The sequence below is a fragment of the Rutidosis leptorrhynchoides genome, chromosome 5, assembly GCF_046630445.1.
Source record: "Rutidosis leptorrhynchoides isolate AG116_Rl617_1_P2 chromosome 5, CSIRO_AGI_Rlap_v1, whole genome shotgun sequence".
Classification (NCBI taxonomy): Eukaryota; Viridiplantae; Streptophyta; class Magnoliopsida; order Asterales; family Asteraceae; genus Rutidosis; species Rutidosis leptorrhynchoides.
In genome coordinates, this window is record NC_092337.1 from 47,657,356 (window position 1) to 47,729,444 (window position 72,089).

General features: G+C 32.1%; 2 protein-coding genes and 1 pseudogene across 2 annotated transcripts; all 3 read left to right on the top strand.

Moving 5' to 3' along the window:
- The first annotated feature begins 14,688 nt into the window (after window positions 1-14,688).
- On the top strand, window positions 14,689-15,465 carry LOC139848598 (uncharacterized). Its single transcript, XM_071838322.1, has 2 exons — window positions 14,689-15,015; window positions 15,448-15,465. Exons 1-2 carry the CDS (start codon window positions 14,689-14,691, stop codon window positions 15,463-15,465), a joined length of 345 nt encoding a protein of 114 aa, XP_071694423.1.
- A 500-nt stretch (window positions 15,466-15,965) lies between these two features.
- On the top strand, window positions 15,966-17,174 carry LOC139847387 (hypersensitive-induced response protein-like protein 1). The gene is made up of 5 exons (XM_071837058.1): window positions 15,966-16,169; window positions 16,264-16,384; window positions 16,473-16,564; window positions 16,634-16,730; window positions 16,816-17,174. Exons 1-5 carry the CDS (start codon window positions 15,981-15,983, stop codon window positions 17,172-17,174), a joined length of 858 nt encoding a protein of 285 aa, XP_071693159.1. The 5' UTR covers window positions 15,966-15,980.
- Window positions 17,175-25,718: 8,544 nt separating this feature from the next.
- LOC139847389 (hypersensitive-induced response protein-like protein 1) lies at window positions 25,719-26,960 on the top strand (annotated as a pseudogene).
- Window positions 26,961-72,089: the final 45,129 nt, after the last annotated feature.

Below are 72,089 nucleotides of genomic sequence, written 5' to 3' on the forward strand. Positions count from 1 at the left end.
CAAACTGATTGCTGATTCCGGTAATGGGTATGACAATTCTTGTTACAAGATTCGGATGAGTATATGATAAGGTTTCAATGAATATAATGATTTTTCGGAAAATCAAAGATCGATGAAATTGCTGGTAAGTTTACTTCTAATGTGGTGAGATATAAACGGTTTCCCCGATGATGACGAAAGGTAACGGTTATAATAAGGCTAATCCGAATGAAAAGTCGAAGTTGACTTATTGGAGCTGTGACAAAATTTGCTACTTTGAAAGGGATTGCAAAGCTGTTTCGGTAATAACAACGCCAAAGGAATTAGCACAGCTACGTGTTAAATGTTTACTCAGGTTCCGAGAGTTTTTTAGGTGCATAACTATATGCATCAATCTTTTCTTCTGTAGATGAAGTGCGGTTGGTTCATCCTCTCGATTGAGGTGTTTTCAAGAATCATGAAAGGTTTGAACACAGATTGGAATCGTCAAGATACAAATGAGGTTTAAGATGAAATCAAGTGGCAAACTTGAAGAATTGTTTAGTTTCATATGTTATAATCAATATTTTTATTCATTTTAATTGTCCAATGCTGGTAGTCCACAGTTGATAGTCCACAGTTAGCAGTTCAATAATTCATATATAGTTTAATATATTATATTCGAATTAATTAATACATGTCGTGACCCGTTATATACATGTCTCAGACTCGATCACAACTCAAAGTATATATATTATTTTAGAATCAACCTCAACCCTGTATAGAGAACTCGATCATTACTACATATAGAGTGTCTATGGTTATTCCAAATAATATATATAGATGACGTCGATATGATATGTCAAAACATTGTATACGTGTCCCAATATTTAAAGTGCATAAAAATAAATAACAGAAATTAAATGACGATAAATAAAATTGCAAGAATTAAAATTGCGATAAATAAATGTAAATAGGAATTAAAAATTAGCTAGGAACAGTTAGCTAGGATTTTGTTAGCGTGGATTCTTAACAGCATTTGTCATAGTTAATTTGTTTGTTTCTAACAAATTTTATTTGTCCAATATTTTCTTCATTATGCCACTTGTTGGATTCTGATAGGTCAAAATCCAAATATGAAATATGAAATTGAATGAAAATGGTTATTCTGTGGTGAACGGATTCGTATATCTGTGGATGTAAGTAAGATAGTAAATGACTGTTGAATCATATTCGAAGAATATACAGTGTAACTTATTAATGGGAAATCTAAATATTCCTCGGGTATTACCTACCCGTTAAAATATTTTCACCATTAACAGTTTGTACAAAAGAATTTTTAATTACAATCTTTATGAAAACATATATACATATATATTTTCTTCAGATGTAATCATGGATTTAATGAGTTAATATGATTATTAATCTCATTTGCTTTTCGGTTTGAGCTAAAATAAATAATCTCTAAGACTTTAGAGATTACATAATCACCATGTTCAGTGAAGATAAATGATATAGAATGATTATGTAGAATGATGATTATGCTTGAGGTACAGATTGTGAGGTTGAGGTGTGGGATGTTGCTGAAGCTGGTAAGTTTTGCACCATATTTTCCAAATTGATTACTCGAGCGCGAAGTTCGTTGACTACTTCTACTATTCCGGAATGATTGTCGGTCGGAATGAGCGGATGATTAAGATCTAGAATTGTGGATAGAATATAATCGTGACGAGCTACCCTGAAAATGAGGCTGAAAATGGTGTCTCGCATAGGTTCGCAGGTAAGTGCTTCAGGTTCTTCGCCAAGAGGGCAATATGGTGGATGGAAGGGATCGCCTTCTTCGCGTCTCCATTGATTAAGTCGATTATGAACCAATCAGATGAATTGGGGATGGCTGATTGGTTGATTCATTCTGGTGACGCTGCTTCCGGAGCTTAGGTGAACATCCATGTCGGAATAGCTGTCGGATTCCGAAAAACTTTAGTGGCGAGTTCCATTTTGTACGATTGAGTAAAGGATTTTTTGGTATGAAATGATTTTCGGCTATCGGATGGTATTCTAATTACATAGAATATCTATATATATAGAACAAAAGATTTCGTAGAATACGGAGGAATTTACGGAATATGTCAGGCAAAGTTTACAGTAACAAATACGCTAAGATATGAATTTTGTCTATACACTATTCATGCAATCAATGCAGTAAGATGTGTCTAGACTAAGAATGATAAGTAAATGATTCCCTAAGAATGATAAGCAGGTAATTTTCTACACAAAATGATAAGCAAAACTTTTGACATGCAGACACGGTCGAAGTCCAGACTCACTAATGCATCTAAACAACTATCAGTTAGACACACTAATGCAAGACCTAGTTCGCTAAGACCACCGCTCTGATACTAACTTTAATGACCCGTCCTAATCCATCTGGACGAATACATTACATTTGGTTACATTGCGAGGTACTTGACCTCTATATGATACATTTTACAAACATTGCATTCGTTTTTAAAAGACAAACTTTCATTACATCGAAAGTTGACGGCATGCATATCATTTCATAATATATCCAACTATAATTGACTTAATAATAATCTTGATGAACTCGACGACTCGAATGCAACGTCTTTTGAAATATGTCATGAATGACTCCAAGTAATATCTCTAATATGAGCAAATGCATAGCGGACGATTTCTTTCATACCTGAGAATAAACATGCTTTCAAGTGTCAACCAAAAGGTTGGTGAGTTCATTAGTTTATCATAATCATTCATTTTCATCATTTTAATAGACCACAAGATTTCAGATATTTAATTGTACACGTAACCCGAGTACATAGTAACACGCGTAACCCGCGAATTAAAATTCATTCATATGGTGAACACCTGGTAATCGACATTAACAAAAATGCATCTAGAATATCCCCATCATTCCGAGACTCTCATCGAACATGATAAAATCGAAGTACTAAAGCATCCGTAATCCGGATGGGGTTTGTTAGGCCCAATAGTTCTATCTTTAGGATTCGCGTCAATTAGGGTGTCTGTTCCCTAATTCTTAGATTACCAGACTAAAAAGGGGCATATTCGGTTTAATAATCCAACCATAGAATGTAGTTTTAAATAATTGTGTCTATTTCGTCAAACATTTATAAAATTAGCGCGTGTATTCTCAGTCCCAAAAATATATATTGCAAAAGCATTTAAAAAGGGAGCAAATGAAACTCACAATACGATATTTTGTAGTAAAAATATGCATACAACGGAACTGAACAATGCAGGGTTGGCCTCATATTCACGAACCTATATCAGTTATATATATTAAAACGTATAATTAACATGCAATAATAATCAAACTAGTTTATATATACTAATTATATAATATATTATTTATTATAATGTATTTGTTATTTTCAAATGTTATATATATCTATATATGTTACTTTTATGTTAAAATAGTAAATTAGATAGTTTTATGATATATGTAATAATTATAAATAATATCTATTGTAATGAAAATAATAGGGTTAAAGCCAAAAATAGGCTACAAACTTACACAAATGTACCGATGTCGCCCACAAACTCATTTCTGTCCTACTGTCGCCTACAAACTTTCAAAAAATGTGCTAATATCAACATTTTATAGTTTTGACCTGTTACATACTAATTTTAACCTATTAATTTTTTTTTTAAGAATTAAGATCCAATACACGAACGACACGTGTTGATTTTAACCAGTTTATCCGGTAACAAATCATTTTTGTTTACATTAGTACACTTTTTGAAAGTTTTTGTTTACATCGGTACACTTTTTGAAAGTTTGTAGGCGACAGTAGGACGGAAATGAGTTTGTGGGCGACATCGGTACATTTGTAGCCTATTTTTTGGCTTTAACCCAAAATAATAATACTACTAGTAACTTTAGTAATAATCAATAATGATAATAATAATATTAATGTTAAAAATGATAATAATAATAATAAGAATAATAATAATAATAATAATAATAATAATAATAATAATAATAATAATAATAATAATAATAATAATAATAATAATAATAATAATAATAATAATAATAATAATAGAAATAGTAAGAAATTTACCCTCCATATTATCATCATCATCGATATCATTATAATCATCTCCCGATTATTATTATCGTCATCGTTTTTAATTCGTTATTATTATCCTCTTTTCACTTCGGTTACCATTATCATATTAACATCACCATAATCATCATACATCAGTTATCATTTTATGTATCATTCTTACCAAATAATCATTTTCATAATTTATCATCACAATCCATTCCTATCATTATCATCTCGTCTCACCATTACGTCATATTCCTCATCACCATACTTCATCGTTGTGTTTTAACCTCATCATCATCATTTTCATTAACACTGTAATCGCCTCACTGTAACATCATCATGTTCATGATCATAATCACCCTTAATCCACATCGTCATCATTTCTCATTCATCATAACTTTCGTCATCTTTATCATTTTCGAAAACACATAAAATCATAATCATTCGCGTCACCTCCATCATCATCTTTCTTGGTCTTTATCATAACATCACCATTATTATCATCGTCATTACTCAACCTTAATATCATCATAGTCCTTCTATCATTATCAATATTCGATCATTAACATAACCATTATCATGATCATTACCATATCCATCATCGTCAACTCTTACTAACCATGTTGTTATCATTAACAGCCCTAAGCCTAGGTCTTCATGGCCCAACCGATTGTTAGTCTCGGCCCAACAAATATTTCATGGAATGTTGATGGATAACTAGGACCCGCTAATATATTTCAATTAATCCCATCGCTAGATAATGGGGTCTTCGGCCAACAAACAAGAAGAAAAAAAAATACACATGCGTTACCTTATTGCTTTACCTACTTACCCAAAACAAGTGGCATGTCCCTTTTTATTATCCATATTGGTCGGCCATCAAAGCCCAATTGATCCTCTTGTTTGTTCATCACTTTTAATAACTTATAACCAAATTGCTAAAACTTTATACTAACATAATCCACTTGCACAAAAGAAATATATATAAGGGTCCACGAATATTATTAACATTTCGTGTGTTTGGCTTTGAGTTTATTCTACCGAAACAGAAATAAAAGAGAAAAATGCAGCAGGTTTGAAATGGGTTTACAAATGGTGAATTTGTTGTGGTTGGGTCTGTTGATCGAAACATAAACATGGAAACGTTATGCAGCAATCTAAGTAGTTTAATGGTGTGATGACCCGAAAAATTCTGACTAAATTTAAACTTAATCTTAAATGATTAATGATTTTGACACAATAAGCAAAGCCTATGAAGTTGAATCTCAAAATTTTGAACTATTCAAATACCCTTCGGTTGTTCTCAACGATTCGCGAACAATTATATGTAAATAGATACATATGCTATAACTTGAAAACGTAACAAAGTGTTATGAAAATGATACCGTACATTAAACTTATTGGTTTATATATCTATTTGAATATATATGATCTCAAGTTATTTAGTAAACGATAATAACATTCGATTATTGATTCAATTGATATTTAGATAAGTTAACTAAAACGTTTAAGATGTGTACATATAACGTCTACCTCCTGGACTTACATACTTCGAATCTGAAGTTTCCGAAAAACACCCCAAACTTTGAAACTAGTTCTCTGAAATTGGAACAATGCTGATGAAGCAGCAAAAACTGTAAACGACCTTAACAGTCAAAAGTTTGATGATAAAGAATAGTATGGTGGTAAAGCTGAGAAAAAGAGAAGGTTTAAAACTGGAAAATGGATTGAGCAGACCATGAAGGAGGCTGTGGACAAATCACAAAGACTAAACCTGCCTTCAAAGAATACAAATGATTCAGTATCTGCTGAAGTCATTAACGAATACCTTGCTCCTGACTCAAAATCCGTTACGAACAAATATTCTTCATCATCCTCTGATATTAGAAATTCTAAGATATCATCGTATCTTTCATTATAAATATCCTCCATATTTCTGGAGATAATTCCATAATCATTCTTATCGGAAATCAATTTTCTCCTTGCGATATCTGTGTTACATCATAAAAGAAACTATTTTAGTTTCTAAATTCTGAAACCTTCGAGTTTAAAATAAGAATGTTTTTGAAGTAGTGTTGGGAGCTGAAGCATGAGTTAGTATAATATAATGACACTTGATCAACGTGATTATATTACAGTAAGTCATGCTGAGTTTCTAATGGAATGTGATGATTCACAGATTATAACATCATCATGTGCCATGTTACACGACTCTTGTATCCTACTTAATCTCTAAAATATCAAGAAAATATTTCTTGATGATTCGGTCTTTTCCAGGATATTCTGGTAATTTGACAAATCAAGATTGTGCCATTACGATTACCTTCTTAGAACATTAACTATGTTCATTCCGAAATGTATACCTACGAATTCGGGACCATTACAAGAGATGCCTAATCGCAAGAAGAAGAAACGAAGGGACAAAGCTCCGAAATAGAAATTGGAGTATAAATCGCAGCAAATAGGAGGGAGTATTATCTGTGAATGACAATGATTATAGAAAACAGAAGTAGGGACATTGAAATATAATGGAGAATATAAGCCCGATAACAACCCCGAAATTTACAAACCGTGTATATCAATGCGTATAGCAATATAAAGACACGGGAGAATGATAAATACAACAATCCCTAGAGCATAATAGAAATAAACAGATTCTTCTGGTGGGAGCTGGAAAAGAAGGATGATTGTGGCAAACGTCAATATTAGGTCAAGAACCAGAACTGGATTGAGCATTTTCACAATCTTTTGAATGTATTAATTGGGAAAGAAAGTAGGAGTGGTGAAAATAAATGAAACGGAAGAGGTCAATTTATAGCGAAATATCAGACATAGCAATCAAGGCAGATTACACATTTAATCAAAGAAAATCCTAATTTCCGCAAATTCTGAAGAATCAAATCTTATTTAGATTATGAAGATTTTCTATTCCTTAAATTCCGGAAATCAATCATTACTACGTCAAGAGATAAGACGCATCTCTATTCTCCATTTCACTCTATTATGATAACTTCTCTCATACGCTTCGAGTAATCGGATTGTTTTATCTGTATTATTCAATGGTGATAAAATTCTATTTACCAACACATATACGGCATGAAAACATTTCTATTGTTAGTCATGACGACCTCACTCAAATTTCGGGACGAAATTTCTTTAACGGGTAGGTACTGTGATGACCCGAAAAATTCTGACTAAATTTAAACTTAATCTTAAATGATTAATGATTTCGACACAATAAGCAAAGCCTATGAAGTTGAATCTCAAAATTTTGAACTATTCAAATACCCTTCGGTTGTTCTCAACGATTCGCGAACAATTATATGTAAATAGATACATATGCTATAACTTGAAAACGTAACAAAGTGTTATGAAAATGATACCGTACATTAAACTTATTGGTTTATATATCTATTTGAATATATATGATCTCAAGTTATTTAGTAAACGATAATAACATTCGATTATTGATTCAATTGATATTTAGATAAGTTAACTAAAACGTTTAAGATGAACCAGTAAAACACTAATTTGCTAAAGTATTTTCAAATTGCTACAGTACCCAAAATGCTACAGTGTTTTCGAAAATCACTATTTGCTACAGTAAAATTGACTTTATAGAAGTAAATGACCAAAACACTCAAATGTATAAGATACACTTTGAGTGACATAGTTTATGGATAGTTTAAGTCTATATTTTGACAAAGGTACGTGTCACGAAACGTAAAATGCAAGTTTTCTAAACGTACGAAAATACGTTCGAAAAACCGGAACCGGGACATAAGTCGAGTGATGACGTACGACTTATCGGAACTAAAATTACAAATCAACTATGCATGTGAATTTAATATAATATATAATTAATTATTTAAATTATATATATTATATATTTATTTATTATGTCGACAAACAAAAATACAAAAGTTTTGTGAGCTGGAAAAGGAGCCCATGCGATCGCATGGGAATCCTTCTACAAAATCATGCGATCGCATGGAGGGGAATTCCAGGCCAGGTACTATAAATTCAGGTGTTTTGCTCGAATGAAAAATCACACACACATACTCAAATATATATTACTCCGTATAATATTTATTATTATTATTATTATTATTATTATTATTATTATTATTATTATTATTATTATTATTATTATTATTATTATTAATAAGATTATTATTAATCTTATTATTTTTATTATTAGTGTTATTATTTTTGCAATACAAAAATAATAATGTACATAAAATATTAAGACGAAGTGCTGTCCAAGTAATTTTCAAAACGAGTTTCCAAGCGAGCTAGAGCTAAGGAAAATATGGGTTATTACCAAGGAGGTTATGGGTAATGTTCGGGGATATTTTTGTGAAGCAAACCTCGTGTTTATCATCTCCGATGCGTCTACGTGCTTTCCTACAATATTGTATATCAATATTAAACAGTGAGTTTCATATGATCCCTTTTACCCTTTACATTTTTGGGCTGAGAATACATGCAATTTATTTTAAACGCAATGGATACAAGTACATACTAAATTCTACACTGAGCTTGAACCGAAAATCCCTTAGCTTTGGTAACTAGTAACTACCAGTTATAAGAACTGGTGGGCGCGAGTAGTAGTATATGGATCCATAGGGCTTGACATCCCCGTCTGTTCCAGGTATAGAAATAAACTCTAGCCTGAACTATAAAACAGACGTATGCTATTTGAAGTTAGTACACGTTGGATTGCGTGTATTGTACATGTTGATTGCATGTTAAAAGAGGGGTACTTATTATAAACGTTAAGGCTTGGTTACCAGGGTGCTCAACTTTGTAGAACTGATTGATAAACGTTTCTGGATGAAACAATTGAAATCTTGTGGTCCACCTTTTATGTAAAACCTATTAATAAACGTTTCGGATGAAACAACCGGAACATTATGGTTTACTTTTATATACAGATGATGTGAAACATTAACTCACAAACCTGATAAACATTTTGGATAAAACAACTGAACTTTTGTAATCCACATTGATATACGGATTATGTGTAATATTAAAACTATGAACTCACCAACCTTTGTGTTGACACTTGTTAGCATGTTTATTCTCAGGTTTCTAGAAGTCTTCCGCTGTTTGCTTATACGTGATACAAGTTATGTGCTGGGAGTCATACATGCTATATACAATAAACTTGCATTCACCAAACCATTACCATGTACCTTATTTTGACTGTATTGTCAACAGATGTATTATTGTAAACCATTTAAATGGTGATTGTCTATACGTAGGAATTATCAGATGTTAAAAATCTGGAATTTATATATTCATTTATGAAATACCTTTTCAAACGAATGCAATGTTACAAAACGTATCACATAGAGGTCAAAACCTCGCGATGAAATCAATGAATGAAGTGTTCGTCCAGATGGATTTGGACGGGTCACTACAAATGGTGACGGTTTGTATTGGTTTTTGGCTGTTAGAAGTAACAATTAGCAGCTGCAGTAGCAAAGAAAACAAGATGAAGAAGAAAGAAATAATATATAGCGATTTAGTGGTGTGATCAAAGTGGGTTTGGTCTTGGGTTTATGACAAAGAAAGCAAGAAATAGGAACATAGCGATTAGCAGTAATAAGGTGATCAAAGTGGAGGTCATATGGTGATTGTTTCGTACAGTAGCAGTCATAGGGTTATTGTTTGTTAGATTCGAACCAAAACAGAAACACAAATGTAACAGTTGCCGTTTAGATGATGTAAAAGATGGTGTGAATGATTTTGATCGATGATGGTGTTGGGTCTTCTTTATAGTTATAACAGGAACAAGATCATAACAGAAAGTGGTTGTCTTTGTGGTGGATTGTGGTGATCTAGGTGTCGGGTTGTTCATGGTGGGATGGCGTATGGGTGGTGGTTGTTTCGTGCAAGTGGGTTTCGCATAGGGCTGTGGTGGTGAAGCCGTGATGGTGGTGGAAGTGATCATGGAGGTGAAGGTGGTCGTGAGATGAGGGTCGTGGTTTAGAGTGGTGGTCGAGATGAATCTGTAAAACAAAAATGGTATTGTGGTGGATGTTTGTCGATAGTTTATGGTGGTATTATGGTTTAAAAGGTGGTAGTGAAAGATGAGATGTGTGGTTAACTGGAAATGGGTTTTTGTGTTGGTTATCTCATATGCAAATGTATATGTAATGTATATATAGATATAGAGGTAGACAGTGCTAGATAAGAAAATGGTTTTGGTTTCTTTTGATAATACAATTGAAAAAATAATACAATTGCAAGTGGGGTGATTGTGTTTATCAAGGAACGTATCAATATATCTATATCACATATTATTAGTGTCAAACAAACACAGTGCTAAATTATTATATTAAATATATTATTAAATTTAAAAGAGGTGAAATGTGAAATGAAACGTACAGTTAGCAGCCGTTCAATTGTAATTTTGTGCCAACAATTTTATCCCCCAGAGTATATAGTGCTCCGTTGTTAATCAGTGGTGGATAAAAGTGTTCAGAAAAATTCCATATTTTTAAATTAAATATATTTATTTATTTTGGTCATTATGGTATAAAATTCAGTCATTAACTATTAAATAAAATTTACATGAATTATTCACTCCCAACCCCAAGTAAAATATAAAAAGTATCAAAATTCAACAAATAGTTCCTAAATACATTTTTAATAAGTCTATAATTTGTAAAACTCATTTTCGGATCATCGTTTATTTTAAAATTACATAAGTTTGAATTTCACTTACTTAATATCAATCGAAACATCAAACAAGTATTACAATCATTTAATATTTATTTTTAATATCCTTTATTTATATATAGAGATATATTTTAAATAATAATTATTATAATATCCTATTTTTATTTTTATTAATTTTTAATAACAACACATATAATACTTCAAATTATATTTCGAATTATTATTTATATACATATACACATATTTATTTACAATTAATTGTTCGTGAATCGTCGAGAACAGTCGAAGGTCAATTGAATGTATAACAACAGTTCAAAATTTTGAGATTCATTTAAATAGACTTTGCTTATCATGTCGAAACCATATAAAATTAAGTTTAAATTTGGTCAGAAATTTCCAGGTTGTCACATATATAACTATACAAACCGAATGTGCATATACAAACGAAAATGTAGTATCACGAAGAACGAGATATACACTATACAATGCCTAGGCCTGCAGAAAAAGACATAACCGAAGATATGCAAAAAAACATATTTTATCTAAGTAACGGAAAATTAGCCTACTCCCGATCTATTTTTTAAACTATCAATATAGCACAGACTCACGTTAGTATTCAATACAAATGCTATTGATACAAATATCATTAGTAACAAATGATTTTTTCACCATAATTTGTATTATACATTTGATAACATATCAATACTAACGTTATCGAATATAAAGTATTAATTTGTACAACTACCATGAAATTAACGGCTCATAAAACTAGTATGTGTGTGTGTGTATATATATATATATATATATATATATATATATATATATATATATATATATATATATATATATATATATATATATATATATTATGGATATTTAATTCGTTGGGATCTTTTATCTTTTTATTTATTGTTAATCTTATTAACATGTAGAAAACATTAGATATATTTAATATTAATACTAAGTTTCCATTGGTCAATACAGTTATAAAATTAAACTAGTGAAATGACCCGTGGAAACACGAGTTTGTTTAAACAAAACAGTTTAATGATATGTTTTAGGTATTAAATGAATGTAAATTTTAAAGTCATTTAGTTTATTGCTCCGTGAAACCATGGATTCCGACTAAGAAACTTGTCGTTTATTTTACAAACATAAAGTTCGCTCAAATTTGAATATTTATATTTATATTTTTAATAATTATTATTATTATTAATAAATGTCTTTTAATTTTTTTAGAAAAATAAAATTACAATTTAGGAGAAATTAATATTTCCTTTTATAAAAAATTTTGTATTATTTTTTCAATTAAATTAATATATAATTATGATATTATTATTATGAAAAGTAAATGGTAACTTAGCTTAATGATAATGTCATCATTTTAGAGGTTTATTTGACTATATAGATTTTTAAAATCTTATTCTTTTTTTAAAGAGACAAATAAAGATAAGTGTATTTGTCTTTAGAAATATATATTTACATTTATATTTTAGAAATAATATGAAAAATGTGTGCAACTATAATGAGTAGTCTTAGTTAGGAATTTGCTAATATGTGTCTTTATTACACACCGGTTCACATCTGCTGTAAGCTTGAACGTGAGTTTTCGGTCTCTGAAGTGTATACTGTGATCAGTAGGTTCGATGGCAATAAAACACCCGGCCCGGATGGTTTTTCGTTACAATTTTTCAAAAAAGGGTGGCAATTTTTAGAAGATAATGTTATGGAAGTGTTTTGTCAATTTCACGATTCTCCTAAATTCCCAAAAGGATTTAACTCCTCCTTCATTGTCTTGATTCCAAAGTCTAATACCTCAAGTGATATTGATCAAATGAGACCGATTAGTCTAATCAACGCCCCTTACAAAATTTTAGCCAAGACCATTGCTAATAGGTTAAAGTTAGCTCTTCCTTCAATTATTAGTGAAAATCAAAATGGTTTCGTACCCTCGAGACTTCTAACAGAGGGGGTTATGGTGGTTAATGAAGTTGTGCACATGGCTAAGGTAAAGAAGAAACCCTTAATTTTGATCAAGATTGATTTTTCGAAAGCCTATGATTGTGTTTCTCATGAGTTTCTTTTCTTGACTCTTCATAAGATGGGTTTCTGGTCAAAATTTATTTCATGGATCGTTACTTGTGTTTCTAACATTCATTTCTCGGTGCTTTTAAATGGGTCTCCCTCGCGGGAAGGTGTTATGTCTCGTGGCCTCCGTCAAGGTGACCCGTTGTCCCCCTTTTTGTTTGCTATTGTTGCCGAAATCTTAAGCAAACTTTTATCAAGGGACCTTTGTAATGGTTTTCTAGTCGGTTGCAACTTTGGGAATAATTTGTCTATTAATCATTCCCAATTTGCGGACGACACGATTATTTTTGCACAACCTAACTCCCGTGAATTGAATCGTATTAAATATATGTTGGGATTGTTCTATCAATTGTCCGGGCTTCAAATGAATGCTATTAAGACTACGTTATATGGCATTCATGTTTCTAAAGAGGACATGGTTAGGTTTTCGGCTATTTTCGATTGTAAAGTGGGGGTGTTTCCTTTGCTTTATCTTGGTATCCCGATTGGGCTCAATACTAATAGAATTTTGATATGGGATCCAATTGTCAAAAAGTTTAAAAAGAAGCTTGCCGGTTGGAAAGGCCGTTGTCTCTCTTTTGGGGGTCGGTTGGTTATGGTCAATGCGGTCATTTCTAGCCTCCCAATTCATTATATGGCCATGTATAAAGCCCCGGTCGTTATTATCAAGCAATTAGAAAGGTTACGAAGAAATTTTCTTTGGGGGGTGATTGTCTTAAAAAGAAGACGTGTCTCGTGAAATGGGATACGGTGTGTCTTCCCAAAGAATTGGGTGGGTTGGGGATTACTCCTCTTCGTTTAAAAAACTTAGCAATGCTTGCAAAGTGGTGGGCAAAATTTTATTCCAATAAATCTTGCCTTTGGAAATCTATTGTGACGTCTTCGTTTGGTGTTAATTTTGGAAGTAATCTTTTGCTTAATGTTTCGTCTCTTCATGTTTCTCAACTTTCTCCTTTATGGAGGGATTTGGTGCATATGCAACATGATTCTTCTCTTCATGGTATACTTGGACAGAATGTTTGGAAATGGAGGTTGGGTAATGGAGCCAAGATTTTGTTTTGGCATGATGTGTGGCTTAATGGGTATGTTTTAAAAGATTGTTTTCCTACACTGTTTGAGGTGTGTTCCTTTCCTCTTGCAACTGTTAGTCAATTTGTTACATATCATTCTCAACTTCAAGGAATGTATGTTTGGGACCTGCATTTAGTTCATCCCCTGTCCCTTTTTAATTCTAACAACCTACTGGATATTTTGGGCATGCTTTCGACGGTTAGTCTTGTTGTTTCACGAGACGATCAACTACTATGGTCTGCTTCGAATGATGGGGTGTTTTCGGTTTCGGAAGCGGTACGTTTACTTGTCCAATCCAATGTTGTATCTTCACCGACGTGGCCAAAGGTTATTTGGGGAAACAATGTCCCGTCTAAGGTTATGCTTTTTCATTGGCTTGCAATTCGCAATAGTATTCCGGTTAAAGATGTTCTTATTAGACCATTCCCATCAGTCCGCCCTCACCTATGTCATACACCCATTTCCTCGAGGGCTCCAATGGCATTGTCCATGCCCTCCATCGCCCTCCATCGCCCTCACTGCCCTCGCCATACTTTTTTTCTTCCACAAGCACATTCCAGGACGGATAACCTTCTCTTTCTTCTTTATTTTGCTTAACAAACTTGTACATATTGTTATTGAAGTTGTACATTTATTTATTTAATTAATTTTGTGGGGTATGTAATGAGAATGGAGTATGTCATGGTTAGTAGTGGTGTGTTATGGGAGTGTTATGGGAGGAAGTGTTGAGTAAGGTGGGGAGAGAAAGCTGATGTGGCGCTGAGGAAATGCCCATGACGGTGTCATGAATGGGAATGGTCTTAAAAGGAATATTTTGCCTTCGACCCATCCAAATTTCTGTGTTTGGTGCTTGGAAGGTGAAGAGACGGTTAATCATCTTCTCATTCATTGTAAGTGGGCTTTTAAAGTGTGGTCGGATTTGTGTAAATGGTGGAATATTGTTTGGGTGATTCCGGGGTCAATCGAGGCGTTTTCGTTCGATTGGTATTATGGTATGGGAATTAAAGCTTCAAAGTTTTGGAAGCTTATCGGGCCCGCAACCATTTGGGCAATTTGGTTAGCTCGTAATGATTTTGTGTTCAACGGGAAATTTATGTGTCGATCGGTTTTGGTTCGGAACATAAAGCTTAAGACTTTTCTTTGAGCCACTAATCTCAAACTTTGCAATGGTCTACAATCTTATGTTTGGATGAATAATCCGTCTTTACTATGCTTTTAAGTTTGTATTTTCCGTTTCTTTCTTTATGGCCGATTGCCAATCCGTCATTGTAATGTACTCATCTTCATTGATTTGATGAAGATCTTTCAATCAATATATTTCATCGTTTTCGCCCAAAAAAAAAAATTAAAAGAAGTATTAATTCGGAGTAAATCTTATAAGAACGTGGAAGCCTAAACGTAATAATAACGACAGAGAAAAAATGTGGAAGTGATCTCCCACATAAATTGAGAGTAAAGTACGGGAGTGGGTTTGAGTTTGCTAAATTTTTTTTAAGAATTATTCAAATTTTTTTTTTTTTTTTTTTTTTTTTTTTTTTGAAAGATTCAGATAAATCCTTAGAATATTTATAAGATATGATATTCTCACATTTTCACAATATTTGAGAATTCAATCATGGAAGTTGAAAACACTAACATGCTAATTCGTCGAAACAACCGAAAAACAAAAATCCGGTGAAATATACCGCTACGTAATTACGTAACATTGATACACAAGTTTCTTTGCGAAAAAAAAAAAAGATAGGAATTTGAGACGATGATTTCATCAATAAATGCATAATCTTTTAATTTATGAAAAGATCGTTTTCTTTTATAGCAAGTTTTGTCACGTGTATTTTCATCTTTTTTTTTTCCCCCTATAAATTAAAATAACAATTAACACAATTTTTTTTTATTCCACCAAACGCTATTTCGTTATTGATCTTGCTAAATCATATCTTACTCTGGTAAAACCCCTTTTTTTAATCTAGTATTAACATATTGTTATCTTGAACTAAGATGGTGCTAGTATGTGTTTTTTTTCCTTCTTCTTGATTTTCTTTTAAACGTTTTTTAGGAATTAGGATTATTAGGGTCATGGGGAATTTATTTTGTTTTTATCAAGTGAATCAATCAAAAGTTGCTATTAAGAGATCGTTTGGTAAGTTTGAAGATGTTCTTGAACCGGGCTGTCATTGTGTGCCTTGGGTTTGTGGAAAAGAAATTGCTGGTAAACTCACGCTAAGGATTCAACAGTTAGATGTCAAGTGTGAAACCAAAACTAAGGTCCTTAATTTCCTTCCCTTTAATTTATTTACATAAATATATACTTGTTGAATGTATCTTTTGTAACGAATAAATATTTTTGTTGTTTTTTTAGGACAATGTATTTGTGAATGTTGTAGCTTCAATTCAGTATCGTGCTCTGGCTGATAAGGCCTATGATGCGTTTTATAAACTAACTGACCCACAATCCCAAATCAAGGTCTATGTTTTTAATGGTTAAATATTTCAAGTTGTTATTAATCTTAATTATTTATATATGTTGTGGTTAATTAGCTTAACATGCATATTTGTCTTTACGTGTAGTTATACGATCTAGTGTTCCAAAGCTTGATCTTGATGATACTTTTGAGCAAAAGAATGAAATTGCTAACGCTGTTGAAGAAGAACTTGAAAAGGTAATGTGATTAAATCAATGGGCCGGTAAGTATTTGTATTTTTATGAACACTGGACTCTTACATTGTAGGCGATGTCTGCGTATGGTTTTGAGATCGTTCAAACGTTGATCGTTGATATAGAGCCAGATGTGCGTGTGAAGACAGCAATGAATGAGATCAATGCAGGTAAATTCTAACTTTATTTGTTTACAAAATTAGAACAAACAATTTGACTGGTCAAGGGTTAACAAATCAATTGATATATCTGCAGCTACACGAACGAGGGTTGCGGCTTCTGAGAAAGCCGAAGCTGAAAAGATATTACAAATAAAGAGAGCTGAGGGTGAGGCTGAATCGAAATACCTGTCGGGTTTGGGTATTGCACGACAACGTCAAGCGATTGTGGACGGTTTAAGAGACAGTGTGTTGGGATTCTCGGTCAATGTTCCTGGAACGACGGCTAAAGATGTGATGGACATGGTTCTTGTCACTCAGTATTTTGACACCATGAAGGAAATTGGAGCTTCTTCGAAATCTTCTGCTGTGTTTATTCCGCATGGACCTGGTGCTGTTCATGATGTGGCTACTCAGATACGTGATGGACTTCTTCAGGGTAATGCCGCCAACTGATTGTCTCAGTCACGTTTATGTTTGGAGTGAAAACACATGTTTTATGTTTTTCGTATCTAACTATAGTCTATTTTTACCAATATAGTTTTGTTGGTTCTTGGATGCTATGTTTAATCGTCTATATGCTATGTTAGGGTTTGTGAATTGCATAAAATTTGTTCTAGTGTTGGTTTTTATATATTGATGCTTTTATGGTAAATTTCTTTGTTTTATGTAAATTTATTGACATGGTCGTTTAAGCGCTAACATGCTATTTCTATCTTTTATGCTGGAGCTTGAGTTGCCAATAATTGTTGACCACTGGTCGAAATAAAACTTGCAGAAGACGAACGAAACAATTAATACGAGTATGGAATAAATGAAGTACAGAAGTTGCTAGACGACAACATTGTGACTTTCTTCTCCTTTTATTAATTAAATCATCCCCCCCCCCCCCCCCCCGCCGTTTAATTAAAACTATACTTATGCTATTAAACAAAATAACTATAGCCATGCACATTTAAAGTAGAGAAAATTACCCAAATAGACAAATAAGCCCATCTCTCTCAAAAATAAACATTGTCAGAAGCATTTTTTCACAACTAGACATTGACTTCTCGAAAAAACTGGGTCAACGTTCGCGACTCGCGAAAACAGCTTTAAACCAATGAAGAAGAGCCACGTGCACACCTGACTCGCGTATCGCGTAATTTTACTCTCGAAAATCACGTTCATCGCGAAAACATTTCTCGGACTAGCAGGTTGCAAATGTCGCGAAAACCCTCTTGAAAACAACAATTATCGCGAAAATTTGAATTATTTCGAGATTGTTTTACCCAATGCACCGATAGTTGTGTTCTTTGGACTGTTAGCGTTTCATTCAATTCGTTTCATACACCGCAACTACCTTCACCTTCTCCATCGCCACCGCCACCGCCACCATACACCACCTACATCATCACCATCGTTAACCATCGCCACCAATAATGGTATATGTTGATAATCTCTTAGTTTTTGTTTCATATTGAAATTTCAGTGATTGTTTTTTGATGAATTTTATTGTTACTTTCATAGTCTTAAACATGATTGTTGTTTAATTGTTAGTGATGAACGAATTGAATTAGAGCGGATTGTAGATCTGAGTTTCATTGTAGATCTGATTCGCATTGAATATATACCCTTTTTTACTATTTAAGAATTGAATCTGCACGAGTCCTTAAATGTTTATGTATAAGTTTTGATGTTATGTGATACCAAACACATTTGAAGATGGTTGAAGTTTAACGCTAACTTTTCAATAACCTTTAGTACTAGCTAACATACTACTTAGTGTGGTTTTATTTTGAAATCTTCTCATTGTTTTCATTCTAATTCTTCTCATTGTTTTCATTCTAACATACTACTACTGTATACGTGTGTGTGGTGTCTTCCAATTTAATGTAGCATCAACACATTACACATCAAATATATAGAGATCAACGTTCATTTTATCTGTCAGTCAACAATTTTACAAATAAATTAAAATCTTGCGTTTGCCTGATCCGATTGGATCTCAACCCCTATCCGAGAAACCAACAAAAAGAGACAATCAAGGACTCATCCTTTTTTTTGGTAAGCGAGGAAACATTACAATGAACGAGTAAATTGGCTCTCAATAGAAGGTAAAACCTCGGGTAGTCAAGCCCGAGACCTGGTACCTGGTAAATTACGCATTATGCGCATCTTCTAGTCACACTCTTATTTTTTTTTCCGTGACTCATCCTATTTCCACTCATCAAATAAACGTGGGAATGAGAAATTAATTTTATGCCCATGATCTCATGTTTATTATCAAGGAGAAAAATGCTCCACTTATTTGTCTTATATATATAGTTGATAAGTGGAAGAGTTGGGGAGGTCGATTTAGTACTCCGTATTAGATATGTGCATGTACTAAAAAGAGAGAATGATAAAACCAAAAGTTTTTAGCCCATATTATATTTGTCTTCATATTACTTCTGTTTCTTATTCCGATTTATAATCACAAAGAATAAAAATTATATCCACGACTACGTTGTGTACATTTTATTCGTAACGGATCATTGTCAGCCTCTCGCTCAAACATGAAAGTATAAGATTGATATTTACAGGGCTATATCCTTGTTATTAATCTATAAAAAATTACGCCGACACGTCTCTTATCGTAATTAGATATTACCTATCATTTACTATCATGAAGATACAAACTAAATGTTGATGGCTGTGATGGAGTGTGATGAAAGTTTTTTTGTGAGGTATAGTAATGATGTGACAAATGTGATGGAGAAAAGTAATAATGGGGGGAGTGATGAAGTGTGATGAGGAATTAGGAATATGCTCACCCTTTTTATTTTATTTTTCCTTTTTTGTTATTATTTTTGTGAGTTTGATTGGTTGATTTATACATTACGCTCGTGATCAATTTCGCGAGGGTTTCACTGCTTTATTCATAGTCTAACATAAACAGCAGTTCAAGATTAAATTAATAGTTTCAAAACATTGACACAAATATTTGCAAATCTAAAGGACTAGAACGTGATTCAATCTAACGGCCAAAGTAAACAGCCGTTTACCAATGGACTAAATTGGGACCTATTTTGCCATTTAAGGATGTTTTATGCAGTTTTGAGAACACATGGACAATTTGGGCGAAAAGATACAAACACAAGGACGGTTTTAACAATTTCATCTATTTTAAATGTATAAATGAATATTTAATGGGGTTAAAGGATCCCATTTGCTTCTACTTGCACTCACCACTACATAAGAATCGTGATGGAGAAGAAAGCCGTATGCACAAAAACTTGATAGGCTTTTGATATAGCTAGATTGTGTGTGATTGAATGGTAATGTTTGACGCTAATTCGACATGTTTTAATGGGTTTTGTATATTAAACTCTATATATAATGTCAATTTCGTAATTTGTTGTGCATATGAAGAAAGGCTTTTGGCTTAGAAGTTTTCAGGTTACAATTTTCTACTATGTGTAATTCTTAGTTCTTATGCATTTGATGATTGATCGTGAATTCGAATGTTCTTGTTGTACTTTTGTGTAGTAGCTAAAGATCATGGGAATTTGTGAAATTAACTCATACTCCCATAATGGTTGAACCTATAATTTATATGAGGTCAAATGGCCCGAAAATGTAACATAAGTTACTCAATTTGACAATCAAGGTAACTCCCAATTTACTTATGTCCAAAAAGGACTGCAATTTAATTTTTGCTCAATAAAAGGTCTGCGTGTTCAATTTTTTAAAATTGAGGTAATTTCAGGCCACGTGAACACTTTCCACATGTATTTTCCAACTGTTTTTATTTTATTTACGAAATTACAACTCATATAACCTTCTTATTTATAGCCCCCAATCGTTCTTTCTCTCCCAAATTAGGGTTAGAAGTTTCTCTTCTCTCCTACACCTCTCCATAGTTCTTTGTTCTTTGCTCAACACGAAGATGAACAACAATGGAATTCAAAGATGCTATTGTGGTGATGTTGTAGGTTGTTGGACATCTTCAACACGAACAAGCCCTGCTCGTCGATTTAGGAGTTGCCCAAATTATATGCGCTCTCTTGAACAACGATGCACCTTCCTCCAGTGGATCGATCCATTCATTTTTGCACAAATCACACCAACAATTTGACCCTCATCTTCATCTTTGCAACTTCTACTTCCATTCATTTTTTATCAGCAATCATTTGATAAAAAATGAATGGAAGTAGAAGTTGCAAAGATGAAGATGAGGGTCAAATTGTTGGTGTGATTTCTGTAATATTAATCTTTTTTTTTCAGGTAAGCAAAAAAGGTTTGTTTTTCAAGAATCTAGTGGTAAGTAAGAAAGCTTTGTTTTCTGGTAAGTAAGAAAGCATTGTAGTAGTTGTTTAGTGTAATGAAAGCATATATTTTGGTTGATGTTATTAATGCAATATTTTAGTGGTTGTGAAGTTTGTTTAATGTGGTTGTTGGACAAAAGTTGAATTGAATGCAAGTTAAATGAAAACAAACAAAAGTGTAGTTAACAAACAAAACAAGAGTTGCAGTCAATCATTACAAATAAAACCATGACAAAAGTAAAACTTAACCACTACCATTAGAAATAAAAGTAGAAGTACACCATTGCAAACTAGTAGCTGTTACACCATTACAAACTAAACTATAACAAAAGTTGCATTGTATGCATTGCATAACAGTTAACCATTACCTAGTAGTTGCTGGATTATAAAAGTATCATACAGTTACATAATTAAACTTGCAACAATTAAAAATTCACAAAATTACATATTTGGTTCAATTTCTTGCAAGCATCTACTAAGTACTTGTACCATATTTAAGTAATCTTTATTGGATTCACATCAGTCGACCCAACCTCATCCTTTGTGACAACTTTTTTGCTTGATTTCAGAAGCAAGATTCTCTCAAACTTCTTTATTTTTGGGGTTCCAAATGGCTTGTTTTTTTGGCTTTAGAGCTTCAACATTGATTTCTTCATACTTCTTTTCCTTAGCGACATTCATTATACCAGCAAGTTTTGCATCTATTTCAACAAGTAACGGATATTCTTCACTCAATTCTGGTCCTTTAATAATTGATGGATCTTGAGTCACTAGATCTTGATTCATTATGTCTGGAGTCACTGGAATGTCATCCAACACCTTAATTTTAATTGCCACCACCCTTTGTTTTAACAACACCACCACCCCTACATTTAACACCACCACCCCTTATATTAACACCACCACCCATTGTTTTAATTGTACCACCACCCCTTGTACTAACTGTAGCATCACCTCTAGATGTACCACCACCCCTAGATGTACCACCACCTCTTATTCTAGATGTACCACCCCTAGTTGTAAATGTTCAACCATCCCTTGTAGTAACACTAGCTGCAACTGGTTCTACTCTGGTTAACCTATTACTTCTAGTCTCATTGATAACTTTAGGTCTTCCTTTCTTAGAAACAACTAGTTCACTTAAAGGAAGTGGTGAGATAGTACAACTTACCCTATTGTGACCATATTGATAACATGTATTGCACTTTCTTGACCTTGTAGACCTTACTGATCCAGTAGCTTCATTCTCATTAGTTGACCTTTTCCTCTTAACTGAAGGTCTATCAGGCATTTTCTTTTGAATTGGTGGTAAAGGTTCTGGCTTACCTGTCTTAGGCCATTGGATGTCACCACCAACAGATTTTATGAAGTTGCTATATGCAGTAATGAACTTTGATTTCTTCAGATTTTCACTAACTAATGATGCAACATCACTGTCAGCATGATATTGAGTTGCAATTGCACGAGGACATGGAATACCACTTACCTTCCAACCTCTACATGAGCATGTCCTGTTTAGTAGGTCAACTGTAAAGACCTCTTCATTGGTAGTATTATATCACTACCTGTGATAGCTTCTACTAAAACTGAAATATAAACATATATATATATATATATATATATATATATATATATATATATATATATATACCTTTGAAGCATTTCATTAGTTTGAATCTTTAGCCTAATTGTTGGACAAACTTCATGATTTTACTTCTCTGAAACTGTTCTTTGATCCACTAACCTTGTCATTACTTTGATTCTTATATCTTCTAACATTCCAATAATAGGTTTAGCTCTGGCATCTTTGATCATTAAATTCCAGCATTCAGAAACTCCATTTTTAACAACATCACAATCAAATCCTGCTCTGAAAAAAGCCCTACTCCATGTTGCTGGTCTTTTGTCTGCCAAGTAGTGATATGCTTCATCATTGATATCTTTGATTTTTTGAAGAATGAAATCAAACTTTTCACTGTATGTGCACTTTGCTGCTTGCCAAAACAACTGTTTAAATTGCAGACCAGGCCAACCTTAACTAAAGTTTGCATAAACATCTCTTGCACACTGTCTATGCTCTCCATTTGGAAAAATAGCCTTAACTGCCTCTATAAGACCCTGTATAATACATATTATAAAAGTATGTAAAGCATACTATTTGAAAATTTTGAGTAATATAAAATACTAACTTTGTTATGCCTTGTGTGGATTTTCTTTAAAGACTTGATTTGTGGATTTCCTTTAAAGACATGATTTGAATTATGTCTTCATCTCCCATCTTTGATGCCCACAATCTAAATGGGCATTGGGGCTTATTCAGTTCAATTGGAACCTTCCATATGGCAACCTTATCCCACATTTAACCAAAAATATGTTCTTCTTACTTACCTCAAAATACAAATTATAACCATTACTCATAGCATAACTGATGATACAATTTTTAAATTCAGATACATAAGCAAACCTTTCACCTTTACGTGGACGCATTGCCCTCCAATGAACAGTTGGATCATGTTGTGGATACTTATTGTTATACTCCTCAAGCTTGAGTTTGGCATCTTCATCCATATCAACAAATTCATCTGCATCATCTACATTTTCGATTAGTTCTTCTTCTCCTTCTTCATTAATTTAATCTTCATTGATCTCATCATCATTGATTTCATCTTCATTATTTTTATCTTCATTCATTTGTTCATCTTCATTCATTTGCTGACCTTCTTTATAAATAACCAACTCATCATTTCTATCGTCATCTTCATTCATTTGACTCTCATCAGCAGAAACAGGACATCTTCAATATCTTCCATATCGACTTCATTATGATCAATATACACAATTACGAGTGTCTTTGTGGCCAGTTCAACATATTTACTCATGTCTCGATCGGTGTACAAATATTTCAAACCACCATCTCCTATTCCCTTCACGGATAGACAAAAGTACATACATCTCCATACTATATCAAAAATATCCTCAATTTTATGTTCAAACTCTTTAACACAAAAACTAGTAAAATCATAATCTTTGAACTTCACTGTAGCACCATCACTATACATCATAGTATCCATTTTAAAGTAACCATGATAATGAATCCTAATCGTAACCATCTTCTCGTTATTATCATTAGCCAGGAATGGACGACTTACCAATCGCGATGCTTCTTCAACGATTGTGAATGATCGACTCAGCTTCTTCAACGATTATGGATGACCGACTAGTATTTAGACTCTGCTTCTTCAACTTCTCGTTATTATCATTAGGGTTTATGTTTCCCCCATAATGATTAATGTGTTTTTGAAACGTTATAAACACACATCTACTTAAGTATATAATGTTTATAAATAAAAATAAAAATAGTTGGAAAACACATGCGGAACGCTTTTCAGTCAAAATGTCCAAGTAGCCAAAAATTACCTCAATTCTAAAAATACTGAACACATAGTTCTTTTATTGAGCAAAAACTAAAATGCAGTCCTTTTTGCACTTAGATAAATTGGGGGTTACCTTGATTGTCAAATTTGTTAACTTATGTTATCTTTTCAGACCATTTAGTATTTATATGAAAGTAAACTAAGAGGATTCAGATTAGGAATTAATGTTTTTTTTACCCTTTTTAGATGAATAGATAATAATGGTTAATGATTAATTGGCAATGGATATTGTAGAAATGTGTGTAGGTCACTACCACATTTAGAAAATATTCGTGAGGTTATTTTTACAATTTAACATTTTATGAAGAGTGATATGATATGCACACAATAAATTATTATTGATACCTAACTAAACATAGTACTTTAAATCATGTTTAGTTATGTATAAATAAAAATTAATTGTCTAGAGATCATCACCATATTTTCATATCTTTAATTTATAACTCATTTATCAAATTTATAAAACCTAAGAAACCAACGTGTTAATTTGTCGAAACAACCGGAAAACAAACAAATTGCAGTGAAATATCCCACTAAGACCATTTGTAACGGTAAGGGACGTGAGTTGGTGGTGTGTATTGTTTTTTGCATTTTTTGATGACTAGAATTTGTGAGTTTTTGTTGTGAAGTAATGATGTTGCGGGTTTTTTGTGTGGATAAGGAGTGTTGTGATAATGTGTTAATTGATAAAGTAATGAAAAATATTTAAAATAATAATTTAAAAATAATAGAAAATAAGTAAAGACAAACCCACTTACGTTGCTTCCTGCGTTGCTTTCCAATCCACCCCTTTTTTGTCAAACCCACGCCCCGTTAGGCGAGAAACAGGTGTGGCTTTTTTGTCACGATGGATCCAACGCGTGTGTTGAAGACTGTCGTTACAAATGGTCTAACAGACTGATTAACAATGATGCAAAAGAAATGATACAATCATACAAAAGATTGCAAGAAAAAGATTACTAGTAGTAAAATGCCAATGACAAAATAAGTAATTTCTTAACATATACGTAAGATACTTTTATGTTACAACAACTTTTGTCACGTGTATTTCATCTTTTTTTTTCTCCTATAAAACAAAGATTAACAATTTTTTACTCGACCAGAAGCTATTCCATTCTTGATCTTCCTCTGGTAAAACCCCTCTCACCCACTTTTTTTTACACATGGTTTCCATAAGATTGTTAAGTTGTACACCATGTATTTGTGAAAACGCCTCTATGAACTAAGATAAATTTTTTTTTTTGTTCTTGAATTTCCTCTAAAGGTTTGCTAGGATCATGGGAAATTTATGTTGTTTGTATAAAGTGTATCAATCAAATGTTGCTATTAAGGAATCTTTTGGGAAGTTTGACGATGTTCTTGAACCGGGTTGTCACTGTGTACCTTGGGTTTGTGGGAAAAAAATTGCAGGTCAACTCACACTAAGGCTTCAACAGTTAGATGTCAAGTGTGAAACCAAAACCAAGGTCCTTAATTTTCTTCCCTTTAATTTGTTTGCCCATAAATTCATACTTGCTGAGGGAATTTTGTAACGAATATGGTTTTGTTGTTTTTAGGACAACGTATTTGTGAATGTTGTAGCTTCAATTCAGTATCGTCCTCTGGCTGATAAGGCAAATGATGCGTTTTATAAACTAACTGACCCTCAATCCCAAATCACGGCCTATGTTTTTGATGGTAAAATCCTTCGAAATTTTATTAATTGCTATATTTATTGTCTATACTCTATATATGTTGTGCTTAGCAAATTAAATCTCTACTTGTAGTTATACGTGCTAGTGTTCCCAAGCTTAATCTGGATGATGCTTTTGAGCAAAAGAATGAAATTGCTAAGGCTGTTGAAGAAGAACTTGAAAAGGTAACGTGATTAAATCAATGGGTTAGTAATTTGTATGTCTATGAACAAATTAATTATGTGTTGTTTTTCTGTTTTGATTGCTTGTAGGCGATGTCTGCGTATGGTTTTGAGATCGTTCAAACTCTGATCGTTGATATAGCACCAGATGAGCACGTGAAGAGAGCAATGAATGAGATCAATGCAGGTAAAGTTTCACATAGTAGTGGCAAAATGTGCGGGTCGGGTCACGTGTTTTTTTATAAAGATACTTTTTTTTTTGCTATCAATTTGACTGGTCAAGTGTTAAAAATCGATTTGATATATTGGCAACTGCACGACTGAGGGTGGCGGCGACTAAGAAGGCCGAAGTTGAAAAGATATTACAAATAAAGAGAGCTGAGGGTGAGGCCGAATCGAAGTACCTGTCGGGTTTGGGTATTGCACGACAACGTCAAGCGATTGTGGACGGTTTAAGAGACAGTGTGTTGGGATTTTCGGTCAATGTTCCTGGAATGACGGCTAAAGATGTGATGGACATGGTTCTAGTCACTCAGTATTTTGACACCATGAAGGAAATTGGAGCTTCATCAAAATCGTCTTCTGTGTTTATCCCGCATGGACCCGGTGCCGTTCGTGATGTGGCTACTCAAATACGCGTCTTCAGGGTAACGCTGTCAACTGATTGTCTCAGTCATGTTTAAGTTTGGAGTGAAAACGCATGATTATGAGTCTAATTTTATGTTTTCGTAACTACAGTAATTATATATGTCTGTTTATACAAGTCTACTTTGTGGGTTCGTGATAGGGTTTGTATTTTTCATTATATATGTTCTACTGTTGCTGGTTCATCATCCTCTAAAGGATGTTGACTTTATTAGTTTCGGAAATAGCTCGTTAAATGATTAAAAATATATGTTAGCGTTTTTATATATTAATGTCTTACATAGTTTCGAATTTCTTACTTTCCGAATAAGTTTAAGGTAAAATTGTTGCGGTATAAATACGATGAAGGGAAAAACCATTCACTGGTAAAAGCAAATTCTTCATGTTTAAATTACTCCTAATAATTAGTCGCATAAAATATCGGTCCACATTCATGCATGTACAACAAGTTGGTTTTATTCAATAGGTGACGGTTTCTCTGAATGACTTTTATAAAAATGTCTTGGATATAATGATCCGTGGAATCACGGGGTTGGTTAAACGAAATCGTTTAATGATATGTTTTAAGAATTAAGTGAATGTAAATGTTAAAGTCGTTTAGTTTAATGACCCGTAAAACCACGGATTCTGACTAAGAAACTTGTCGTTGTTTTTACAAATATATAGATACATGTATTTTCGCATACATATGTAACGTAATTAATCTCGTAAAGATAATCCATATTTGAATATTAATATAATAATAATAATAATAATAATAATAATAATAATAATAATAATAATAATAATAATAATAATAAAGTTTGCTTAAAAATTGAGTATTTATATTTTTAATAATAATTATTACTAATAACAAATGCCTTTTGAAATTTTTTTAAAAGTTGTTAAATTATATTTTAATCATGATAATTAATTTATAATTAATTGTAAAGATTAAATTTTAATTGTAAATTAAATTAATTTATGATGTCATTCAAGCGGGTTAGATTTTTTTTTATTTTCTTTTTAATTTTTTTAAATGAAAAAAATGACTATTTATAATATTATCATTATAGCATTTTAACATTAACTATAGATTAGCGCAATATCTCAACATTGACCACTTGTAAATCTTTCAAGTTTCATACCCTAACTAAATGGGCTACTCATTTATTTAGCCCACTGTATATCTTTTTATCCCGCATAAAGCAAAAATTAAATGATTATAGATCCAACGTTCTAGCCCATTATCTTTTATAAGGGTAATTTAAGTATTTATCATTTAAGTTCTAGTTGATTTATGTGGGTGCAAATTCAATTTCACATTGGTTGTAGATAAATATCAAGGCCAATATATAAGCTTATGAGTATCTCTCTCTACTACTAATTGTTTTTAGAGTACTTTAGGACTTATGAGTGGTATACGATTGGTGCTTGTTGGGCTGTAATCGATCCTTCCAATTTAATGGTAATGTTAGAGGTTAATTCGTTATAATTGGAAATGGTAATGTTAGAGGTTATACTGGACCCTTACATACATATATTGGAAATGGTATTTTAAATCATGATTGTGCTTAGAAAGATTCCCCATAGGTGTGAGAATGATACACGTAAACAATTATGTTTTTCCTTGAAAAAAATAGCCATACAATCGAAGATCTTTACATCTTTTAAAGCTATACTTTGACTTCAAAACTATGCAAGATCCTTTAACATTGTTTTTACCGAAAATAACCTTGCAATTCCTTTTCAAAGTATCCAGTATTATCAACCATTCAACCAGTCAACGACGACCTTTCAGACTTGTAATTTTGGCATATACGTTTTCGTTACTGGGGAACCTTTCATGTTCCACCACATTAGCAGTAAATTTACCAACAACTTTATTAATCCTTGACCTTTCGAAAAGTCCTTATACTCATTGAAACCCTATCATGTACTCATCCACATCTTGTAACAATAATTACCATACCAACCACCGGGAATTAGCAATCAGTATTTTGAATCTCGCAGCATTTTCTACGACAGCAGTTATATATAGATAACATCCAACTTCTAGACTTACATACTTCGAATGTGAAGTTTCTGAAAAACATACAAACTATGAACTAGTTCTCTAAAAGTGGAAAAATGCCGATGAAGCAGCAAAAACTGTAAACGACCTTAACTGAAATGTCCCGTTTTTATTGATTAAAAACGTTCCATATTAATTGATTTCGTTGCGAGGTTTTGACCTCTATATGAGACGTTTTTCAAAGACTGCATTCATTTTAAAACAAACCATAACCTTTATTTCATCAATAAAGGTTTAAAAAGCTTTACGTAGATTATCAAATAATGATAATCTAAAATATCTTGTTTACACACGACCATTACATAATGGTTTACAATACAAATATGTTACAACAAAATAAGTTTCTTGAATGCAGTTTTTACACAATATCATACAAGCATGGACTCCAAATCTCGTCCTTATTTAAGTATGCGACAGCGGAAGCTCTTAATAATCACCTGAGAATAAACATGCTTAAAACGTCAACAAAAATATTGGTGAGTTATAGGTTTAACCTATATATATCAAATCATAATAATAGACCACAAGATTTCATATTTCAATACACATCCCATACATAGAGATAAAAATCATTCATATGGTGAACACCTGGTAACCGACATTAACAAGATTGATGTTTTAGCAGAGTGGTATAAAAATACTATTAAATTTTAGCAGAAAATACTATTAAATACGATACAATTTTACACAAGATATTTATTTATTTAGAGAATGGATATACTTAAACCTTGCTACAACACTTATAGGCAGTGTACCTAATCGTACAGTAGTGTAGTTTTTAGTAAGTCCGGTTCGTTCCACAGGGAAATCTTTAAACAAAGCTTAACGCTATATTAGTTTACTTTTATAAAAATACTAATATATGTATAAGTAATATTATTATTATAAAGGGGGGTTTTTACCGTTTAATGACCGGTTTGTCGATTTTAAAATTTTAGTCGCAGTTAAAACCAAATGTAAAATAATAAATAAATACAAGACTTAATTTAAAGCGTAAAGTAAATAACGATAATGAAATTGCGAATAATAAAAGTGCGATAAAATAAACTTGCGATAATTAAAAAGTACGATAATTAAAAGTGCAATTAAATACAATAACAATAAAAATGCGATAATTAGAAGTGCAATTAAATATAAAATAAAGGAAATTAAATATGAAATAAAAGAATTATGCTTATTTAAACTTCCGTAATCATGATGTTTGACGTGTTGATTTTAGTTTTATGCCCATGGGTTAATTGTCCTTTGTCCTGGATTATTTAATATGTCCATACGGATTTGTCCATAATAGTCCATCAGTCATAAATATAAAGAGCGAAAGCCTTCGTCAAATTATTCTTATTCCCGAAGTCAAATATTCCAACTAATTGGGGATTCGAATTGTAACAAGGTTTTAATACTTTGTTTAATGAATACACCAGGTTATCGACTGCGTGTAAACCAAGGTTTTACTACTTTGTTAACAATTACACCAATTACCCTTGAATGTAATTCACCCCTGTTTCAACAAGTCTATTAACTATTAATCTAGTTCCGTATCCGGTAAAATGAATAATTATTGGTATTTATAGATATCCCGCCCACCGTACCCAGTAAAGCGTATGTGGTTATATATAAATACGTCGAATTATAAGTTTGTATATTAAATTAACAAGGTATTGTTTAGTTAATATAAAACCCATTAATAGCCCATAGTCTAATTTCCACAAGTGTCGTTCTTTTGTCCAAACCCCAATTATGGTACAAAGCCCAATTACCTAATTTTAGTAATTAGCCCAACATCATGATTACTTCGGATTAAATAAGCATAATAATAACTTAGCTACGAGACATTAATATAAAAAGGTTGAACATAACTTACAATGATTAAAAATAGCGTAGCGTTACACGGACAGAATTTCGACTTACACCCTTACAATATTCGCTAACATACCCTTATTATTAGAATTATAATTAAAATTAAAATTAAAATTAAAATATAAATATAAATATATACGATATAGATAGAGAGATGGATATATGATGGATGAAAAATGCTCAGAATTCGGTTGCTTTTATAGGGAGTTTCAAACTTTGGGGCTCCGCGACTCGCGGCCAATTTTGCCTTCAAACTCCGCGAGTCGCGGAGTTTGTGAATATAGCTCACCAGCTTTTGGCTCTTTGTTTGCCGACGTTTTATAAATAAATATAATATATTAAATAATTATAAGAATTATTTAAATATTATATTATATTTATGTGTATAGTTGACTTGTAATTTTTAGTCCGTTGCGTCGAGCGTTGAGAGTTGACTCTGGTCCCGGTTCCGGATTTTCGAACGTCCTTGCGTACAATTTAATATCTTGTACTTTGCGTTTTGAATCTTGTACTCTTGTAATTTCGAGACGTTTCTTATCAATACTTGGAACCTCTTTGATTGTATTTTGTACTTTTGAGCTTTTTGGTCGTTTGCGTCTTCAATTCGTCGAATCTGTCTTTTGTCTTCACCTTTTATTATTTAAATAAATATCACTTGTAAATAGAACAATTGCAACTAAAAGCTTGTCTTTCTTGAGGAATAATGCTATGAAATATATGTTCGTTTTTAGCATTATCAAATATTCCCACACTTGAGCGTTGCTTGTCCTCAAGCAATATCGTCTTGAAATACTAGAATCACTTCTTTATTTTTCACACTTTGTACATCAGTGATTTCTATACGTCGGTATAAATAATGGTAATAACGATATGGTTTACAGTCCCACATGACTATAAAAATTTGGATCCATTAAGGAAATTGGATCTTTATGAAAACATTTGATCTTTTGAAAATTAAATCTAGTTTTTACCCTAGATAAGTTTTCCGGAATAACCCTTTACCGGTGTTTGCAAAATATTTTTGTGGGTTTGGTGGGTTTCAGATTTGAAAATTTTAGCTCAAAACTTATGGTTTTGTGTCACCCACTTGCTAACCTTGTATTTGGAAAGCAACACATCCAGTTTACTTGTCCCGTATATTACCTTTCGGTAAACTACCGTCCGGTTGTAAAGGAAAGCGTTGAACAAGCAACTGTTAAGGCAATGTCCCCTGACATGCTTTTAATTATGGTCTATAACGTGTCGGACGCAATTACTATCTTTGGTAGGAGTAATAGTAAAGCTCACCCTTATGATTTTTCGGTCTGGCACAAGGTCCTGTCTTTGACCATGCTATGCAACCACCGTTCTTACGGTTGACACCCGATTTAGTTCAGGTGACCTAATGAATTCCAGGTGAATTCCTAGGATTTTACATTCAATGGTAATGAACGCATTGAAAATGGGTTTTCAAAAAACAAATCGGTTTTATCTTTGATCAAAATATTTTCTCGTTCAAGCTCGAGTTTAGATATCATTGAATTCCATGAGTTTTGTGACAACCCGGAAATTTCCAATCAAATTTAAACTTTAATCTTTATATGTTTCCGACATGATAAGCAATATTTGTTAAGCTAAATTTCAAGAATTTTAAACTATGTTCATACATTCATTCAACCTCGATCAAGTTCCAACGATTCACGAACCATTAAACGAATATGATTATATATGTATATGTGTATATATATTATAACTTGAAACGTAAACAAAATATTAGATTAAATACTTTATATGATTGTATCTGTTTCAAAATGTTTATCAATGGAATTAAAAGATAAGATCAAATGATTGAATTATCAGATATATTGAATTATGATTACAAGTCTCTGTTGAAAGGCCCACGTTGATTTGAGAAATCTTTTCATTTTAACAATATTCGGAAAATGGTAAAGTGATTTATAAATATGAACAAATTGTCAATCATTGAGAACTAGACAAAGGATAGTGGAAGAATGAATCTCATAAAGACTCGATTGATCTATTTAGTTTCAAACGTACAAAAACGTTTTCAGTTTAAAAAGAACTTTATTATTAAAACGTATATAACTTTTATAAATATATAGAACCACTTTTGACAACTCATTACTTAACTAGTATGATAAAGATAATGATATTTATATTTTATTTTATTAAATATATATAACGATTTAAATTAATATTATATATATTTATACGCGTATTATACGTACATAGTTTTATACTTTTACTATACTTAAACTTTATCTTTACTTTATTTTTACTTTACTTTAACTTTAATAATTCATACTTTAATAATTCACTTTAATAATTCATACTTTAATAATTCACTTTAATAATTCATACTTTAATAATTCATACTTTAATAATTCACTTTAATAATTCATACTTTAATAATTCACTTTAATAATTCAAAAATTTATTATAAATAGAATTTAATAGGTTTCATTATTTCATAGAAACTTGAAAATAGTTTTCTCTAAACTCTCTCAATCGATTTACATATGTATATTTACTCCGTATTATCTCAAGATATTATTAGTATACATAAAATATTACGACGGAGTGCTGTCCGAGTGATTTCGAAGTTGTTTTTTTCGAGTGGGATAGGATTAAGGAAATTATGGGTTATAGCTATGGAGGTGATTGAGTATGGTTCATGGGTATGCTCGTGAGGTCAATATAGTGTTTATCATCTCCGTTGCGTTTACGTACCTTTCCTGCAATATTGAATCTCAATATTGATATGTGAGTACTCATAATTTAATTTTTACATACTAATAGTGTATCCCTGACTAGTGCTCGAGTATATAGGATTATGCATGCTTGTACTTTTGATATTGCCATTAGATAGGTTATGTTGATTCCTGAATTAGTTACATATACGATTGAGATAAGGTATAAGATATGCATGTCGTTGGAAAGCTAGCGAAAAATAGTTGAATTTTGGTTTAAGAATCACTTGAATCCAAGTAACGGTTAGAAAGTTATGAAATAAACAAATTGCATAATTAATTTCGTAATTAAAATTGCTGATGATAATTAGTGAACTAATTTTATGGGTTATAAAAAGTGGTTATTTGGATTCTACTCGTCGAGTAGATGAATTTTCATATAAAGCACGTCTCGTTTCGTTGAACGGTTGTCAAGTTATGGACAAAAGAAGTTTTGCAAATTTTGATGAAATGTCGAAACGGGAACTGAAATTCTCGCTGATCTGCGTTGTTTTATATATAAAAAAAATACCATTGAATTCTTTGCTTTAAGGTCTAACAAACGACTCTGGCCGTTTGTCAATTCGAGTCTCGACAATTTTTCTAAAAATCATCAAAGTTGACGGTTTGGTCACATTTTAAAATTCTAAAAAGCGCTGAAACTTTTTTATTTAAAAATGTCAGTTTTGTATCAGTTGTCATGGTCGGCCTGATATGTGTTTACTCTTGCCAAAAATCATGTTATATCTTTGTGGTAACGAGAATTTGCAGGCTTTGACCGTTTGTCAATACGAGTTTTGAGGAATTTTCTAAAAATCTCCAAAGTAGGCTACTCGGTCACTTTTGTAAATTTATTAAAGCTAAAAAAAAAATTAACTTTGAAACGCCGAAAACGCGTTGGCAACTACGAGTTGTCTAGGTTTAGTTTACTTCTGTAATATTTATGCTTAATCTTTTTGGTAATGTGTAACTTTTATCTTTGGCCGTTTATCAATCGGAGTTCCGATAATTTTTCTAAAAATAGCTGAAGTGGCCCGTTTAGTCATGTTTGATCGAAAATCATTTTTGTATAAGTTATTATATATTTGCATGCGACCTCATTTTTACTTTGACCTTTGACTTTTGACTTTAACCTTTGACTTTTGACTTTGAACTTTGACTTTTCCTGTTAACTTTTCAGTTAACTTTTTGTGTTAATTTTCTCTAAAAAAAAAAAAAAACCTAAAATACTATTTTATGATTATGAAACCATTTGTGTTACGTTGTTTCAGACGTCACTTTTTACTAGAATCTTAATTGAGCATGAGTAATATAACATGTTACTATACTGTAGAGTCAGACTCGAGCTATAGGATAAGATTACACTATGACCTGACCTAAATTGCTATACAAATATTAACCAACATATAAATATATATAATTAATATAGGTTCGTGAATCCGAGGCCAACCTTGCACTTGTTCAATGACGTATATGTATTTTTACTACGAAATACAGTATGGTGAGTTTCATTTGCCTTTTTACCCTTTATATTTTCGGGACTGAGAATACATGCGCTTTTATAAATGTTTGACGAAATAGACACAAGTAATTGAAACTACATTCTATGGTTGAATTATCTAAATCGAATATGCCCCTTTTTATTAAAGTCTGGTAATCTAAGAATTAGGGAACAGACACCCTAATTGACGCGAATCCTAAAGATAGATCTATTGGGCCTAACAAACCCCATCCAAAGTACCGGATGCTTTAGTACTTCGAAATTTATATCATGTCCGAAGGAGGATCCCGGAATGATAGGGATATTCTTATATGCATATTGTTAATGTCGGTTACCAGGTGTTCACCATATGAATGATTATTTTTGTCTCTATGCATGGGACGTATATTTATGAGAACTGGAAATGAAATTCTTGTGGTCTATTAAAATGATGGAAATAAATGATTATGATAAACTAATGAACTCACCAACCTTTTGGTTGACACTTTAAAGCATGTTTATTCTCAGGTGTTAAAGAAATCTTCCGCTGTACATTTGCTCATTTTAAAGATATTACTTGGAGTCTTTCATAGCATATTTCGAAGAACGTTGCATCCGAGTCATTGAGTTCATCAAAGATTATTATTAAATCAATTTATAGTTGGATAGTGGATATTATGAAATGGTAGGCATGCCTGTCATTTTTCGATGTAAAGAAAGATTGTCTTTTAAAAACGAATGCAATGTTTGTAAAATGTATCATATAGAGGTCAAATACCTCGCAATGTAATCAACTATTGTGAATCGTTTATAATGTATATGAACGGGTCCTTTCAGTTGGTATCAGAGCGGTGGTCTTAGCGAACCAGGTCTGCATTAGTGTGTCTAACAGATAAGTTGATAGGATGCATTAGTGAGTCTGGATTTCGACCGTGTCTGCATGTCAATAGTTTTGCTTATCATTTTGTGTCAAAAATTAACTACTTATCATTCTCAGGAAATTACCTGCTTATCATTTTTAGTCTAAGACACGTCTTGCTGCATTGATTGCATGAATAGTGTATAGACAAAAATTCATATCTTAGCGTATCTGCTAAATCATATCTTATCGTATCTATTACTGTAAACGTTGCCTGATATATCTCGTAAATTCCTCCGTAATTTACGAAATCTTTTGTTCTATATATATAGATATTCTATGTAATTAGAATACCATCCGATAATCGAAAATCATTTCATATCGAAAAAAAAAAATCCTTATTCAATCGTACGAAATGGAATTCATCATTAAATCAAGTTCCTCGGATTTCGAAATGGAATCCCACTCCAGCTCCGAAAGCAGTGTGACCGGAATAGATCAACCAATCAGTCATCACCTATTCTGGATGAATTGGGGATAGGTTCGTAGCCTCCTCAATCATTGGAGACAAGAAGAAGGTGATCCCTTCCATCCACCACATTGCCCTCTTGACGAAGAACCTGAAGCACTTACCGGCGAACATGTCCGAAACACCATTTTCTCGCTCATTTCCAGAGTATCTCGTCACGATTATATATTACATCAAATTTTAGATTTTATTTATCCGCTCGTCCGAACCGACAATCACCCCGGTGTAATAGAAGAAGTCAACGAGCTTCGCGCTCGGGTAGTGGCTTTGGAGAATATGGTGCAGATATTACAAACACCAGCAACAGCATCATCAGCATAACCAGTAACACCATCATCAACGCCAATAGTACCATTACCACCGCAACCACAACCACGTCGTAAACCTCAACTTTACACTCTGTCCCACGAGCACCAATGTCATACGCCCTGTAGATACCAAGGAATACCAACAACAATAACCGACGAAGTATTAATTCATAACTTCATTGGAGAAACATTCCGCGCAGATTATGTAATCTCTAAAGTCTTAGAGATTATCTAATCTAGCCCTAACCATAAATCAGTTAAGCGAACCAAAATGATAGAAGGAAGAGTAGAAACCCTAACAAAAATGGTGTGTGATTAACAAGCTAAACTTGTTTTACCAACAGCATCAACAGTACCGTCAGCGTCACCAGCATCATCAGTACAGTCAACATCAGAATCAACAACACCTATAACATCACAAACTCCGTCAGCTCAAGAATCACTATGGACATCATTACGAATCAATAACCCGTATATTGTATCAACGAGTTATGAAGAATTAACTCATTCCCTTTGAAGAAATTATATGTATATTTTATATATTTTGAAATAAAAATAAATCTTTCCGTGCTAAGCTATTGTGTTTGAATCTTAACTACTCGGTTAATTCATATTACAAATATGCAATAATGTACGTCCTTCGGCCGCAACTTAACCAGCGTTAACTACAATCTCTGTCGCAATTCAACAAATTCCAATTCATAATAAATCAAGTATATATTTGATTTTACACTTTCATCATCGATGTACCCGAAACTTTTCAGATAACATCATTCGTACTTTGCGAAATTCACAAGAATTCCACGAACCGAACATCATACATCAACAAATAATTAAGTATTGATTCATAATTTCAATGTCATTAAAGAAACACTGCATAAAAGTTATGTACTTTTTAAAGCCTTTAGGGATTATTCAATTCTAGTTTCAACCGTAAATCAAATGAGTTTAATTTAACATTAACTCATTAAATCTATGTTACATCTGAAGAAAATATACATATATATATTTTCATAAAGACTGTAATAAAATTCTTTTGTACAAAATATTAATTGTGAAATTTTTTTAACGGGTAGGTAATACCCGAGAGATATATAAATTCACAATTAATATATTACATTCTTCGAATCTGATTCAGCAAATCATCCATTATACTCCCTACTTTCACAACAATATACATTCTTTTATAGAAATCAAAACAACCATACTCATTCAAAATTTAATTACATATTCTGATTTTGAAATCTCAAAATTCAACTTGAGATATGACCAAAATCATCACTCTTAGATCCTTACATCTTTCACAAGCTATATTTTGACTTCAAAACTGTGTTAGAACATCAAATGTATGTTAACGATTACAATCTGTGTTCAAACCCTTCGAAAATTTCTGAAGACACTTCGAATGATGAGCAATCGAGATGATGATCCAACCACATGTTACCCATAGTTGTGTACCCGAAAAACTCTTGAAACCAAAGTAAAAGTTTAAACAACGTATCCGCGTCAGATTCTTTAGCATTTATTAGGAAAAATAACTTTGCGACTCCTATTCAAAGTTGCCAGTTTTGTCACAGCTCCAGCAAGTTAACTTCGAATTTTCAGTCAGACTAACCTTATTATAACCTTGAGATATACACCATCGTTACCAGGGAACCTTTTACATTCCACCACATTATTAACAGATGTATCAACAACTTCATTACCCTTTGACTTTAGCCTCTCCAAAAAGTCATTATAATTATTCATTGAAACCCCATCATTTACTCATTCGCATCTTGTAATGAGAATTTCCATACGAATCATTGGGAATTAGCAATCATTATTTTGAAATCTCGCAGCATGTCTACGCCAACAGTTATATGTGTATATATAACGTCTATCTTCTGGACTTAATTTGAATGTGAAGATTCTGAAAAACACTTCGAACTACGAATTGGTTCTCCGAAAATGGAAAAAATACTGATGAAGCAGCAAAAAAAAAACTATAAACGACCTTAACAGTAAAAGTTTGATGATAATGAATAGGTGTGCTGGCAAAGCGCAGAAAAAGAGAAGTCTTGGAACTGAAAAACGGATTGAGCAAGTAGGAAGGAGGCTGTGGACAAATTACAAAGACTGAACCTGACTTCAAAGGATCCAAATAATTCAGTATCTGCTGAAGTCATTAACGAATACCTTGCTCCTGACTCTAAACCCATGCGGACAATATTCTTCATCATCCTCTGATATTAGAAATTCTAAAATATCATCATATCTTTCATTATAAATATCCTCCATATTTCTGAAGATATTTTCTTAATTTTTCTTATTTGAAATCATTTACCTCTTCGCGCTATCTGTATTACATCATAAAAGAAACTATTTTAGTTTCTAAATTCTGAAACATTCAATTTTAAAATAGGAATATTTTGAAGTAGTGTTGGGAACTGAAGCATTAATTAGTATAATATAATGACACTTGATCAATGTGATTATATTACAGTAAGTCATGCTGAATTTCTAAATGAAACGTGATGATTCACAGATCATAACATCATCATGTGCCATGTTATACGACTCTTGTATTCTATTTAACCTCTAAAATATCAAGAAAATATTTCTTGATGATTCGGCCTTTTCCAATGTATTTTAGTAATTTGACAAGTCAAGATCGTGCCATCACAATTTCCTTCCTAGAACATTAACAATGTTCATTTCGAAATTCATATCTGTGAATTATGGACCATTACAAGCGGTGCTTAATCGCAAGAAGAAGAAACGAAAGGACAAAACTCCGAAATAGAAATTAGGGTATAAATTGCAGCAAATAAAAGAGAGCATTAACTGTGAATGATAATGATTATAGAAGACAGAAGCAGAGACTTTGAAATATAAGGGAACATATAAAGCCCAACGACAAACCAGAAATTATAAACCATATATATCGATGCATATAGCAATATAAAGACACGGGAGAACTAGGAACACTATAAACCCAAGAGTATAGTAGAAGTAAATAGATTCTTCCGGCGGTAGATGAAAAAAAGAAGAATGACCGATATGAAAGTTAGAAGTATATCGAGAATCAGAACTGGATGGAGCATATTGATGAATACTTTAAAATATGAGTTGAGAGAGAAAGAATAGAAGGTGATGAAACATGACTAGGAACTTAGAAATCAACAGATTTAACTCACACAATGGCAGAATAAGTGAATCAAACCCGCTAGTGAATAGGTTAAGTTTTTTTTTTTTTTGATTAATTTAGTCAAACCACAACTAAATCAAGTGTGATTAGATCAACACCTAGAGCTATTATTCACCACCTGGGTGATTTGGACTGAGAGAGAATCGAAGGAGCTCACTAGATCTGAGTGTGTGTAATAAATGAGAGGCTTAACCTAAAATGAAGAACATAAGACTTTATATACCCCTGCTGTTGACACACCCATACGATTCATTCATCACACGTACGAGTTGGCTTCATCAACCGTACGGGTGATCACTCACTCGTGTTTTATCATTTAGGTTGTAATTGTGACTTAGCTCAGCATCAACCATGCGTATGAGCCTGTCAGCCGTACTAGTGAGGCTTCACTCGTACGTCTGACTAAGTCTAACATAGTCAAACATCTAAATCTCGTTCTTGTAACCACATACAAACACGGATAGGATAATAACGAGCAATCATGGTGGCCTGTAAACTGTTCTACCTGCAATGAACGTGGGTAGATGTCTAGGGACTTGCATAAAATGCATCAACAGATGGTGTGAGTTGTAAGGAAACGAAGGAGGTGAATTTATAAGAAAATCTCCAACAGAACAATTAAAATGGACGATCGCATTTAAAGCGGATCCTAATTCCCTTGATTACCGGAGAGTCAAATCTTATTAAGAAGATTTTCTTCAAATCCCTTAAAATCTGGGAATCAATCATATCTACGTCAAATGATAAGATGAATCTACACTTACTCATTTCACTCTTCTATGTTAGCTTCATTCGTACTCTTCATATAAATGGATTGTTTATCTAAATTATTCGTTGATGATAAAACTCTAATTTTCAGCCCGTATGCATCATGAAAACATACTTATTATCATTCACGACCTTTCCACTCAAATTTTGGGACGAAATTTCTTTAATGGGTAGGTACTGTGACAACCCGGAAATTTCCAACCAAATTTAAACTTTAATCTTTATATGTTTCCGACATGATAAGCAATATTTGTTAAGCTAAATTTCAAGAATTTTAAACTATGTTCATACATTCATTCAACCTCGACCAAGTTCCAACGATTCACGAACCATTAAACGAATATGATTATATATGTATATGTGTATATATATTATAACTTGAAACGTAAACAAAATATTAGATTAAATACTTTATATGATTGTATCTGTTTCAAAATGTTTATCAATGGAATTAGAAGATAAGATCAAATGATTGAATTATCAGATATATTGAATTATGATTACAAGTCTCTGTTGAAAGGCCCACGTTGATTTGAGAAATCTTTTCATTTTAAAAATATTCGGAAAATGGTAAAGTGATTTATAAATATGAACAAATTGTCAATCATTGAGAACTAGACAAAGGATAGTGGAAGAATGAATCTCATAAAGACTCGATTGATCTATTTAGTTTCAAACGTACAAAAACGTTTTCAGTTTAAAAAGAACTTTATTATTAAAACGTATATAACTTTTATAAATATATAGAACCACTTTTGACAACTCATTGCTTAACTAGTATGATAAAGATAATGATATTTATATTTTATTTTATTAAATATATATAACGATTTAAATTAATATTATATATATTTATACGCGTATTATACGTACATAGTTTTATACTTTTACTATACTTAAACTTTATCTTTACTTTATTTTTACTTTACTTTAACTTTAATAATTCATACTTTAATAATTCACTTTAATAATTCATACTTTAATAATTCACTTTAATAATTCATACTTTAATAATTCACTTTAATAATTCATACTTTAATAATTCACTTTAATAATTCAAAAATCTATTATAAATAGAATTCAATAGGTTTCATTATTTCATAGAAACTTGAAAATAGTTTTCTCTAAACTCTCTCAATCGATTTACATATATATATTTACTCCGTATTATCTCAAGATATTATTAGTATACATAAAATATTACGACGGAGTGCTGTCCGAGTGATTTCGAAGTTGTTTTTTCGAGTGGGATAGGATTAAGGAAATTATGGGTTATAGCTATAGAGGTGATTGAGTATGGTTCATGGGTATGCTCGTGAGGTCAATATAGTGTTTATCATCTCCGTTGCGTTTACGTACCTTTCCTGCAATATTGAATCTCAATATTGATATGTGAGTACTCATAATTTAATTTTTACATACTAATAGTGTATCCCTGACTAGTGCTCGAGTATATAGGATTATGCATGCTTGTACTTTTGATATTGCCATTAGATAGGTTATGTTGATTCCTGAATTAGTTACATATACAATTGAGATAAGGTATAAGATATGCATGTCGTTGGAAAGCTAGCGAAAAATAGTTGAATTTTGATTTAAGAATCACTTGAATCCAAGTAACGGTTAGAAAGTTATGAAATAAACAAATTGCATAATTAATTTCGTAATTAAAATTGCTGATGATAATTAGTGAACTAATTTTATGGGTTATAAAAAGTAGTTATTTGGATTATACTCGTCGAGTAGATGAATTTTCATATAAAGCACGTCTCGTTTCGTTGAACGGTTGTCAAGTTATGGACAAAAGAAGTTTTGCAAATTTTGATGAAATGTCGAAACGGGAACTGAAATTCTCGCTGATCTGCGTTGTTTCATATATAAAAAAAATACCATTGAATTCTTTGCTTTAAGGTCTAACAAACGACTCTGGCCGTTTGTCAATTCGAGTCTCGACGATTTTTCTAAAAATCATCAAAGTTGACGGTTTGGTCACATTTTAAAATTCTAAAAAGCGCTGAAACTTTTTTATTTAAAAATGTCAGTTTTGTATCAGTTGTCATGGTCGGCCTGATATGTGTTTACTCTTGCCAAAAATCATGTTATATCTTTGTGGTAACGAGAATTTGCAGGCTTTGACCGTTTGTCAATACGAGTTTTGAGGAATTTTCTAAAAATCTCCAAAGTAGGCTACTCGGTCACTTTTGTAAATTTATTAAAGCTAAAAAAAAAATTAACTTTGAAACGCCGAAAACGCGTTGGCAACTACGAGTTGTCTAGGTTTAGTTTACTTCTGTAATATTTATGCTTAATCTTTTTGGTAATGTGTAACTTTTATCTTTGGCCGTTTATCAATCGGAGTTCCGATAATTTTTCTAAAAATAGCTGAAGTGGCCCGTTTAGTCATGTTTGATCGAAAATCATTTTTGTATAAGTTATTATATATTTGCATGCGACCTCATTTTTACTTTGACCTTTGACTTTTGACTTTAACCTTTGACTTTTGACTTTGAACTTTGACTTTTCCTGTTAACTTTTCAGTTAACTTTTTGTGTTAATTTTCTCTAAAAAAAAAAAAAAAAACCTAAAATACTATTTTATGATTATGAAACCATTTGTGTTACGTTGTTTCAGACGTCACCTTTTACTAGAATCTTAATTGAGCATGAGTAATATAACATGTTACTATAGTGTAGAGTCAGACTCGAGCTATAGGATAAGATTATACTATGACCTGACCTAAATTGCTATACAAATATTGACCAACATATAAATATATATAATTAATATAGGTTCGTGAATCCGAGGCCAACCTTGCACTTGTTCAATGACGTATATGTATTTTTACTACGAAATACAGTATGGTGAGTTTCATTTGCCTTTTTACCCTTTATATTTTTGGGACTGAGAATACATGCGCTTTTATAAATGTTTGACGAAATAGACACAAGTAATTGAAACTACATTCTATGGTTGAATTATCTAAATCGAATATGCCCCTTTTTATTAAAGTCTGGTAATCTAAGAATTAGGGAACAGACACCCTAATTGACGCGAATCCTAAAGATAGATCTATTGGGCCTAACAAACCCCATCCAAAGTACCGGATGCTTTAGTACTTCGAAATTTATATCATGTCCGAAGGAGGATCCCGGAATGATAGGGATATTCTTATATGCATATTGTTAATGTCGGTTACCAGGTGTTCACCATATGAATGATTATTTTTGTCTCTATGCATGGGACGTATATTTATGAGAACTGGAAATGAAATTCTTGTGGTCTATTAAAATGATGGAAATAAATGATTATGATAAACTAATGAACTCACCAACCTTTTGGTTGACACTTTAAAGCATGTTTATTCTCAGGTGTTAAAGAAATCTTCCGCTGTACATTTGCTCATTTTAAAGATATTACTTGGAGTCTTTCATAGCATATTTCGAAGAACGTTGCATCCGAGTCATTGAGTTCATCAAAGATTATTATTAAATCAATTTATAGTTGGATAGTGGATATTATGAAATGATATGCATGCCTGTCATTTTTCGATGTAAAGAAAGATTGTCTTTTAAAAACGAATGCAATGTTTGTAAAATGTATCATATAGAGGTCAAATACCTCGCAATGTAATAAACTATTGTGAATCGTTTATAATGTATATGAACGGGTCCTTTCAAGTTTGAATTCTCAATCTTTAAGGTCAATCTCAAGGATTGAGTAATATCAGGCTTAAAAGCTGATTTTTGATCTTTTAAGGAGATTATCCTTTCTGGGGATCTGATTCATTAGTCTTATCCAGCTAATTTGCATGGTGCCCCCCCATTTTACGAGATAAATCCTTCTCATGGTTAGGATAAATCTGACCACTTGGCGACCCTGTTTAATGCTGAGGTCCGTGGATTTCCTGCTGATTTTAGTGATGACTTTTCTAGATTTTTCGTCAACCTACAGCTGGTCTGGACGACAACTTCTTGACCTAAATCAAGAAGCGCGTTTCTTTTTCGAAAGACTTTACTTCCTTTTAATGATGGAATTGATTCATCGTGTAGATCCATCTTTTCTTTTCTTTCATCGGGTAAAACAGTTTAGTTTAGTCCAAAGCAAAAGTATTTTCAGTTATTTGTTACAGATATATGTGACATATGTTTAAGATAACTTGGTAAATTTTCCCACACTTGGCTTTTATTTTCCTTTTTATCGTCCTCTATTCCATTTTAAATGAATTTTAACATTTTGGTTTGTTTCTCAATTTATGTCCTTTCTGAGGTAACAATAATTTCGGTGTTAAAACCTAGTTTTATCGTTCATAAATATGTATAAACATGATTTTGAGTTCATTTAATTGAAAATTTTGAAAAATTTTACTAGAATTGGGTAGTCAGTATATAAGACTAGGGCTGTTCTTTATTATCAGAGAGCACTAGATTCTAATACAACTACTACTTTACTAGTATTTTTAATGGTAACCAAGTGTTTAAGATAAAAATTTTAAAATCCGAAAGAATTTAACCCCTTCCCACACTTAAGATCTTGCAATGCCCTCATTTGCAAGAAATCAGTAACAATTTAAATTATTGAGGGTGATTTGTGTGAAAATGATTAAATTTTTACCAAAGTTTCCAAATATATTGGCGTTTGTTTGCTGAATGATAAATGGTGCACATCATTTGTTCATTCTGTCTTGTTGTTATTTCACATATATTTTGCATCTTGTCGTCAAAATTAGTTGCTTTTGCTGAACTTAATGCCAGTCTTTGAAAATGCATTGTTTTACCCTGTTGTGTACATAAGATAAACTGCAAACATATATACATATTTTTGAAGTTTGGTATATTACCCCACATTCAAAAATTATTAAAATCTAAGAATAAAAGTTAGAAAATTATAAAAGCTATTACAATATTAACATAAGTATTAAATGTATCAACATTACAAATTACAAAATAAATAAAACTAAGTAGACTAGGGATGATATTGATACCAATAGGGGTTCCAGGCATAACCATAGGTGCTATAGAATGCTTCGGCAGGGTTATACGTAGGATACGGTGGTTGCATCTCTATAGACCAGGGAGGGAATATGGGTTTTGGTGTAGGAATATAGTTTCTACCTATATGTTGGCAATGAGCTATGATTTGGTTTCTCTCAACCTGTGGATGTCTACCATGGTATTGTACTGCGGCGTTATTTCACCTCTTCAAAACTTTCGCACCATGGTATACATTTAAACCTATAGTATCGCGGGGTTCTGGTTCTTTGACTAATAATCCCCCCCGACTTATATCCACACCGAGATATTCAGCAATCAAAGTAATAAAAATACCACCTCCTATTATGCTATGCGGTCGCATCTCCCTAACCATAGCTGATAAATAATAACCCACACAATAAGGTATACTTACAGCGCTTTGTGGGTCTCGAATACACATATGGTAAAACAAATCCTGTTCATTTACCTTTTCCTTGTTCTTACCTCTTTGTGTAATCGAATTAGCTAAAAACCTATGAATCACTCTTAATTCAGCTCTATCTATATCCAAATAAGAGTAATTTCCCCCTTTGAATCGGTGATGGCTTGTCATTTGACTCCATACACCGTGTGTATCAAAATTTTTATCTATCTTTCTACCATTTAGTATCAACCCTCTACAATCGGCAGATGCTAACTCCCCAGGCGTATATATACGTAAAGCCTGAGCCATGTCTAGTAAAGACATGTGGCGCATCGAACCTCCTAACAAAAATCTAATAAAAGATCGATCGGTTAAACTAGCTACCCGATCATTTAATTCTATACTACACAACAATTCTTCACACCATACTTTATATACAGGTCTACGCATGGTGAATAAACGTACCCAGTCATTAAAAGTAGAATTACCATACCTCTGTACAAGTAATTCCCTAATTGGCCCGGCCAATTCTACTGCTTCTAAGGTTCCCCATTCTATGACCCTCGGTACCTCAACAACCTTAGAATGAAGAGTATGCAAACCCCTTTGGTATTTTGGATAATCTATCCAAAGTCTGTCAAATCTCAGGTTCGGGTGCAATTCTTCCAAGTGCATATCAGAAAATGTCATGACTGGGTGAGGTATATCTTGCTTGTAGTAGTTATCCACCTCCTGTTGTTCCGCATTCTCAGCAGGAGCATTGCGAGCTTGGGATGAAGATTCACCCCTTTCAGTCTGCAAAACACATCAAACACAATTTTTGTGCATCCAAATATGCATTAGTGTCAGCAAAATCATCAATCAAAATAATTACAATGACATGATCAATTTATATCAAACTTAAACTCATTTTCATATTTTCATCAAATCTACACTTTTTCAAATAAGCATATACGAAAATATTCGCCAAGTTCATAAGCATTCAACTCAAATAACATGTCAAAATAATCATTACTAGCAATTAAACAAGTTTCAAATGGCATTATCTCTCAAAAATCAAGTTCATGAATTTTTAGACTTGAAAAAGTCCACTTTAATTCTCAAAATCATGTTTAGGCTCAAAGTTTGGATCATTTAACTACCTAAATATGTTACACTACTTAATTTAGCAACAATTCATGACAAAAATCGGCCATAACCTGTTTATATCAAAAAGCCCCAAATTTGCTCAAGAACACAAACCCTAGATTACTCAAAATTTGAAGTTTAAGGCTTCTAATCATGTTAAACAGCATCAATCTAGGTTATACAAGCATAATACATAAACAATTTAAGCCTAATTACACTAAAAAGCATCAAAATCAAATTGGGGAAAAAATTTGCTCAAGAACACTAATTTCGGATTAAATGGTGTTTAGGTGTAGAAATTTACCGTTTTTCTTGAGTAATTCCTTGATAGCATCCTTCTCAACATGATTTTAGTAAAAGATTTGATGATTAACGGTTAAAAATTGTGATTTTAGGGGTGTTTTTTCGGGTTTTTGCGTGTTTATGTTCGCAGTTTTGGTGTGTTTGTGGGTTGGGACTGATCTGTTCCAGCTATTATATTTTTTTTTTTTGTAATTCGATCCTCCCGCGACTCGCGGTGTTTAAAGCTTCAAACTCCGCGAGTCGCGGAGTTTGCTTTTTTTTTTTTTTTTTTAAACATCTTATATTAATTAAAACAATTAAGTAATTAATTTTTAAAATTTTGTTTCCCTTGTTATTTAGGACGAGGTCGTTTCGGATCGATGTCCTAGTCCGTTCCTCGACAAAATTTTAAAATTTTTCTTTTTGTAGCGATTGTTTTAAAAGCTAAGATTTTTAGTTTTTTAATGTTTTTGGCATACTTTAATTCAATAAGATTAAAAATAATGATAATAAAAGTTCTCGTCCATCCCTCGGGTAAAGCAATTTCGGTTCAACGACCTAGTCTTCAACTTACGACGAATTTTAAAAATCATATTTTTAACTTAATGAGATAAAGTAAATTTTTGTTTTTAAATTCACACAACTTAAATATAAAATTCAAAATTAATATTAAAAATTCACACCAAACTTAAAATTTGAAATGCATAAAAATAAAATTCATATTTTAAAAATTAAAAATTCACACCAATCTTAATTTAAAAATTCATATTATAAATTCACACCAAACTTATATTAATTTTTCAAATATTTACAATTTTAAAAATATTGTTTTTACAAAGTTTACAATATTAATTTAAGATTTATATATTAATTTAAAAAAAATATGGTAAAAATAAAATTAAAAATCTTTTTGGCTTTTTATCCCACTTTAATCAATCAAATATTATCAAAAATATGCGCCCCTCTTTTCGGTAAAGTAATTTCGGTTCCAAGACCTAATTTAACTCATGACGAATTTTTGAAATATTTTGGGTTGATTGATTAAAGATATTTATACCTTAAGAATAAACGTTAAATTTCGCAGTGATGTAATAAATTTTTGAATGATATCAATAATTTCGGTCGCCAAACCTAATTTTATTCAATACCAATTTAATACTTTTTAGCGAACAAATTAGCGTTTATTATGAAAAGGTTAAAAAAAAATAAAAAAAAAAATAAAAACTGTACAGACATACCTGTGAAATAGATTTCTTAGTTATATGATCTATCCCATTCATAAGATAGTCGGTTTAATTAGTTTTCCATGGCTACATAGGCGTAACCTCGAGCATTCAGTGTCTTTTCTTCTAAACATATGAACGGTCCGTCTCTGCATAAAGTAACAAATTCGGTATTTGAATAGGTTTGATTATTTGAACATTTACCTCCATGTGACCATTTTCCGCATTTGTGACATCTTTCTAGGTGTCGTGCTCTTCTTTTCGCTGCGGATTTTGATTTTCCTTTACCAAATTGTAACTTATTATCTTCGCATCTGGATTCTTTTCTAACTCCGTCCATTCTTTCTCTGATTACTGATATTATTTCACTCGGAAGTGTGTCATTATTACGTTTAGTGATCAAAGCGTGTAGCATTAGACCATGGTTTAGTTCACAGGCAGTCTTCATTTTGTAAAAACCTAAAAAAATAAAAATTCAGAATGGGGGGAGAAGACTAGTTCTTTAGGGTCTGCTAGGGAAAGACCATTCGGGTTCCATTTTCGAGAACTACATGAAAACAGACAATCTAACTCTAACAGAAATACATATTATCCTTTAAAGACTTGATTCTCCCCACACTTAGTTAGCTGTGGTGTCGAAATTGTGATTAACTTCGTTGTCGACTTCCATCGGACCATGTATGTAATGTTTAACTCTGTGACCATTAACTTTAAATTCAATCCCATTTGAATTTATTAATTCTATCGTTCCGTATGGGAAAACTGTTTTGACTATGAATGGTCCAGACCATCTTGATTTCAATTTTCCAGGAAATAGCTTGAATCGTGAATTGAAAAGAAGAACTCTGTCTCCTTCTTTAAATTCTTTTGAACTTCTGATTCTTTTATCATGCCATTTCTTCGTTCTTTCTTTATAGATTAACGAATTATCGTATGCTTCATGTCTTAATTCTTCTAATTCGTTTAGTTGACTTAATCGTAGACGTCCGGCTTCATGTAAATCAAGATTACATGTCTTCAAAGCCCAAAATGCTTTGTGTTCAATTTCTACTGGAAGATGACATGCTTTTCCATAAACAAGTCTAAAATGAAAGGACCCGTCCTAATCCATCTGGACGAAGTCACCAACAACTGGTTCCATTGCGATGATCGACTCCAAATACTGTCTTTAAAATTAGCAAATGCACAGCGGAATGTTTCTTTTATACCTGAGAATAAACATGCTTTCAAGTGTCAACCAAAAGGTCGGGGAGTTCATAGGTTTATCATAAAACAATAAAATTCATCATTTTGATAGACCACAAGATTTAAATCCTGCATGGTACAAATGAGCCCGAATCCTATACTCACCTGTAATGTACATGCGATATCTTTTAAATACAGTACACTTTTCTCGTGTACGAAATCATTAAAACAAATCTTTGTAACCGTACACATATCTTGTGTACAAAATATCATACACATAATCTGTGTATAAAATCATTCTCTCGATACATAACATTCACTTCAATTGGTGGCAATTATCATGTCCACATAATTCAATGGTGGCATTATCATGTCCACATAATTCAATGGTGGCAATTATCATGTCTACATAATTCAGTAATAATCCGCAGAACTTCTGTCTGCATAATAATTCATTCGATGAATGTTTTGTTTGTGTCTATCTCATCAAACATTTATAAAAGCATTTTATGTATTCGCAGTTCAAAACATATTTCAAGAGCATTTAATAAAGCAATTGTAAAAACAGCGCATGTATTCTCAGTCCCAAAAATGTAAAGAGTAAAAGGGAATGAAATGAACTCACAATCGAATATTTTGTAGTAAAAATATTCATACTACGAAACTGAACAATGCAGAGTTGGCCTCGGATTCACGAACCTATATTATGTGTATACATATTAACACATATATTTGCAATCGAATAAATTTCTATATAATTATTATTGTTATTATAATATGTTAGTATAAATTATAACTTAATGTTATATATATTTAAAAATGTTTAATATCTATATATTTAGTTATATTGATATATCTATATATATATATAAAAAGAAAATTATTAGTTTGTTATATATAAATATTTATATAACTAATATTAATATGTTTGATTTATGGTAAATAAACTATTATTATAATTATAATATATGTATTAAGTATGTTTTAAGTGCAAAATATTTATTTGTAGCAAAAGTTATAGTTTTCGATAATAATGACTTACTAATAATAATAATCTCCTTTGATATTAAAAATACTGATTATAATGACTATATTGTTAGAAATGATACTTTTGTTAATAATAATAATAGTAATACTACTAATTGCAAAAATGATATTAATACTAAGATTAGCGAAAATAATAATAGTTTGTATTATTTTTATAGTAACAGCAATAATAACCCTAGTCACAATTATAATAATATTAGTAGTCCTAAAATGATAATTCAATAATAAGAATAACATTATTACTACTTGTAGCGATAATAATAATAATTGTTATATCACTTATTATGATACTAATAGTAATTATTATAATACTTCAAATAATAATAATAATAATAATAATAATAATAATAATAATAATAATAATAATAATAATAATAATACAACAATAACATTAATCATAGTAATAACACTAATAACAATAACAATAATAATAATAATAATGATAATAGAACTAGAAGTAAATGTGTATACCCTTTAGAAACTTTGTATAAAAAGAATTGTCCCGGATGAGACTCAAACCGGTGACCTCTTCCAACCACACACACACCTAACCACTGAACCATTACTCTAATCTTGTAATACTCGCGTTATTAAATATTTAATATGTACGCACTGATTAACATCTTCATTTTCATAATAGATTCATCATCATCAGATTCTTGGCCCAACATAAAAATGGATTTCGGCCCAACTCTTACAAACAACACACGGCCCAATAGAAAAGTTAGTCTTTGGCCCAAGTGCTTTACAAGCTCATCTAGTCACTAACAGCCCACTTATAATTAATAGAAGCCTAACTAACAAAATTTGACAAACCCATTTAGAAAAGCTCGTGGCCTATTAGGTTTTGCAGGAACTCGTCTGGAGTAAAGAAAAAAAATACGGCCTTTAGTTGCATCATTGGATACCCCACATGCTCATCATCACTTATTACTTTTATTAAATTAATGCAGGTGGAATTACATGTTCTGTCATTTTCGGTCATAAAGGAGAAAAGCACTCATCAACCACTTTGAATCGATAACCTCTTCTGCAAACTGCAGGTTCGAGTTTTATAGAATTCGTTTTGTTTGATGGTCGACTGTGATCGTGATATAGGTATGTGGTGGTGTCCTTCATGGTGATTGTACTCAAACATGAATAGATTCATATGGCCTGTGGTGGTGGTTGTACGGTGAACTTGTGGTGGATATATATCAGCCCAACAGTAGTAGCACGATGGTGGTGTTCGATGTACAACAGAAAACAGAAAAAAAATAGGAGAGAGAGAAGAGAGAGATAGGGTGGTGTCCTTGAAGATGAGGGTGGCGATTTCGATCAAAACAGAAACAGACGGTTGCAGCAAGGCTTCATTAATCGTTGTGAGTTTGTGAAAGTGGTGGTTGTTAATGAAGGTGGTTTTCAAGGTTCACGAAAAGAAATTTTTTAGAGAGAGAGAGAGAAGAATGAGAGAGGGAGCGAGGTTATGGTGTTCGTTGGTGGTTATCATAGAGAAGAGAGGGAGATATAAGGGAGATGGTGAGTGGCGGTTTTATTATAGTGGTGGTGGTTTGGTGTTTTCGGTTAGTAACAGTAACGTGTCACAATATTAGTGTATTAAGACTAACGAGCAGCAACAATACATGTACAAGGTGATTTGTGATGGTTTCGAGTGGTGGTGAGAGTGAGATCAAAGTGGGTTAGGTGGTTTTATGGTGATGATTAATGAAGATGGTGATCAAAAAATGGTTAAAAGGGGTGGTGTTCATGTAACAAGATTAACGTCTTGTAAATGGGTTTCAGTGGTGGTGTTTAATTGTCATTGATGATGAAGGTAGTTGAGTCGTGTATGTAGCAGTTGCAAGAGACTAATTTGATCACAAAACAGAAACAAGAGTAGATAGAAGTACACTGGTTTTTAATGATGATGGGAGATGATAGATCAATTATGCATGTAATGATATATCGAATGGAGATTTGATTGAGTAGGTAAAATAATATATGGGTCCTTGCAGAAGTCACAAAAAGCAGAATTAAAATTTATTATAATATTTGTTTTATTCGTCACGTGAATAAAAAAAAATGATTGCATTGATTGATTGAAAGAAGGAAAAGAATAGTAAGTTGATTGGTTAAGTGATGTACCGGCCATCATTCAATATAATTGAATATAACGAGTGGATGTTGACATGAAATCACGGACAAACAGAAATGTAGAAAATAATACATCAGATTGTGATATGTAACCGAATTTGTTATCTGTCTCTTTAATTGATAATTAATAATTATATTATATTAATACTATTAATAATAATAAATAATAATAATAATACAAATTATGCTAGAAATGATAGTTGTAATAATATCTAATTTATTTATATATATACTTATCTATTACACACATAAATGTTCGTGAATCATTGAGCACAGTTAAAGGGTAATTGATTACATGAATATAGATTTCTAAACTTTCGAGACTCAACATTACAGATTTTGCTTATCGTATCGGAATAATATAAAGATTAAGTTTAAATTTGGTCGAAAATTTCCGGGTCGTCACAGTACCTACCCGTTAAAGAAATTTCGTCCAGAAATTTGAGTGCGGTCATCATGGCTAACAATAAAAGTGTTTTCATGACGAATATGAGCTGATAAATAGAGTTTTGTCATCATTGAATAATTTGGATAAAACGATTCGATTACTTGAAGCGTATGAGAGAAGCTATCACTAAAGATTGAGATAGAGATTTAACTTTTGACGTAGTCACAATGGATTTCCGGAATTCAAGAGATTTGAAGAAAATATTCGAAATCTAAAAGATTTGATTCTTCGGCTAGTAAGGAAATTAAGATCTCTATAATTAAATACGGTGATCTGCCTCGATTACTCTGTCTGATATTTCTATTATAAATTTACCTTTTTTCGTTCCATTATTTTTTTTTACCACTTCTGTACTCGAATCCCAAATTCAAAAGATTGTGAAAATGCTTAATCCAGTTCTGATTCTTGTCCTTATCCTTACTATCTCAACAATCATTCTCCTTTTCCAACTTTCACCAGAAGAATCTGCTTACTTCTACTTCACCCTTGGGGTTATAGTGTTTTTAATTTTCCCGTGTTTATGTTGCTATACGTATTGATATACACGGTTTATAATTTCTATGTTGTTGTCTGGATTTATATTTTCCCTTATATTTCGGAGTTACATGCTCTTGTTTTCTCTCCCCGACCTTAAGTAAAGTGATTAAGACGCCTCGGATTCGCAGGTATGAAGTTTCGAATGATCATAATATATTATGTAGAGAAGAAAGGTAATAGCATGATTTGATTTGGCAAATTATCAGAAATTATAGAAAAGATAGAATTATCAAGTGAATATGTTCTTGATATGTTTAGAGGTTAAATAGAATGAAAGAGTTATGTAACATGGCACATGATGATGGTATGATCTACTGTGAATCATCATGTTTCATTAGAACTTCCAGCATGACTTACTGTAATATAATTACGTTGGCCAAGCGTCATTATATTATACTAATCCATGCTTTAATTCCCAACACTACTCCAGAAACATTCATAATTTATACTTAAGTTTTACAGAAATTTCCGATATAATGTAATACAGATAGCACGAAGAGGTATATAACTTCGGACGAGAATATTTATGAAAATATCATTAAAAAAAAATCGAAGATATTTATGATGATATTTTGGAATTTCTAAGTTTGAAGGTTGATGAAGAAAAATTTTCCGCAAGATTTTAACATGACTTCGGAGTAATATATTCTCTAAAGATTTCATCGGATCCAGAATTACCTGGATTCTTTGAATATAGGGTTTGGTCCTTGTATTTGTCCTTGGTCTCCTTAATGATGTGCTTTATCCATTTTTCAGTACCAAATTTTCTACCGAGCGTTCTCAACACTCCATTCTTTTATCATCAACTCTTGGCCATTCAGGCCATCTACAATTTTACTGTTTTCTCTGCATTTAATGCAGCCAAATATGAGTCGTCGGTCATCAATCCGAGATGGTTTCAAGAAAAATTGTGTGTTTTAGCTGATTAAACGCTGATGGTAATATGGTGGAATATAAAAGGTTCTCCAGTAACAATAAATGAGCATGCATGTATATCAAGGTTATAATAAGGTTGTTTTGAATGAAAAGTCGAAGTTGTCTTGTTAGAGCTGTGACAAAATTGGCTAATTTGAAAAAGAATGGAAATGTTATTTTGGGTAATAATAACACTAAAGGAATTAGCACAGATACGGGTTAAACGTTTGCTCAGTTTCCGAGAGTTTTTCAGTTGCATAACTATATGCATAAATCTTTCCTTCCGTAGATGAAATGCGGTTGGTTCATTCTCTCAATCGAGGTGTTTTCAAGAATCATGATAGGTTTGAACGCAGATTTTAATCGTTAAGATACAATTGAGGTTTAAGATGAAATCAAGTGGCAAACTTGAAGAATTATTTAGTTTCATATGTTATAATCAGTATTTTAATTCATTTTAATTGTCCAATAATATTCGTCCACAATCGATAGTCCACAATTTACAGTCCAATAATTCATATATAGTTTAATATATAAAATTCGAATTAATTAATATGTATCGTGACCCGTGTACATGTCTCAGACTCGATCACAACTCAAATTATATATATTATTATAGAATCAACCTCAACCCTGTATAGAGAACTCTATCATTACTGCATATAGAGTGTCTATGGTTATTCCAAATAATATATATAAATGCGTCGATATGATATGTCAAAACCTTGTATACGTGTCCTGATATTTAAAGTGCGAAAAATAAATACAGAAATTAAATGACGATAAATAAAATGCTTAAAGTAAATAACAGAAATTAAATGACGATAAATAAAATTGCGAGAATGTAAATTGCGATAAATAAAGTGTAATCAGTTAGCTGGGAACAATTAGTTAGGAACAGTTAGCATGGATTCTTAATAAAATTTCTCATAATTAATTTGTTTGTTTCTAACAAATTTTATTTTGTCAAATGTTTTCTTCATTATGCCACTTGTTGGAATCTAATAGGTCAAAATCCAAATATGAAATTGAATGAAAATGGTTATTCTGCGGTGAACGGATACGTATATCTGTGGATGTAAATAGGATAGTAAACGACAGTTGAATCAGATTTGAAAGAATGTACAGTGTAACTTATTAACGTGAAGTCTAAATATTCCTCGGGTATTACCTACCCGTTAAAATATTTTTACCATTAACAGTTTGTACAAAAGAAATTTTAATTACAATCTTTATGAAAACATATATATATATATATATATATATATATACATATATATATATACATATATATATATATACATATATATATACATATATATATATACATATATATATATATATATATATATATATATATTTTCTTCAGACGTAATCATGGATTTAATGAGTCAATATGATATTAAACTTATTTGATTTACCGTTAGAATAAGAATATATAATCTCTAAAACATTATAGATTACATAATCGCTATGTCGAACGAAGATAAATGATGTAGAACGATTCGCAGATTGATGATTATGCTCGTGGTACATAATGAGATGTTGAGGTGTGAGATGTTGAACTTGGATTGTTGGTGGTACTGTTGGTGTCGTTGATGTTGCTGAAGCTGGTAAATTTTGCACCATATTCTCTAAATTGATTACTCGAGCGCGAAGTTCGTTGGCTTATTCTATTATTCCGGAATGATTGTCGGTCAGAACGAGCGGATGAATAAGGTTTAGAATTTTGGATAGATTATAATCGTGACGAGTTATCCTGGAAATGAGAGAGAAAAAATGGTGTCTCGAACACGTTCGCCGGTAAGCGCTTCAGGTTCATCGTCAAGAGGGAAAATCGGTGGGTGGAAAGGATCACCTTCTTCTTGTCTCCAATTGTTAAGTAGGCTACAAACCCATCAGATGAATTGGGGATGGCTGATTGATTGATTCATTCTGATGGCACCGCTTTCAGAGCTTAAGTGAATATCCATGTCGGAATAGCTGTCGGAATAACTATCGGAATAGCTATCGAAATCTGAGGGACTCGAACTGGTTGCAGGATTCATCTTGTACGATCAGATGAAGGATTTTCGATAGGAAATAGATTATAGGATGTAGATTAGTACCCTACAATACATAATTTACATATGCATATATAATACTAAAATCCCATAAGTTACGGAGGAAATCTACGAAAGCTATCAGGCAAAGGTAACAATAACAGATACACTAAGATATGAATTTATCTATACACTGTCTATGCAATAGAGGCAGTAAGACATGTCTAGACTTTAAGGATGATAAGCAAATAATTTTCGACACGAAATGATAAGCAAAACTTTTGACATGCAGACACGGTCAAAGTCCAGACTTACTAAAGCATCTTAACAACTATCAGTTAGACACGCTAATGCAAGACCTGGTTCGCTAAGACCACCGCTCTGATACCAACTGAAAGGACCCGTCCTAATCCATCTGGACGAAGTCACCAACAACTGGTTCCATTGCGATGATCGACTCCAAATACTGTCTTTAAAATGAGCAAATGCACAGCGGAATGTTTCTTTTATACCTGAGAATAAACATGCTTTCAAGTGTCAACCAAAAGGTCGATGAGTTCATAGGTTTATCATAAAACAATAAAATTCATCATTTTGATAGACCACAAGATTTAAATCCTGCATGGTACAAATGAGCCCGAATCCTATACTCACCTGTAATGTACATGCGATATCTTTTAAATACAGTACACTTTTCTCGTGTACGAAATCATTAAAACAAATCTTTGTAACCGTACACATATCTTGTGTACAAAATATCATACATATAATCTGTGTATAAAATCATTCTCTCGATACATAACATTCACTTCAATTGGTGGCAATTATCATGTCCACATAATTCAATGGTGGCATTATCATGTCCACATAATTCAATGGTGGCAATTATCATGTCCACATAATTCAGTAATAATCCGCAGAACTTCTGTCTGCATAATAATTCATTCAAGGAATGTTTTGTTTGTGTCTATCTCGTCAAACATTTATAAAAGCATTTTATGTATTCGCAGTTCAAAACATATTTCAAGAGCATTTAATAAAGCAATTGTAAAAACAGCGCATGTATTCTCAGTCCCAAAAATGTAAAGAGTAAAAGGGAATGCAATGAACTCACAATCGAATATTTTGTAGTAAAAATATTCATACTACAAAACTGAACAATGCAGAGTTAGCCTCGGATTCACGAACCTATATTATGTGTATACATATTAACACATATATTTGCAATCGAATAATTATAACTTAATGTTATATATATTTAAAAATGTTTAATATCTATATATTTAGTTATATTGATATATCTATATATATATATAAAAAGAAAATTATTAGTTTGTTATATATAAATATTTATATAACTAATATTAATATGTTTGATTTATGGTAAATAAACTATTATTATAATTATAATATATGTATTACGTATGTTTTAAGTGCAAAATATTTATTTGTAGCAAAAGTGATAGTTTTCGATAATAATGACTTACTAATAATAATAATCTCCTTTGATATTAAAAATACTGATTATAATGACTATATTGTTAGAAATGATACTTTTGTTAATAATAATAATAGTAATACTACTAATTGCAAAAATGATATTAATACTAAGATTAGCGAAAATAATAATAGTTTGTATTATTTTTATAGTAACAGCAATAATAACCCTAGTCACAATTATAATAATATTAGTAGTCCTAAAATGATAATTCAATAATAAGAATAACATTATTACTACTTGTAGCGATAATAATAATAATTGTTATATCACTTATTATGATACTAATAGTAATTATTATAATACTTTAAATAATAATAATAATAATAATAATAATAATAATAATAATAATAATAATAATAATAATAATAATAATACAACAATAACATTAATCATAGTAATAACACTAATAACAATAACAATAATAATAATAATAATAATAATAATAATAATAATAATAATAATAATAATGATAATAGAACTAGAAGTAAATGTGTATACCCTTTAGAAACTTTGTATAAAAAGAATTGTCCCGGATGAGACTCAAACCGGTGACCTCTTCCAACCACACACACACCTAACCACTGAACCATTACTCTAATCTTGTAATACTCGCGTTATTAAATATTTAATATGTACGCACTGATTAACATCTTCATTTTCATAATAGATTCATCATCATCAGATTCTTGGCCCAACATAAAAATGGATTTCGGCCCAACTCTTACAAACAACACACGGCCCAATCGAAAAGTTAGTCTTTGGCCCAAGTGCTTTACAAGCTCATCTAGTCACTAATGGCCCACTTATAATTAATAGAAGCCTAACTAACAAAATTTGACAAACCCATTTAGAACAGCTCGTGGCCTATTAGGTTTTGCAGGAACTCGTCTGGAGTAAAGAAAAAAAAATACGGCCTTTAGTTGCATCATTGGATACCCCACATGCTCATTATCACTTATTACTTTTATTAAATTAATGCAGGTGGAATTACATGTTCTGTCATTTTCGGTCATAAAGGAGAAAAGCACTCATCAACCACTTTGAATCGATAACCTCTTCTGCAAACTGCAGGTTCGAGTTTTATAGAATTCGTTTTGTTTGATGGTCGACTGTGATCGTGATATAGGTATGTGGTGGTGTCCTTCATGGTGATTGTACTCAAACATGAATAGATTCATATGGCCTGTGGTGGTAGTTGTACGGTGAACTCGTGGTGGATATATATCAGCCCAACAGTAGTAGCACGATGGTGGTGTTCGATGTACAACAGAAAACATAAAAAAATAGGAGAGAGAGAAGAGAGAGATAGGGTGGTGTCCTTGAAGATGAGGGTGGCGATTTCGATCAAAACAGAAACAGACGGTTGCAGCAAGGCTTCATTAATCGTTGTGAGTTTGTGAAAGTGGTGGTTGTTAATGAAGGTGGTTTTTAAGGTTCACGAAAAGAAAATTTTTAGAGAGAGAGAGAGAAGAATGAGAGAGGGAGCGAGGTTATGGTGTTCGTTGGTGGTTATCATAGAGAAGAGAGGGAGAGATAAGGGAGATGGTGAGTGGCGGTTTTATTATAGTGGTGGTGGTTTGGTGTTTTCGGTTAGTAACAGTAACGTGTCACAATATTAGTGTATTAAGACTAACGAGCAGCAACAATACATGTACAAGGTGATTTGTGATGGTTTCGAGTGGTGGTGAGAGTGAGATCAAAGTGGGTTAGGTGGTTTTATGGTGATGATTAATGAAGATGGTGATCAAAAAATGGTTAAAAGGGGTGGTGTTCATGTAACAAGATTAACGTCTTGTAAATGGGTTTCAGTGGTGGTGTTTAATAGTGATTGATGATGAAGGTAGTTGAGTCGTGTATGTAGCAGTTGCAAGAGACTAATTTGATCACAAAACAGAAACAAGAGTAGATAGAAGTACACTGGTTTTTAATGATGATGGGAGATGATAGATCAATTATGCATGTAATGATATATCGAATGGAGATTTGATTGAGTAGGTAAAATAATATATGGGTCCTTGCAGAAGTCACAAAAAGCAGAATTAAAATGTATTATAATATTTGTTTTATTCGTCACGTGAATAAAAAAAATGATTGCATTGATTGATTGAAAGAAGGAAAAGAATAGTAAGTTGATTGGTTAAGTGATGTACCGGCCATCATTCAATATAATTGAATATAACGAGTGGATGTTGACATGAAATCACGGACAAACAGAAATGTAGAAAATAATACATCAGATTGTGATATGTAACCGAATTTGTTATCTGTCTCTTTAGTTGATAATTAATAATTATATTATATTAATACTATTAATAATAATAAATAATAATAATAATACAAATTATGCTAGAAATGATAGTTGTAATAATATCTAATTTATTTTTATATATACTTATCTATTACACACATAAATGTTCGTGAATCATTGAGCACAGTTAAAGGGTAATTGATTACATGAATATAGATTTCTAAACTTTCGAGACTCAACATTACAGATTTTGCTTATCGTATCGGAATAATATAAAGATTAAGTTTAAATTTGGTCGAAAATTTCCGGGTCGTCACATAAAAGGTGTGGTTCCAATTGGAGTTTTGTAGGCTGTTCTAAAAGCCCAGAGTGCATCCTCCAATTTAATGGACCATTCCTTCGGATTTGATCCTACGGTTTTCTCTAGAATACGTTTTAAAGCTCGGTTGGTATTTTCAACTTGTCCACTTATTTATGGATGATATGCGGTGGAGATTTTATGAGTTACTCCATATCTTTTAAGAACTTTCTCAAGTTGATTATTACAGAAATGAGTACCCCGATCACTTATTAAAGCTTTCGGTGTTCCAAACCTTGCAAAAAGACGTTTTAAAAAGTTGACTACAACTCGTGCATCGTTAGTTGGGAGAGCTTGTGCTTCCGCCCATTTAGATACATAATCAATGGCTACGAGAATATAGAGATTATTATGAGATTTTGGAAATGGACCCATAAAGTCAATACCCCAAATGTCAAATACTTCACATACTTGGATGACATTCTGTGGCATTTCATCACGTTGACTTATTTTTCCGGCCCTTTGACAAGCATCACAGGATTTGCAAAGAAGGTGTGCGTCTTTGTAAATTGTAGGCCAATAGAATCCAGCATCATAAACTTTTCTTGCTGTTAGTTGAGGCCCATAATGCCCTCCTGTTGGTCCTGTGTGACAATGGTTTAATATTTTACTAGCTTCATCTCCAAATACACATCGGCGTATTATTCCATCGGGACAACTTTTAAACAAATGTGGATCTTCCCAAAAATAGTGTTTTATATCACTGAAGAATTTCTTTCGTCTTTGGTATGATAATCCTTTTTCAAGGAATCCACATACTAAGTAGTTTGCATAGTCTGCAAACCATGGAATTTCTTTATAATCTATCTTCAATAGATATTCATCAGGAAAGTTGTCTTGTATGGCTGATTCATTTAGAACTTCTAATTCGGGATTTTCAAGACGAGAAAGATGATCAGCGGCGAGATTTTCTGCTCCTCTTTTATCTCGGATTTCAATATCAAACTCTTGTAAGAGTAAGATCCAACGGATTAATCTTGGTTTAGCATCTTGTTTCGAAAATAGGTATCTAAGAGCAGAATGGTCGGTATAGACCACCGTTTTTGCTAGAACGAGATATGATCGAAATTTGTCAAAAGCAAAGACAATAGCAAGGAGTTCTTTTTCAGTAGTTGTATAGTTCGTTTGTGCTCCTTGTAACGTCTTATTAGCATAATATATAGGTTGAAATCGTTTTTCAATCCTTTGTCCTAAAACGGCTCCCATTGCAAAATCACTTGCATCGCACATTAGTTCAAATGGTAGATTCCAATTTGGTGTTATCATGATCGGCGCATTAGTGAGTTTCTCTTTAAGAATATTAAAAGATTTGATACATTCATCTGAAAAGATGAATGGAGCATCTTTTTCTAGGAGTTTATTCATAGGAGTGGCAATTTTAGAAAAATCTTTTATGAAACGTCGGTAAAAACCGGCATGCCCTAGAAAACTCCTAACTCCTCTAACATTGGTGGGATGTGGAAGTTTAGTAATTACATCTACTTTAGCTCTATCCACTTCAATTCCTTCTTTTGAAATTTTATGTCCAAGAACGATGCCTTCTTTAACCATGAAATGGCATTTCTCCCAATTAAGAACTAGATTTGATTGTTCGCATCTAATAAGCATTCGTTCCAGATTAACTAGACATGATTCAAATGTATCACCGAAGACTGAAAAGTCATCCATGAAAACTTCCATGCATTCTTCTATCATGTCATGAAAAATCGCCATCATACACCTTTGAAAGGTTGCAGGGGCGTTGCAAAGTCCAAATGGCATGCGTTTGTAAGTAAAAGTACCATAAGGGCACGTGAATGTGGTTTTCTCTTGGTCCTCGGGTGCTATTGGAATTTGAAAATATCCGGAAAATCCATCTAGAAAACAATAGTAACTATTTCCGGCTAATCTTTCCAACATTTGATCTATGAAAGGTAAGGGAAAGTGATCTTTTCTGGTGGCGTCATTTAATTTTCTATAATCAATACATACACACCATCCTGTTACAGTCCTAGTAGGAATAAGCTCATTTTTCTCATTTGTAATGACAGTCATGCCACCCTTCTTAGGCACGCATTGAACTGGGCTTACCCATGGACTATCAGAAATTGGATATATCAAACCTGCATCTAGCAGTTTAATAATCTCTTTCTTAACTACATCTTGCATATTAGGATTTAGTCTTCGTTGGCGTTGCACATACGTTTTATGACCTTCTTCCATAAGGATTTTATGTGTGCAATACGAAGGACTTATTCCTTTAATATCATGAATCTTCCATGCAATGGCTGGTTTATGAGCTTTCAACACAGAAATGAGTTGTGATTTCTCATTTTCAGTAAGAGAAGACGATATTATTACAGGTAATTCAGATTCACCATGTAAATAAGCGTATTCCAAATGGTTTGGAAGTGGCTTTAACTCTAATTTCGGAGGTTCTTCTATCGATGATTTGTATCGATATCTGTCTTCTTCTTTTAGCATTTGAATTTCTTCTGTTGTTGGTTCATATCCATTAGCTATAAGTGTAGCTAACATTTCAGCTTCATCAATTGGTTCATTACCTTCTCCTAAAGAACATTCTCCTGTTCCTTGTAATTCTGGAAATTCTTCTAATAATTCTGCATGTGCATCTATAGTTTGAATATAATAACATGTATCATCTGCAGATTGCGGTTGTTGCATTGCTCTATCAACTGAAAAGGTAACACTCTCATCCTCTATACTTAGGGTCAATTTCTTACCGAACACGTCTATCATTGCTTTAGCCGTGTTTAAGAATGGTCTTCCTAATATGAGAGGAACTTGAGAATCTTCTTCCATGTCCAGAACAACAAAGTCTACTGGAAATACTAAAGTACCAACTTTAACTAGCATGTTTTCCATTATCCCTCTAGGATATTTTATTGATCTATCGGCTAGTTGTATGCTTATTCTTGTTGGTTTCAATTCTCCAAGGTCTAGTTTAGCGTATAGTGAATATGGTATTAGATTTATACTAGCACCTAAGTCTGCCAATGCTTCTATTGAACTAAGACTACCCAGAAAACATAGAATTGTGAAACTTCCTGGATCAGATAATTTTTCTGGTATCTTATTCAACAGCACTGCTGAACAATTAGCATTCATAGTAACAGCCGAGAGTTCTTCCATTTTCTTTCTATTTGAGATTAGATCTTTCAAGAATTTAGCATATCTAGGCATTCCTGAAATCACATCAATGAAAGGAAGATTTACATTTATCTGTTTAAACATATCCAAGAATTTGGATTGCTCGGCTTCAAGTTTCTCTTTCTTCATTTTACTCGGGTAAAGAAGTGGTGGTTGGTATGGTTTAACATAAGGTTTATCCTTAGCTGTGTTATCTTCATTAACCTTTTCAACTACCGGTTCTTTTTCCTTATCTTGATCAGGTTGTGGTTCTTGTGGAGTAGGAATAGCTTCATCAGAAGTTACAGGTATTTCAGGTGGTTTAAGTGTTGTACCACTTCTTGTGGTAATGGCTTTAGCTGTTTCATTCCGGGGGTTAGCATTTGTATCACTAGGTAGACTTCCCAGTTTTCTTTCACCTATTAACCTTGCTAGGTTACTTACTTCTTGTTCCAGATTTTGAATAGAAGCTTGTTGATTTCTAAATGCTTGAGCATTTTGTTCATTGGTTTGTTTTTGAGATGTGAAAAACTGCGTTTGAGTTTCAACTAGCTTCGTCATCATATCTTCTAAATTTGGCTTTTTATCATCGGTTTGTTGTGGTGGTTTGTTTTGAAAATTAGGTCGTTGCTGATTGTAAGTATTATTGGATACTTGTTGATTGCTAGGACCTTGTTGGTTGTTGTATGGAATATTTCGGTTATAATTCTGGTTTTGATTGTAAATCGGTCTTGGCGGTTGATAATTATTCTGATAATTATTTCCAGGCCTTTGGTTTATGTATGAAGTATTTTCTCTTTGTTCCATTGTTAATTCAATACTGAGACAATCTTTTGTCAAATGTGGTCCTCCACACTGCTCACAACTAATTCGTATTGAGTGAATATCTTTAGTCATCTTTTCCATTCGTCTCTCCACAGCATCTATCTTTGCGGAAATGGAATCTAAGTCATGGCTAGAATCGGCTCTAGCTGCTTTAGATGATCTAACGATATCTTTTTCTTGGTGCCACTCATGTGAGTGGGAAGCAGTGTTATCAATAATTTTGTAAGCATCAGTTTCGGTTTTCTTCATAATAGAACCACCAGCTGCTATATCTATGTCTTTCCTTGTAGTGATGTCGCATCCTTGGTAGAATATTTGTACTATTTGACAGGTGTCTAAACCATGTTGCGGACATCCTCTTAATAACTTTCCATATCTTATCCACGCCTCATATAGAGTTTCATTTGGCTTCTGTGTAAACGTAACAATTTCTGCTTGAAGTCTTACGGCTTTAGATGCCGGAAAGAATTGTTTAAGAAATTTTTCAACTAAAACGTCCCATGTATCAATCGCCCCTTCAGGTAACGATTCCAACCAATCTTTGGCTTCTCCCTTTAAAGTCCAGGGAAATAACATGAGATATATCTGTTCATCCTCCACTTCTCGGATTTTAAATAGTGTGCAGATCCTATTAAAGGTACGTAGATGTTCATTTGGATCTTCCTTAGGCGCACCACTAAATTGGCATTGATTAGTCACCATGTGTAGAATTTGTCCTTTGATTTCATAATCTGGCGCATTAATGTCTGGATGAGTAATTGCGTGACCTTGGCCAGTGCATTTAGCTCTCATTCGGTCTTCCATACTTAAAGGTTCCAGATTCTCCATAATTGAATTTGTTGAATCGGAATCACTAGAGGATTCTGATTTAATGGTTCGTTCCTCAACAATCTCTGTTTGAATGATTGGTGGTTCCGGAGGAAAGTTTAGTGGTTCAGGATCTACGAATCGTTCCTGAATATTCTCCGGATTCTCAATTGTGAGGTCGGGTTCAAAAAATGGATTATCGGAAATTTGAACTGAAGTACTTGGTCGACTGGATGACGATTCTAAAGAGAAATCAACGGCGGTAATATTTGCTAAATGTCTTGATCTAGTTACAGGTGGTGAACGTACAAAAGGTGGTGAACGTCTTGCTCGGTGCATTCACTGAATATCCTATTAGTTTTTAAAAGGAAAGAAAAATTATAATAAGTTATCCAATCAATAGACTTTTCTGATTTTGCCCACGTTTCGAATAGCCAAAAGATGCAGCAGAGGGGCAGGATTCGTTTGGTCTCAATATAATTGAGGACTGTTTGGCTCCAATAACCCGGTCCACGTACAAATCCAACTATTACTACGAACCAGAAAATTTTGATGTCTATCAATTTAACCACTTAAAATAAATTTTTGTAATTTTAAGAAATTTAGATAAGAAGTAGAATAAAAATCTATGTCCTAAAACTAGAATAGCGAGAAATAAGAAAGAAAAAGAGTTCGTCGAAAAAGGTCGAAAAAGAAAAATGGTTGAAAAATAAAAGGTGACGGAAAAATAAAAGAAACTTATAAAACTTAAAAACACTTGACTAACCTAACCTTATTACTACAACTAACTTAAAATTATAATCGCAAATTGAGATTACTAATTGGAATGATAATTGATACATAGGTAAAAGTCGTCTAAAAATATTAAAGCTTACAGGAAAAACTAAATTCCAAATGGAAATAACTTAAAAAGAAACTAAAACTTAAAAAGGCGTCGCAAAATTCTAAAGCACCTAAATCTTAGTCTAAAGAAAAAGCACTTAAGGAATTCTACGGCAAAGACTAAAAATCTAGAAGTAAAAATAACTATGGCAAAAACTAAGTTTAAAACTAAATATGAGCTAAAAATACAAACATTACGCTAAAACAATTAAAAAGGGATAAAATATAAAAATATACAAAAAGTTGTAAAAAGTACAATTTTTTATAAAAATATTATTTTTATATTATTTATTTATTAAAACTATTAATTTTACAATTTAATTAAACTAAATTAACTTTAAAATACAATTTAATAAAAAAAACTTAAACTAATTATATTAAACTAATTAGGGTTTATTTATAATAATAATAATTAATTACCCGTAATTAATGCAGTTTAGGGTTTCTGTCGCGTGTCAGAGTTACTCCGCGAGTCGCGGTATTCAAAGCATCAAACTCCGCGAGTCGCGGGGATCCAAATTTCAACTCTGGCACAGTTTTAAATCAACGCATTTTTTTTTTATGTTTTCTAGTTTTCTGTTTTTATATAAATAAAAGATATTTAAATAAAACTTATATTTTTATAAACTAAAATAAAAATAAAGAAACTTATAAAACTTTTAACAAACTCTTAAAAATATATAAATTTTTGTTTTTCTTTTTATATTTTTGAATATTTAAAACGTACTTTTATAAAAACGAATTTTAATAAAAGTAAACTAAAATTTTTTTTTATTATTATTTTAGCGTTGCGCTTCCGGCTTTTAAGAGTTTCCCCGGCAGCGGCGCCAAAAATACTTGATGTTTTAGCATAGTGGTATAAAAATACTATTAAATTTTAGCAGGAAATACTATTAAATACGATACAATTTTACACAAGATATTTATTTATTTAGAGAATGGATATACTTAAACCTTGCTACAACACTTATAGGCAGTGTACCTAATCGTACAGTAGTGTAGTTTTTAGTAAGTCCGGTTCGTTCCACAGGGAAATCTTTAAACAAAGCTTAACGCTATATTAGTTTACTTTTATAAAAATACAAATATATATATAAGTAATATTATTATTATAAAATGGGGTTTTTACTGTTTAATGACCGGTTTGTCGATTTTAAAACTTTAGTCGCAGTTAAAACCAAATGTAAAATAATAAATAAATACAAGACTTAATTTAAAGCGTAAAGTAAAAAACGATAATGAAATTGCGAATAATAAAAGTGCGATAAAATAAACTTGCGATAATTAAAAGTGCAATTAAATACAATAACAATAAAAATGCGATAATTAGAAGTGCAATTAAATAAAAAATAAAGGAAATTAAATATGAAATAAAAGAATTATGCTTATTTAAACTTTCGTAATCATGATGTTTGACGTGTTGATTTTAGTTTTATGCCCATGGGTTAATTGTCCTTTGTCCTGGATTATTTAATATGTCCATACAGATTTGTCCATAATAGTCCATCAGTCATAAATATAAAGAGCGAAAGCCTTCGTCAAATTATTCTTATTCCCGAAGTCAAATATTCCAACTAATTGGGGATTCGAATTGTAACAAGGTTTTAATACTTTGTTTAATGAATACACCAGGTTATCGACTGCGTGTAAACCAAGGTTTTACTACTTTGTTAACAATTACACCAATTACCCTTGAATGTAATTCACCCCTGTTTCAACAAGTCTATTAACTATTAATCCAGTTCCGTATCCGGTAAAATGAATAATTATTGGTATTTATAGATATCCCGCCCACCGTACCCAGTAAAGCGTATGTGGTTATATATAAATACGTCGAATTATAAGTTTGTATATTAAATTAACAAGGTATTGTTTAGTTAATATAAAACCCATTAATAGCCCATAGTCTAATTTCCACAAGTGTCGTTCTTTTGTCCAAACCCCAATTATGGTACAAAGCCCAATTACCCAATTTTAGTAATTAGCCCAACATCATGATTACTTCGGATTAAATAAGCATAATAATAACTTAGCTACGAGACATTAATATAAAAAGGTTGAACATAACTTACAATGATTAAAAATAGCGTAGCGTTACACGGACAGAATTTCGACTTACACCCTTACAATATTCGCTAACATACCCTTATTATTAGAATTATAATTAAAATTAAAATTAAAATATAAATATAAATATAAATATATACGATATAGATAGAGAGATGGATATATGATGGATGAAAAATGCTCAGAATTCGGTTGCTTTTATAGGGAGTTTCAAACTTTGGGGCTCCGCGACTCGCGGCCAATTTTGCCTTCAAACTCCGCGAGTCGCGGAGTTTGTGAATACAGCTCACCAGCTTTTGGCTCTTTGTTTGCCGACGTTTTATAAATAAATATAATATATTAAATAATTATAAGAATTATTTAAATATTATATTATATTTATGTGTATAGTTGACTTGTAATTTTTAGTCCGTTGCGTCGAGCGTTGAGAGTTGACTCTGGCCCCGGTTCTGGATTTTCGAACGTCCTTGCGTACAATTTAATATCTTGTACTTTGCGTTTTGAATCTTGTACTCTTGTAATTTCGAGACGTTTCTTATCAATAATTGGAACCTCTTTGATTGTATTTTGTACTTTTGAGCTTTTTGGTCGTTTGCGTCTTCAATTCGTCGAATATGTCTTTTGTCTTCACCTTTTATTATTTAAACGAATATCACTTGTAAATAGAACAATTGCAACTAAAAGCTTGTCTTTCTTGAGGAATAATGCTATGAAATATATGTTCGTTTTTAGCATTATCAAATATGCATATATAAGAATATCCCCATCATTCCGGGACACCCTTCAGATATGATATAAATTTCGAAGTACTAAAGCATCCGGTACTTTGGATGGGGTTTGTTAGGCCCAATAGATCTATCTTTAGGATTCGCGTCAATTAGGGTGTCTGTTCCCTAATTCTTAGATTACCAGACTTTATAAAAGGGGCATATTCGATTTTGATAATTCAACCATAGAATGTAGTTTCACGTACTTGTGTCTATTTTGTAAATCATTTATAAAACCTGCATGTATTCTCATCCCAAAAATATTAGATTTTAAAAGTGGGACTATAACTCACTTTCACAGATTTTTACTTGTCGGGAAGTAAGACTTGGCCACTGGTTGATTCACGAACCTATAACAATATATACCTATATATCAAAGTATGTTCAAAATATATTTACAACACTTTTAATATATTTTGATGTTTTAAGTTTATTAAGTCAGCTGTCCTCGTTAGTAACCTACAACTAGTTGTCCACAGTTAGATGTACAGAAATAAATCGATAAATATTATCTTGAATCAATCCACGACCCAGTGTATACGTATCTCAGTATTGATCACAACTCAAACTATATATATTTTGGAATCAACCTCAACCCTGTATAGCTAACTCCAACATTCACATATAGAGTGTCTATGGTTGTTCCGAAATATATATAGATGTGTCGACATGATATGTCGAAACATTGTATACGTGTCTATGGTATCTCAAGATTACATAATATACAATACAAGTTGATTAAGTTATGGTTGGAATAGATTTGTTACCAATTTTCACGTAGCTAAAATGAGAAAAATTATCCAATCTTGTTTTACCCATAACTTCTTCATTTTAAATCCGTTTTGAGTGAATAAAATTGCTATGGTTTCATATTGAACTCTATTTTATGAATTTAAATATAAAAAGTATAGGTTTATAGACGGAAAAATAAGTTATAAGTCGTTTTTGTAAAGGTAGTCATTTCAGTTGAAAGAATGACGTCTAGATGACCATTTTAGAAAACATACTTCCACTTTGAGTTTAACCATAATTTTTGGATATAGTTTCATGTTCATAATAAAAATCATTTTCTCAGAATAACAACTTTTAAATCAAAGTTTATCATAGTTTTTAATTAACTAACTCAAAACAGCCCGCGGTGTTACTACGACGGCGTAAATCCGGGTTTACGGTGTTTTTCGTGTTTCCAGGTTTTAAATCATTAAGTTAGCATATCATATAGATATAGAACATGTGTTTAGTTGATTTTAAAAGTCAAGTTAGAAGGATTAACTTTTGTTTGCGAACAAGTTTAGAATTAACTAAACTATGTTCTAGTGATTACAAGTTTAAACCTTCGAATAAGATAGCTTTATATGTATGAATCGAATGATGTTATGAACATCATTACTACCTTAAGTTCCTTGGATAAACCTACTGGAAAAGAGAAAAATGGATCTAGCTTCAACGGATCCTTGGATGGCTCGAAGTTCTTGAAGCAGAATCATGACACGAAAACAAGTTCAAGTAAGATCATCACTTGAAATAAGATTGTTATAGTTATAGAAATTGAACCAAAGTTTGAATATGATTATTACCTTGTATTAGAATGATAACCTACTGTAAGAAACAAAGATTTCTTGAGGTTGGATGATCACCTTACAAGATTGGAAGTGAGCTAGCAAACTTGAAAGTATTCTTGATTTTATGTAACTAGAACTTGTAGAATATATGAAGAACACTTAGAACTTGAAGATAGAACTAGAGAGAGATCAATTATATGAAGAAAATTGAAGAATTAAAGTGTTTGTAGGTGTTTTTGGTCGTTGGTGTATGGATTAGATATAAAGGATATGTAATTTTGTTTTCATGTAAATAAGTCATGAATGATTACTCATATTTTTGTAATTTTATGAGATATTTCAAGCTAGTTACCAAATGATGGTTCCCACATGTGTTAGGTGACTCACATAGGCTGCTAAGAGCTGATCATTGGAGTGTATATACCAATAGTACATACATCTAAAAGCTGTGTATTGTACGAGTACGAATACGGGTGCATACGAGTAGAATTGTTGATGAAACTGAACGAGGATGTAATTGTAAGCATTTTTGTTAAGTAGAAGTATTTTGATAAGTTTATTGAAGTCTTTCAAAAGTGTATAAATACATATTAAAAAACTACATGTATATACATTTTAACTGAGTCGTTAAGTCATCGTTAGTCGTTACATGTAAGTGTTGTTTTGAAACCTTTAGGTTAACGATCTTGTTAAATGTTGTTAACCCAATGTTTATAATATCAAATGAGATTTTAAATTATTATATTATCATGATATTATCATCTATGAATATCTCTTAATATGATATATATATACATTAAATGTCTTTACAACGATAATCGTTACATATATGTCTCGTTTAAAAATCATTAAGTTAGTAGTCTTGTTTTTACATATGTAGTTCATTGTTAATATA

What these genes read in the sequence shown, in the direction of transcription:
- LOC139848598 (XM_071838322.1), top strand. Translation starts at nt 14,689, where the DNA reads ATGAATGGGAATGGTCTTAAAAGGAATATTTTGCCTTCGACCCATCCA.
- LOC139847387 (XM_071837058.1), top strand. Translation starts at nt 15,981, where the DNA reads ATGGGGAATTTATTTTGTTTTTATCAAGTGAATCAATCAAAAGTTGCT. An exon ending in AGTGTGAAACCAAAACTAAG is followed by an intron (nt 16,170 to 16,263) that starts GTCCTTAATTTC and finishes TTGTTTTTTTAG; the next exon opens with GACAATGTATTTGTGAATGT. An exon ending in TTGAAGAAGAACTTGAAAAG is followed by an intron (nt 16,565 to 16,633) that starts GTAATGTGATTA and finishes CTTACATTGTAG; the next exon opens with GCGATGTCTGCGTATGGTTT.